The 72,089-nt window shown below is 33.4% G+C and overlaps 1 protein-coding gene across 1 annotated transcript; it reads left to right on the top strand.

Moving 5' to 3' along the window:
• Positions 1-15,699: 15,699 nt before the first annotated feature.
• Positions 15,700-69,964, top strand: LOC143244615 (uncharacterized). The gene is made up of 3 exons (XM_076489610.1): positions 15,700-16,057; positions 66,566-66,734; positions 67,283-69,964. The coding sequence occupies exons 1-3, from the start codon at positions 16,047-16,049 to the stop codon at positions 67,550-67,552; spliced, it is 450 nt and encodes a 149-aa protein (XP_076345725.1). The 5' UTR covers positions 15,700-16,046; the 3' UTR covers positions 67,553-69,964.
• Positions 69,965-72,089: the final 2,125 nt, after the last annotated feature.

The following is a 72,089-nucleotide window of genomic DNA, read 5'->3' as shown; positions in this document are numbered from 1 at the left end:
TGTCAAATGATTAAAAAAGGTAACAAACAAATGATTTTTTTTTTCAGTATACAAATCAGTAAAAAAAATAGCCAAATTTTTAGTACAATTAAAGATAAAATTTATTTTGTGAAAAAAATTTGATGTATATAAAATATCATGTGAATGTAAAATATTTTAAATTTCTTCTGTTCTGTTTTATGTAAGATATTTTACATTCACATGATATTTTATGTACACCAAACTTTTCCACAAAATAAATTTTATCTTTAATTGTATTAAGAATTTGGCACTCGACTCGTAATCTAAAAGTCGTCGGTTGGAATCCCCGTTACACCAAACATGTTCAACCTCTCAGCCGTGAGTACGTTATAATGTTATGGTCAATCACACTATTCATTGGTAAAAGAGTAGCCCAAGAGCTGGCGGTAGGTGGTGATGACTAGCTGCCTTCCCTTTAGTCTTAAACTGCTAAATTGGGGACAGCTAGCGCAGATAGCCCTCGTGTAGCTTTGCTTGCAACTTCAAATACACCAAACCACCAATCCTTTGAAAAAGTATTATTACGTATTATGATTATTTATTTCGATTGAGTCTCCGATGTATTGCATTATTTATATTAAGTATTCCTACTCCAAATAATGGGAGTTTGAATCTAGAAGTTAATCATATGTTAATATGTATTATATTTATGCTATTTGCCAACAAGATTGATACATACAATTTCCTTTCTTAACACAAATATATCTTAATATACAAACATAAAAGCAACAGAGTTTTAAATAACGGTTATTACTGATAGTTATTACAAATGATGGTTTATACACAAACTTAGAGGTAACACTGAGTCTTATAACCCCATCAAATTAATTCTGGGTTGATATTGTTGCACCTTGTTTAAGCTAACGACGTCTTTCTTGGTTCCCCTCACACAGGTTTGAATTTCCCGTCTTATCAAAAAATTTAATGTCCTCATAGAAACACTAATGTCCAAAGTAATTAACTGAAATTGAACGGTTTGTAACGTTGGAAATCTATAACGTTTTTGGTCAAATTCTGTAGTTTCGGATTAATAGACCTAAATCACAATTGTAGCTTCCTAGGCCTATTTAGAATCGACTGTAAATATCCAATAATATTCGGCCCGGCATGGTCAGGTAATTACGGCATTTGACTCGTAATCTGAAAGTCAGTGGTTCGGATCCCCGTCACACTAAACATGCTCGCCCTTTCAGCTGTAATGGTGAATGCTAATAAAAAAGCAGCCCAAGAGTTGGCAGTGGATAGTGATCTCTAGCTGCTTTCTCTCTAGTCTTACACTGATAAATTAGTGACGGCTAGCACAGGTAGCCCTCGTGCAGCTTTGCCCCGGGCCAAAAATAGAGATAGAGAGAAAGAAGATAAAATAATGTACTAACAAACATAAAAAGTCTCGAAATCCAACCATACGTATACATCCTAAAAAAGAAGTTTCGAGATTTTTTGCCATTTGACTTTGCACTGGTATGCTACGGAAAAGTACTGTTATTAACTATCCAAAAATAACACAACATACATGCATGTTTCAATTTACTATTATTGGTAGATTCAGATTCGTTTCTTGAAAAAGCCATTGAATAATAAAGGGAGAAGTGGGGGGTGTGGTGGAGAATGAGAAGACCCAAGGATTTCTAAACTAGGTTTTTGTACGGTATACTGAACCACCATACACACGAAACATTGTTAGAAACATTCATCGACGTATTTTGTGGCTCGATGATAGACTAATATTTATCGTTCATAAATAATACCATCATGTTTGTTAGGCTTATTACAGTTAAGACATTTACCGTTATTTTGACACTATCAGCAGGTTCGGTAACTGGTATTACTTGTAGTCTGTTAAACTTACTATTATACGTAATTTACGTACTTCATACATATTTATAAATTATAACAGCCAGTACAGCCTCTAAAGAAATTCTAGTTCGTTCTACAAAATATTATTTAAGCCTTTAGATGAAAATCACACAATTAGTGAAAATGGAAATAATAACCTTTTAGGTGCAAACTAAAGCAAAGAAATTAGTTTTCACGAAATCGTAATTTTTCTAAGTTTACGAACTTAAAAATCTTAAATTCGGACTTCGATTCCCAGGGTAAAATTAACAGAAGCATCTCATTGATCACATAAATACTGAAATTAGCAAAAACAAACAAATACAAATAATCCTGTGTAGTTATCGTTGTCTTTCAAGCTACAAAGTAACTATTTGAAATTTACAGATATGATCACGTGTTGTTTTCAGATGAAGACGGTTCCTCGGTTAAGATTTCAAAGTTAATGTGTTTTTATATTTTCATTTTAGGAAGCTGTAATAAGAAATATGAAATGGATTGTAAAATTTAACAAAAATACTTTACGATAGTAAACTTAAAATCACTAATTTTTCTATGTTAACAAAGCCTTTTTAGGAATAAAGAAACAGTAGCAATATCTTGAATTTATAAAATCATCTATGGAAACGTAAAAATAGATGTGATAAGTTTTATACCAAATTAAGAACTTTTATGAGTTGGTATATAATTTTTCGTACAGGGCTGATCCACTGGAAGTTCGTTAAACGAGAAAGAAATTGATATTAATTGATTTTCAGACTTTCTTAAACTTTATTACTGCAACAAAAATGGGCCCGGCATGCTCGTTTAGTTCATTTGGCACGTTATCGCGAAATTCATTTAATTTCCATTTTTAAAGTACGTGTACATAAACATATCTATCTCCATTATCATAGATGTTTGTCACATAACTCATTAAATGTTTTTTTATTCTGTGTATTCGTATGCTGGTATCTTGGTAACCAAAGGTGCACAAGGTTATTTATTATATGATTTGTTAAGATAAGTTGTTATTTCTTTATTTGCTTTAACTTTATATTTTTGTCGCCAATGACAGATCCATTGGTTTCTTGCTTTGTTAATGTTCACCGTATTTATGGGTAGATTACCTGCTGTTCACAATTACCTCTTTTAATTTTTAACTAATTTTATTCACTTTGTGGTAATTTCCAGCATGGTGATCTCTTGAGATATTATTACATGCTAATTCATTAAATTGTGTTTTATTTGTTGTATTTCTCTATATACCCCCTTTTTCAGGTGGGATGAATAAAGAGAGAGAGAAAAAAAGCTGGACTGGTAATCTGAGGGTGGCGGGTTCGAATCCCAGTCATGCCAAACATGCTCGTCCTTTCAGCCGTAGGGGTGTTATAATGTTTCAGTCAATCCCATTATTCGTTGGTAAAAAAGTAGCCCAACAGTTGGCGGTGGGTGGTAATGACTACCTGTCTTCTCTCTAGTCTTACACTGGTAAATTATGGACGGCTAGCGTAAATAGCCCTCGCGTAGCTTTGCGTGAACTTCCGATACAAACAAACAAAGCGACATAATTTCTTAAATTATTTCTTGGAAGTATAGAAGTGTTTAAGAAAAATTTTTAGATACTTTAAAGAACTTTGATAATGTCAGTACGTTAAAGTTGGCCAAAAAGGATTGTCGTGCTCAAACCACATAATTAAATATTTCATTTTGTTGAAGACGAAATATAACGGACTAATATATTTTGAAATAGTGCTAGCTTCTAAAAAATATGTAATCCTACAGTTAACCATCTGCAGGTTGCAGGATGAAAAACGTGTGGATTAAAATGTTTTTGAGGTCTGATGCCATAGTCTTAATAATCTTGAATGATTCTCAACTCTTTAGTTTACACTTTATCAAACGTAACGAATATGGGGAAATTGCTTAGAGACGCATCTTTGAAGAACGCCCGAAGAGTAATTTCTCTTGAGGATTTTTGTTTCTGAAATTATTAGATATAAAAGAAGTTAGTGAGAATGAAGTAAAGTTTCAATCCTCCCTCTTAATCTGTATGTAAAGTATTTCAAGAGTTCAATGCAACAGTTTCAATTCTTATGAGACACTCCAAGGGAAAAGTCTCTGTCAACACAAGTATTTCATTTTAGATGGAACGATTTCTTGTCATTAAATGTTTTGATCCCAGGATGAGCTCACTCATAAATAATAAAATGACTGCTTAAAGAAAGGTTTTATTTATTGTTCATGTGTTTCTTGCATAGAGGATCAACACATTTTAATGAACTTGTGTTTAAACTCTGGATTCATTGGCTTATCATTCAAATTAAAAATATTGTGTTCTATCAAATAGTGTTCCATACATAAAACTATTTACCAATATACCAAAATAAAGAACGACAATTTCAAACAACGTGAGAGAAAGACTATTTCCAATTTTTCAAATATTTTAATTTTTAGTAGTAACATCATTTTAACTAGAACTTTATATGTATAAAAAAGGATAGTATTTTATTTGTACGACTTGAAATAAATTTGACTTGTAACAAATTTAATGTTGTACACTTATTTTAATACCTACGCTTCTTTCAGAATAGTTTTCTTTTTTGCATGTGACGTAAATTTTTGACTGTGTATTGTTCTCGAAATTTCGAGAAAAATCTTAACGCATATAGTACGCTCCGGTACACGTGAGGTTAAGACGTAAACGATCTTATTGTAAGTAAAGGGCCAGGTGGTTAAGGCGTTCGACTCGTAATCCGAGGGTCGCGGGTTCGTATCTCTATTGTGCCAAACATGCTAGCCCTTTAGGCGGTGGTGGCGTAATAATGTTTCGGTTAATCCCACTATTCGTTGGTAAAAGAGTAGCCCAAGAGTTCGAGGCGGATAGTGATGACTAGCTGCCTTCCCTCTAGTCTTGCACTGCTAAATTAGGGACGGCTAGCGCAGATAGCCCTCGTGTAGCTTTGCGCGAAATTCAAAACAAACAAACAAACGGTAAGTTTATAATAAATGGGTTAAGAACTAAGGGATGAAGGAGACAGGGTTAGTGATGAAAGACTGATCATGTTTGGACTAAGGATGAAGAGACTGAGGTTGAGTAGTAACTAAGAAAACTCCTTAATAACATTATTATGAAAGACTCTGGATTGCTACTTAATTTTTGGTTTTCCGACGTGGCATGGTTGGTTTGGATATTCGAGCACAGCTACACAATGATATCTGCACTAGTAGGACTTGAATATCCGCTTTATAATGCATCTAAGCTCCTAAACTGCAGGGTTTATTTGTGCACCAACTATGCTAACTCTTAGGTAGTGCACAACATTTCTTTTACTTTGCAATTTTTAGTTTATTGTCTGATTTTGTGCTCATTCAAAACACAGTTTTTAAGCAGAGTTTCTAAACAACAAAAACGACTATTATTATTTCCTTTAAATATTTATTGTAAGAATTTTCTAATAATTTGTATTTTCCTTAACACATCCACCTGAACGATCACTTTATCAATATCTATATATATGTGTATATAAAGAACATACAAGTTTTTTTAGAAAGTGAGCGACAGTGCAAAATAACAACGTTGGATACAATAGGCCTCTATGGACTAACAAATATGTAGAGGAGCGAACTACATAAAAATTTTCTCAACCCAAACCAGCCGTTTTTACATATAGAATTATAGCTTTCAAGACCTATAGTACATTGATTGTAAGTTACCAATAATAGTCTTTTACTGTATCTCAGCTAGCTGCCTTTATACGACGCGGGCGAGTTTCTCGAAAATGAGTTAGCATTTTCGTGAAAAAGTTTGTTGATTCTTACTCTCAAGAATCTTCTACAAATTTAGAGAATAGGCGAGACTTGCATAATACACAGCCAACGATATACGTCACATGCAAAAAATAAATTTATACCTAAAAAAATCTAGGTATTAAAATAAACGTACAACGGTAAATCCATTACATATGATACGTATAACAACTGCTATAACACTGTTGATGTGTTTCCGCAACATACATTATACGATACATATACTCTTCAAAAAAAGAAACGCAAAAGGCAAAATTTAAGACATATTGTTAACACGTTTATTCCGGGTAGTTCTGTATGACATGTGTGAAACTTTGCACATTCACTGCTGAACATCCAAAGTCTGCAAAGGCGAAGTCTACGCTCACTAGTTGAAGTTTAACGTCACTCAACGTCAATAACAAGTATGCCCCCCCGTGAGCATCAATAACTGCTTGGCATCTCCTGCCCATGGAAGCGATGAGATGACGAATCACATCCTGTGGAATGGCTGTCTACTCAGCCTGCAAAGCTGCTGCGAGCTGAGGTAGAGTCTGCGGTTGAGGTTGTCGCCGTCGCAGACGTCGGTCCAACTCGTCCCAAAGATGTTCGATGGGGTTTACATCTGGTGATCTGGAGGGCCAGGGAAGAACGTTGATGTTGTGGTGTCTCGGGCTGTGTGAGGACGGGCGTTGTCATGTTGAAAAACGTCGTTGACGTTCACCATGATGGGTTGCACACGGGGCCTAAGAATCTCGTCGACGTATCGTTGAGCCGTAAGATTCCCTCGAATGTGCAAAAGGTCTGTTCTGGCATTGTAGGCGATGGCAGCCCACATCATGACGCTGCCATCACCAAATCTGTCAACATCCTGCACACAGTTTGCTGCAAAACGTTCACCTCGGCGACGGTAAACACGGGTCCTTTCATCCTGCCTACGAAGCATAAAACATGATTCATCGCTGAACCAAACATGCCTCCATCGTCGATGAGGCCAAACCCGATGTGCCCGAGTCCACTGCAGCCGTGCTTGACGATGTTGCTGGGTGAGGATGACGCCTCTGACTGGACGTCGAGGTCGGATTCCTGCATCTCGTAGACGGTGACGTAACCGAATGTTGCGATCTTGTGCGGGCGTGGTCACACGAGGTCTGCCAGATCGTGGACGGTTACGAGTTAATCCATGTTGTTGGTGACGATTCCATTGCCTTGTGATGGTGCTTTGGTGGACATTCACAGCTTTGGCAACATCTGATCGAGATTCGCCTGCTTCCAAGCGACGAATGGCGTTGTTGCGTTGTGCTTCAGTCAGTCTTGGCGTAACTGTATTGCGTGTCGGTGGCTTAACACTGAGCTATGGAAACCGAGAACCCGTCACTTTTATAGGGATTTTGCACATGTTGCACTTGCAGAACATGCAGATCTCTCAAACTAATTTATTGGACACGCATGCGTTTTGGCGAAAAATCCGATGTTTTCCTCCGTTTTCAAAGTGCACAGCTTTTATTGTCATTTTGGTCTGACAATCAGTGCCTTAACACGTGTAACATCACATACTCTGAGCTTGTAACACTATTACATATATTTCTCTTTAAAATAACAAAAATATCCCTTTTGCGTTTCTTGTTTTGAAGAGTATATAATAGCTGCTATAATACTGTTGATGTGTTCCCACAAAATAAAGTATATGATACATGTAATAACTGCTATAACACTGTTGATGTGTTCCCATAACATACGTTATATGATACATGTAATAACTGCTGTAATATTGTTTATGTGTTCCTACAACATACATTATGTGATATATATAATAACTGCTCTAATACTGTCTGTGTTTGTATTACCTCAATATAAGTTCCATGTTTGGTATGAGTATTTTAAACAGAATGTATGTGTTTGTTTTTCATAGCATAAAGTCAATATTATCTTTAACAATTATTTTTAAAATGTTACTTGGTTTGTATTCCCTCAACGTATACTTCCAAGTTACGTATATATATATATTAAATATTATGCAAAATAATTGTTCTAATACTGTGTCTTACGTGTTACGTATATTTTCTGATATCGTTTGAGATAACATTTCCACAACAAACTTCCTCTACTACTTTCCTAATACTTTGTTTCTATTCGAACGAAGTACAGCGCATATTACGTTTAATAATATTATACTTTGTCTGACTTAACTTCACACAGTGTACTATTCCTATTACGTATAATAATTGCTCTAATGCTGAATCTGTATTTGCACAACGTATAGCCCATATTATGTATAATAATGGCTCTAATATAGTATCAGCCTATGTTTCCTAAAGCATATATTCAATGATACATATAATAATTGCTTTACTTTTTGCGTGCAGTATGTGATGTAATACTAATTTATATTCTCACTACGTGACATGGATTATACGTAGTGATAATATAAAATGGTATTACATCAAATATTGTACGCAAAAAATGGTCACCTATAATAATTCTTTTAATTTTATGTTTGTGTTTCCATTACAAAACCTACATTTAATGATACAAAAAAATAATTACACTTAATACTGTTTTTGCGTTCCTATTTACATAGCATACTTTCCATGTTACATATAATAACTTCTACGGAATGTATAATAAATGCTTTAAAAATTTGTCTGGAATTTTATTCCAACAACATACAATTTATAAATTATGCATATGGTTCCTAGTCCACTGAATTCTTTTCATTGTTGTAATTGGAAGTTATTGCATTAAAATATTTAGTATAGTGTGGAACGTGCTATATTTCGGTTTAGATATAAATACGCGTAGAAAGACTATTAATTAGATCTAAACTGTGTGATTGCAAGTTTAGTGATAAAGAGGGTATAATAGCGATTCTTAAAGTGAAATATTCACAGACTGTATTTCAATAACAGAGCAAAGAAGAAGGATTCGTCCTGTCAATTGTTTTCTTTAAAGTAATTGAAGCAGACTGTGTGGAGTTTGACGAAAAATATAGAATTATTTAAGGCTCTGGATATAAGAGCGTAATAAACCTTCGTATATACTTTTGGTTTGTTTTAATATATACTATTTTAAAAGCAAGTGGACTGTGTTATCTTTCATTGCTCTTAGCCTCTCTTATAAAATTCGTACCGCATTTAGCTACAATTATCATTAAGTTTTCATGTCAAAACGCGTTGGGTTTCAGGAAGGAATGTGATATCTACCACGATGTTTTATACGTTTAGTTTAATGATATTATTGTCTACAAATACTTTATTTTATGCTTGTCTCATTAAACGGATTTTTGTACCATCTCTCATGATGTTATTTTAATTTTACAATGGATAAGTATTATGGTATTAACCCTGAAGAAGCCGCAAAGGTTTAAAAAAAAGGTATTCTTATATATATTTGTATGGAGTGTGAAGGTCGTTTTTTCTTATCTTTTATCAAAACGACATTTATTACATTAGACTGAAGGATAATTTCTTCAGTAACATTAGCACGCATGAAAATCCATCAGCTCTTTACCTGTACATTCTTATACACTACACAATACCATTATATTTCAATACAAATTCCAATAGGCACGTCTTCCGCTAGTACAGTAGTAAATCTACGGATTTACGACGTTAAAATCAGGGGTTCGATTCCCTTCGGTGGATTCGACAGATAGCCTCATGTGGCTTTGTTATAAGAAAACACACACTTACATAATTCCCCAAACTTACATAGTGTAAAAAATAACTATATTATGCCCCCCGCTAGTACAGTGGTAAGTCTACGGATTTAAAATGCTAAAATCAGGGATTCGATTCCCAGCGGTGGGCTCAGCAGATAGCTCGATGTGGCTTTGCTATAAGAAAAACACACACCAATAGGCACATAAAAAATCTCTAAGTCAAAAATTTAATTGTGTTCATACGAAACGTACGAACACACCATACCCTCTATATAATCTACGACAATCAGCCTTAATAGTCATTACCACAACTTTAATATATTAATTTTCAGTGCTCTCTAGCTAATACATTGCATTGAAGAAAATAATTACAGATTTTAGACGATAATTAATACGATTTAGACAAATGAAGTTTATAAAAAGAAAACACATGACGCAAGTTGATTTTTTTTTCGTCTCTTTATACCATAATTTTAAACATTTTACTATTTTATAACTATTATATATTTTCAATTATCTCGATTCAAGTGACTTATAATCTACCATTAAGCCTAAAGTTACTGGTGGTAGTGGACCTGATGCTTTCCTAATACTTTAAAGGAGTGTAAAGGGGGGGGGGGGAGGGGGGAGGAGTGGATACCATTTTGGAAAGAAAAATAAAAATAAGTGAAGTAGTGATAAAATAAAAAGGTTCATTTTTTTTACACTTCTTGATACCTCAAATTTCAAAGTTCACTATTTTAAGTGTTTGATCAAGACAAAAATATCAAAATCTTAGCCAAAGGTTGTGATTATCCATGTATACAAGGTGTTTATACTAAAAGGCTTTTTTACAGAGATATATTTCGTTTAGAGTCGTTACATGTTCTTACCCTTTTCTAAATCTAAAGAGTTGTTGTTTGAATTTAAGCACAAAGTTACATAATGAGTTATCCGTGCTCTTTCCACCACGGGTACCGAAATCCGGTTTCTAGCGGTATAAGTCCTTTTGTCTATTTAAAACAAACACCCTTCTCATAAAGATATTCCACTAATAACTCTGCATATATGAAAAAAAAGTTTTGGCTTACATAGCGAAGCATACGTTTCACATGCGGGAGGTCAGGGCAATCTTATCGATATCCATGTTAGTTCAAGCGTCACTTGGGTAGACTGCATGACACTCTGGTATATAGCTCTATCAGTTCAGGCGTTATTCTAAAAATCTTTATTAGCTTGCAAACTGTTTCTCTTCCTCATATTATCTTTCCATGATAGTCCGTGTTACGTATTGTAATTTATCTCGAATAATTTGTCTCTGATTTATTCAATTCCGGGGCCCGGCATGGCCAAGTGTGTTAAGGCGTTCGACTCGTAATCCGAGGGTCGCGGGTTCGAATCCCAATCGCACCGAACATGCTCGTCCTTTCAGCAGTGGAGGCGTTATAATATGACGGTCAATCTCACTATTCGTTGGTAAAAGAGTAGCGTTGGCGGTGGGTGGTGATGACTAGCTGCATTCCCTCTAGTCTTACACTGCTAAATTAGGGACGGCTAGCGCAGATAGCCCTCGATTAGCTTTGCGCGAAATTTAAAAAAGCAAAACAAACAAACATTATATTCCGTCCGTTACGTTTTCCAATTTGAAATAGCTGCAAACTTTAATTTTAATTTAGAAGTTAATTAAATTTCGTTATGTATCAAATTTATGATATTTGACAACAAAACTGATACACACAGTTTTCTTTCTTTGCAGAGATATATTTTAATGTACAAAACAAAAATATACTTCATAATAACAATTATTACAAATAGTTAATTTAAATAATTATTTATATACGAAATATTTTACAAATAATATTCAGTCCTCTACCTCGTCCGGAACTTACTATTTGATCGACGGTCCAGGTCCACGAGGTACAAATTATTCTTATGTTGATATACAGATATACTTCACTTTAGGAGAACGATAGTTAGCTCTATTCTTCTTTACATGTTTACATTTCATAAAAGAAAATAGCTACGCTATGTTCACGTAGAAATACTAACGTCCAAAGATAATTTTCCGAAGTCAAACGATTCGTAACATTCGAAATATACAAGGGTTTCTGGTTAAATTGTGTAGTTTTCTGGTTAATAAACGTTAATCATAATTATAGCTTCGGAGGCTTATTGTATACTGCCTGTAGCTGACAAATAACACTGCACAACAAAGTTTTTGCTTCTTGAACACTGTTGGGTGTTCTTTATAGATTTTTGGCTGCTGATCACGAAATTCACATCCAAATTTTCCCATCACGTACCGTTTCATCGAAATCTTCAGTTTCACCAGGACATTGCTACAATGGAAAAACGATATCAGGGCATCTGGAATCCGTCAATGCTTGCTGACTACTGTTTGACACTGCAACGTGATGCACGGAAAATTGAATACAAACGAAAATCAGGAGCAAAACACTTTTAATTATGTTGAACTTAATAGCGTATTAGAAACATAAACGCAATTAAATACGTTATTGCCGGTAAACAGTCAACTGTCTACTTTTCAGAGTTCCTACGTGATGAAGCAAAACGAAAACTATATTTGTGCTACCCACTAAGTACCTGTCGCAATCAGCAAAAACTTTTCAGGAAGCAAAACGTTTCAAAACAATTGTTGTGCAGTGCAATATGAAACTGTATTTTGGCGTTTTGAGATGGTTTGCTTTTTTACACAAATCACGCGAGGTTCTTGAACATTTAACAATGTTCGAAGACACTCTAGTATTTTCGTAAACCATATATCGTAGATTCTTGCTATAGAGAATCTTCTACAAATTCAGAGAACAGGCGGAACTTTCGCAATACAAATTTAGTAATATAAGTTACGTGAATTTCTAAATACGTCACACGCATAAAAAGCTATACTGAAACAAACGTATTAAAATAAATGTATAACACTAAATTTTTTACATTCGGTATAGTCAGGTGTTTTAGGAGCTTGACTCACAATCTGAAGGTCGCGGGTTAGAATCCCTGTCACACCAAATATGCTTGCCCCTTTCAGCTATGGGAGTGTTATAACGTGTCAGTCGATCTCACTATCAACTCTAGCGTTACTCTTTTACTAATGAATGTTTTGAATTTCGCGCCAACCTACATGAGGGTTATCTGCGAAATTCAAAACAAACAACAAAACTTTCCCTGTTACAGATTTCGTGATACAAACAATACCATTATCTTGTCAATTTAAGTTAGTCTGTAGAGTTGTTACGTATCTAATGATCGATGTTTTATTTCTTCTAATTTCCTTACAACAAGCAGAAAAAGTCTTAATTAAGTTGCGATGGTATACTATTATTTTTCTTTACTAGAATGGAGTTGTTATCTCCATGTTCGAAAAGTACAAAATAATGAAATTGCTTTATAATGTCCTCAAGGCTGAGAGCGCAAGAATATTTCGTGTGACAGGGATTCGAAACCGCAATCCTCAGATTACAGGTCAAGTGCCCTAACCACCTGGCCATGCTAGACCTGTGAAAATGGATGATATTAAAATAACAGAAACGAGAGGGTTTCAAGTTTGAATAAGGTTAATAGAATAGGAAATAAACAAGGAAAGGGATATTTTGAAAGATGAAAACACTTTTTCTTTAACTTCTAAGGATATTCAGATCAGCACCAGCTAACCATGATCAATTCCTTCTCTGTGATCAACTACAGTAATTAGTAGGGTTTTTAAGCTTTTCACTGACGTTACCAATTAAATAAGAAATTAATCAAGGAACAATTCAAGATGCAAATCAATTCTAGTTATTTGTAGTGTAGACTGTGGTTTATTATAAGACGATAGTTGGAACTAAAGTCTTGTTATTCAAGAGGGGTACAGGTAACTGAAATAAAGATTACAAGATAGCAAATTGTTTCACGAGCATTTCGAAGTAGTTTCAAACATTAATAACATTGGACTCATTTTATAAGATAACATGATCATCAGCAATTATAACGCCACCACGGCTGGAAGGGCGAGCATGTTTAGCGCGACTTGGATGTGAACCCGCGACCCTCAGATTACGAGCGCATGCCTTAACGCTCTCGGCTCGTGAACTGTCGATAAAAGATTCAGTTCCAAACCAAATAGAACACTCAGTATTGTTTGTAAGTTGTAATATTCTCGTATATAAACCATTATTTATGGTAAACCTTATTATAAATTGTATTGTTGTTTGTATATTAAAATATATATTTTTGTTAAGAAATAAAATTGCGTATATTAATCTTGTTGGTAAATGTCATAAACTACATACCTATCAAAATTCAATTAACTTGTAATTAAGATTAAAATTTCCGGCTATTTGAAATCGTAATACGTAACACACGTAACATAGTAAGTCGGAGACTCGTCCGAGATAAATTATAATACGTAGCATGAGGTGTGGCAGTTTCTGATTTATTAGATAATAACCAATAAAAATGTAAACTATCAATAGGTAACTGTATTCTGGTGAAGTACTCTGTCATTATTTTAAAAGAAGAAAATTCATTAATACAAAGGTTACGAAACTTCAAACACCATTAAAAGTTAATTAAAGCCGAACTCCTTCTGAAGTCTTAAGTAAATAAGAGACTTGCTTTGGTTTGAATTTCGCGCAAAATTACACGAGGGTTATATGTGCTAGCCTTCCCTAATTTAGCAGTGTAAGATTAGAGGGAAGGCAGCTAGTGATCACCTACCACTGCCAACTTTTGGGTTATTCTCTTACCAACAAATAGTGGAATTGACCGTCACATTATTACGCCCCCAGTGCTGAAAGGACGAGCATGTTTGGTGCAACGGGGATTAGAACCGTTAATCACCTGCCCATGCCGAGTTGAAACGTCCGTTATTAAATAAACAATATATGTGTTTCTCTCAACATCCAATCGTTGGACTGAAGAAAACATGTAAAAGTGTCGAAAGCGGTAATCATATGAACTTAGTATTTTTCCAAAATAATAGTTCAAAAGATTGTTTGTAGCTTATACACGTTATTGTGTATTTACCTACTATTAGAATATTACTATTCTTGCATCGTTAGGAAAAACACCTACAACATAAGAAAAGAAAATGCCGACAAAAATATATACAATATCATACATTCGGAATAGACAATAATTGTGTAAGCATTAATCACTCCCTACAGTTCGACAAAAGAAAATATTTTTTATAAATATGAGTCGTACATATAGTAAGAAAAATTATCTGCACAAGTATAAATCACTTTCTACGTCTCCAGGATAAAAAAAAAAGTTCGTGTATAATTAATTATAAATGATATTCTAATGATAAACTCTAGAAAAGAAAACCCCTGTTAAAATACAAATTCCATTGTATATCTAGAGGAAAGAATATCACATTACAATTATAAAGTAGTTTACATCTCAATGAAAGACAAATCCTTGCACAAATATAAATTATTTTTTTCACTACAAAGGGAGAAAATCGGTGAAAGAAAAACATTGTAAATCGCGAGGAGAAAAGCATTGTATAAGTAAAAATATATATATTTTTAAGATATAATTTTTATATCTTAATGAGAAAAAACACTGCTCGTCAGGAGGAAATAAAATAATTGCAAAAATAAATATTACATTGTACATCTCGAGAAAAGAAATTCGTTTTAGAAATGTAAATCTTAGAAAATCACCGCACATTTATAAATTATATTATTCATCACGAATAGACAAACTCACTATACAAACGTAAATCACATTTACATCTCGACGAGAAAAAATTGCGTTTATATATATAAATCACACTGTACTTTTAGAAAAGGAAACATCAGTATACTAGTATAAATCACACTGTATTTTTAGAAAAGGAAACATCAGTATACTAGTATAAATCACACTGTCTCCAAGAGAGTATTTTACTGTACAAGTTTAAATCATTTTCTGTAACTCACCTTAAAAATACTATTAAGTCCTTAATCCAGTACTTTTTTTCTGGTGATATGTTGCAAAATTTTAAGATTAAATAGAAATTAAGCTGAGGAAATATGTGTTTTATGATCAGTTTTGTGGATTTTATCGGACAAGATTTCTTAAGAGCTACAATATAGTAGAAGTATGTTTAATTTATTTTTCTTTTATTATTTGTTTACTTCAATACCTTTGTGTATTAGTTTCTTTTTCTTTATATTTAGGCTTAAGAAAGATATTACTGTAATGCTGGGCGGCTGATTTTTCTGTAAACACGTATTGTAAACGTTATCATTAGATCTCCTGACACATCTCGGGTTAGTTAGTGATCACCAATTTCTTTGGACTACACGTCAAAAGGATGCTATCATGGGAACAAACATTGAAGCAAATAAGTCTGCTATCCCACCCTTGCTATATCATTAGACTCTTCCTACATTACGCTGATTTGCGACGCTCAAAGCTCGGCTCGCTACATTCATTCGGTAGTTTGGAAAGTCACGTATTGTGGTGTGTTATAGCGAGCATTTCCAAGCAGGAATTGGTTTCCGTAGAATTGAGCTCCGATGTTTAGCCATGCGTACTAACGGGAAAGGAGGGAAATCTGTCGAATCAGGAGTACAGAATAATTCCTTTTACGTGACTCTACTTATTTTGTTATTCAATGACTTTAATTAAAAGACTTGACAGACCTTATGCTGTATCCAGCTGGACGAAATCATACTTATTTAAAAGTGTTGTAAGAAACTCGTGACATTTAATTTCGTGAGACTAGCAACCAAATCCTTTTCTTACAAGAAGTAATTTCTAGACGTAGAAGAGAACGAAGAAACGTCAGATAATGGCCATAAGGTAAGTAATTCAACTTCTACCGTCCAGTGAGTGAAGATATCGATGATTTTTATACTGACTCAGTGTGCTTTCTAGCAGGTTATGGCCAACATGTACTAATCTATGAGTAATCCACTTGTGTTAAGAACCACCTTAAAATACGCAAAAGCCTTGAAAAATTTGATCAGTAAGTCTGTTACAACTAAAGTATTTATTAAGTCAGGAGTAACTTAGGAGTAGAACATATTTTACATAAACTCTGTTAAAGAGTGTAAAATGATTTAAATTAGTTCAGAGTGAACTTTCGTTCCCACGTGTTGATTGTTTTACTTCGAGCTATAAGTTGTGTTCTTAAAATGCTCATCTTCGAATGTCATTCAATACAGAGCTTAAAAAATATTGGACCTACCAAAGCGGAGAGGTAGGCTTACGTTCTTACAATATTATAATCCAAAAGTAACATTATAAAGTAGTAATTTTTTTAAAATTATGTTATCAAGAAGCAAACATTCGTTATAATTGTTTCAAATCTTTCTCACTCTCCCCTAAAGTATTGAAAAGCGTCAGGTTCACTACCACCAACAACTTTAGGCCTACTTGTCGAATTTTAGGCGTTTATACCGAGATAGATACTGAGTTTATAAAATTATGGTATACAAAACTGTAAAAATTAACTGTCACCATGTTTTCTTTGTTTCTAAATATCTAGTGTGTGTGTGTATAACTCGTGTTTGCATATCATTTTAATGCTCAATGCGTTAATTGTATAGCTTCGAAAGTGATTGAGTTTGTGGCTAATTGCTATAGGTTATGTAGCAAGCATGCTTGTGATTCGCAGAGGAAACGTATTTAAACTTTAGGGCTCGTTGATGCTTAGGCATCTGCTAAAATTTATATTTATATAATCGTATTGCGTTATTTATAAGCTACAAAATGGTAAAGAACTAACCTAATTGTGTTTCATTACGTTTTTGCTAAAGTTACTGAAGTAATTGGCTCTAAAGTTAGCGTCAGTTTTGCATTTGGATAAAACAATGTACGTTGAACATTTTTTCACTGGTATAAACATAAAAGTACCACTGTACAATTAGCCAATAGAAATACTTGCACTACCACGCATATACCCAACGGCTGACTGTGGTTGATATATTATTATTCTTTACTTTTAATTAACTTCGGAAGTTTTTATATTTACAACGTTTCATTCTGCTTACAGTCAGTGTGATAAACCATCTATAATGTTTCTTTCTGGTCAATTCTCAGTGCTCATAGCTTTAATAGATGCCAGGGAAACTAAATAATTCTTATATTAGGTTAAAAGAAAGTCCTCCTATTAAAGCTGTATGAACTGAGAACTGACGTAGATATTTTCCAGAATAATTTTGAGATTTTAAGATGTAATCTTCGCTTTTATGGCAAGAGTTCGGAACAAATCATTTCATTCATAAACGTTCATATATATATATATATATACACTATCCGTTTTACAGACTACTGACGTTAGTAAGTGGTAAGTAATATTCGTTTCAAAAGATAAGGTTAACATTTAATGGTGTAGTTTTCTGAGTCATCGGATAGATAGGAATTAAATGACTAAATCTGAAAATTAAGAAATTGTTACAGACAGTTTTCCATTGAATGTATCATTATGAACGAAATCTTCACTTCAGATGCTTATTTTAGAAATTTTTCTTTGTTTAGTTTCCAGAGCAAAGCCACATTGAGTTATTTGCTGTGTAAGCCGCGAGGAATTGAACCTTGATTGTGGAATGCAGAGTTGTAAGCCCTTAAAAAGTCTGGGGAGCCTCTAGAAGTATATAACGGGTTATTATTCGAAAAGACTAGAAAGACTATTTCAATATGATGTTTCACAGTTAATCTAAATGCGAAAATACAGTAGATTTGTATTGTAAGAAGTATAGTTATTTTGCTTCGAGGTGTAAAATGTGTTATTAAAAATAGCCTTCGAATTTTATTCAATACAGAACTTAAAAACTATATACAGTTTAATTTCATAAGTTTTTTTCTGTTCTATATTAGCTGAACTTCTAACCGAATGTAAACATAAGGAACCGTAGTTGGTTGTTTTGTTTCACTGTAACTGTAAATAGAATGGAAGGTTGTAGATAGTATAAACATTTCTGAGCAAAAGGAAGAACAATACATAACAATATACCAACCACGGTAAATATGCTACATTCACTGCTGATGAACCATTTGCCTAGTGTTAGAGATTTTGGAGGAGACTGGGATACGATATACACAGTAGTGGATGAGACGCTCTCTATATTAGTGAATCGCTTGACAACAACTGTTATGAGGTGTATTAACTTTATAAAGTGCAAGTGTTCAGTTTTATCCCACTGTACTGTTAAAAATAAGGTGCAAATTTTGTTATGTTCCATTATATCCTCTAGAAATTAACAGTTGTAGCAATTAATGAAAGCAATAACAGTCTGAAATGTGTTCGATGTTTTCTTCAACGTTTTAATGTCAGAGCAGATTGCATGTGCCCGATAGTTGCAGAAGATAAAGTGTTAAGTTCTTGGTTCTTCGTTCATATCTATTCCCTTAACATATTTGTTTCTCGTGCTGTTGATGATGCATGCGTATGTACGTGCGCTAGATGTCTATGAACTAAAACACACATGTAAAGATAAACAGGAAGGGACATACACAGTTATCTCTAGTTGTAGAGACACGATCTAAAGTTTTACAGTATTTTATGTGAAAAATGTTTCTGAGAAAAACGCAGCTTCAGTAAGTTTGTTGTGTGCCAGCATATAGAGGAACAAGAAAGCTAGTAACGTGACATGAATCTAAAGTTTTATAGTATCTGATGTAAAAAATACTTCTGCGAAGTACTTTGTGTCACCAATAAGGAACTGACAAACCAAAAGGATGGCAGTTAGCTAACGGCACACGCTGCCAACTCTTGTCTAATAAAATAGTGCGATTTGGTCACCGCTATCATGGTCTCAGATGTTGAGTATTTTCTTTTTTTTATGTTCTATGTATATGTGTACGTGCTTGTGTGTGCGGTTACGAGACATGGACAGCGAATTTTAGCCCTGTCATGTTATATTTGTCCATTAAGAATTTCAGTCAGATTCAAATATATTGAAGTTAGTATGGCGTAATTTTAGTGTTCTAATAATACTCTTTACTGTTAGAGTAACACTCACTATAAATATTATTTCTGAACGTCTCAAACAACGTGAAACCGATGTTTTCAAGTGCAAAGTTCGGAGCTATCAATAAGCTTTCGTGGTATGGCATATATTTCTTGTAAGTTAGAATATATGTTCACAATTCCTAATGTTGGAATTGAACCCTAAATGTCACTACCAAAACCTTGAAGCAGTTGCGAGTTTTAAAAACGTACTAGCTGAACGGTCTAAGATATCAACTGCGACGTATTTTTAAAATGCCAGTAGTGTATTTTCGTAAAAAATAAAATTTACAATAGTAAACTTATATGTAATCAATGATGTTATGATAATATTTTGAAAATTGAAGAATTCGAAGTAATTTAGAATGTTTTCGTATAAATCCTAAATTTAGTCGACTTGTTCATCAAGATTCTGAAACGTGTTTTATTATTTTATAATAAAAATGTTTTAAGAGTAAAAAAAAATATCTTCATTTTTCATTAATACATTTTACCTGCGATATTATACACTTTACAATTTCTGTAGCTTTAGGATTCAACAATTTATAAATATTCAGTTTTCCAATAAAAGATTCAATTGACTTCCATGCATGAGCGTGTTACTTCCTATTGAAGATTTCATTAGCCAATTTGATATTATCTAACACAGTTGGATACAAATTAGTCTTTTTTTTTTCAATTCTTCCCTGTGTTCGAAAGCCATTTCTGATCCCAAAAGCCTGCCACCATTCTACTGGCCCTCACTTCACACAAGAATCGCAGTTTCCATCTGTTTATTCTCAAGTACTTAATGCATATAAAAATGTTATTATAAATGTAGAAATTTTCAAGATACTAAAATTCGACTTATCGTTTAACAAGCAGGGATAGCGGGTTAATTACAATTTTCTGAGATCTACACATAGAATGGACTTTCGACGTTCTTGGTTGAGGAGTTTGTTTATTTGTTTGTATGTTTGAAATTAAGCAGAAAGCTACACAATGAGCTAACTGTACTCTTCCCATTATAGGTGTCGAAATCTGGTTTCTAGTGGTGTTATTCCGCAGATATACTGCTGTGCCACTGAAGGTTCAGAAAGGGGAGATCAGTTACCATCCATGGCAGCATTTTCACCTGATCTGTCAATACTGACAGACTGCTTCAGACTTACACAACAACAGGTTGTGTAAATGACCTAAACGTATTCAGTTATATTTATAATAAATTTGTTGTAAAAAAACAAAAGTAAAATGCTACAAAATTCATTAAAGAGCATGAAGTTTGTGCTATTTGTATTGAAGAGTTGAGACAATGCACTAAAGGTAAGAAAAAGTCTTTGCTTTTGGAATTCCAATGGTCTGGCATGAGCCTAGGAACTACGGAGATAACTGCAATTTGCGCTCATGGACTTGACATTCCTGTTCCTACGCCATCCAAGAATCCTGATACAGTTTCATCTTATTCAGAATCTGATGTCAACAGAAATGATGATAGGGATTGTATTTAATTATAAGCATCTGGTAAATAACTTTTCACAAAAGAGGAACTAAATTATTTGGTGAAAGATTTGAACTTTCGAAGGGATTTGTCAAATATTTTGGGGTCCAGATTTCGTGCTAAGAACTTATTTTCTCAAAGAACATCATTTTACTGGTACAGAAATCGTAAAAAATAGTTTACACCATGCTTTTCTTGAGAAGGATCTCTGGTTTTTGAAACAATATTTCTGAATTTATGCCAATGTTAGGAGCCTTAATCTATGAATCAAGTGAGTGGCGATTGTTCTTTTATTCCTCAAAATGAAGTCTAAAAAGTGTTATTCACAATGGCAACATAGATGCATCTATTTATATTGCTCATTCGGTTCACATGAAGGAAATGTATGAAAATCTCGAACTTCTTAATAATGTCAAAAACAAAACCATAGTTGGTTACTTTATAAAAACTTAAAAGTCCTTTGTACAATGTTGGGTCATCGATCCAACTTTACAAAGTTTCCATATTTTTTGTGTGAATGGGACAGCAGAGCGTAGAATGAACACTTGATAATGTACCAATGGCTGTGCAGAGCCAGCCTTATACCAGGATCGAGAAATATTGAAAGTAAAAGTTTGACTTACTTTTAAAGGTCAATTTAAAGCAATTTGTAAAGGTCTTGGATAAAGATTGTGATTGTTTCAAGAATCATTGTGTGCTGTTACCAACTCTTTTAGAAGCAAAATATAGAAAAGGGATTTTTGTTGGTCTTCAGATTAGGAAATAGAACTTCAAATAAACAGTTCGAAAGGACTGCGAAAAAAATATGAAAAAGAAACGTGGATTGCCCTTAAATGTGTCATTGATACATTTTCAAAATACAACAAGGACCCAAATTACGAAAATATTGTCAGTAACAGGCTTGGTAAATTCCAAGAGTTGGGCTGTGATGTAAGCTGGAAAGTTCACTTCATACACTTATATATTAACTATTTCCCCGAAAACTTCGTTGCCGTCAGTGAAGAACAAGGGGAAAGGCTTTATCAAGAGAACAGGGACATTGAGTGGAAATATCATGAAAGGTAATCAACATGATAGCTGATTACTGTTGGTCATTGAAATGAGGTGCTCCAGACGCAATATATAAAAGAAAGACCACAACACATAGTTTTGAGACTAAAAGATGTAGATTTTACTAAAAATCAGGCTAAATGAGGATACATGTTCGTTTGAAATCAGTGTTCTTCCCTTTTCGTCAGTTTGTGTTGTTACATATTATAATTTATTTTCAACGAGTCTCTAATGTATTACGTTACGTACGTTACGTATTACGATTTTAAATAGCTATTAATTTAATTTCAATTTAGAAGTTAATTAAATATCGATATGTATCAAATTTATGATATTTGCCAACAAGATTGATACACCAATTTTTCTTTCTTAATATTAATAATATTTTAATATACAAACAACAGTACAATTTATAATAATGGTGATTACAAATAATGATTTATATGCAAACATTTTACAAACTCATTCAATCTTGTATCTGGTCTGGAACTAGATATTTTCTTGACGGTCTAGGTCCGCGAGGAGCGAATTAATTCTGATTTGATATTGTTGCACTTCTATTGACGGGAAGACTAATTAGCTCTATTCTTGTTTGGCTTCACGCGGTTTACAAGCTGACTTCTCACCTAGGAAAATTTCTAATATTCTTATAGAAATACTAGCATACAAAGTTAATTCTCTGAAATTGAACGGTTTGTAATGTTGAAAATCTATAAACGTTCCAGGTTAAATATGTGCAGTTTTCCGTTTAATAAGCGTGAATCACAATTATAGCTTCTGAGGTTTATAGTGTACCGACAATAACAAACCAACGAAATAAGCTGTCTCTTCATGTTGCGTTGGTTACCTTTTACGTATAAGCTCTGAGACAAGGTTCTTTAATCTTCAATTGGCAACAATACTGGCAATCGCTAAAATACATACTCATAAAATACATAGTTAATTTTTACACTCAATAATCTTCTATAAATTTAGAGAACAGGTGGGATTTTAGTAATACACATTTAATAATATAAGTTACATGCGTGTATTTTTCTTATAGCAAAGCCACACAAGGCTATCTGCTGAGCACACCCAGGCGAATCGAACCCCTGATTTTAGCGTTGTAAATTCATAAACTTACCGCTGTACTAGCGGAGGGCAAACTACATTCATTTTTAAATATATATTTGACTAACACAAACACAGGTAATTAAAATAAATACAAAATAGTAAATCCATTACAATATATATCATTTTATGTTGATATATCAATATTTTATTTCAATAGAATTCTGAAGAAAGAGGAGCCTTCTTTTTTGACACTTAGACATAAAAAGAGCAATTCAACTAAAACAATGTAGTTATAAAGACTTTCTGGATTATGCATAGCTGTCACAAAGGTTCCAAAACTTTCTAACCAAAAAAATTAATGATTACTATATCACTATAGAGCGTATAAAATGTATTACATGCTCGTATATAACGCTCCTCTATTCTCTCTTGGGCTTGTCTTCAAACTGAAAATTATCTTGAACTTCAGACTCAATCATCTTTAACTCTTGAAATGATCTGAAAGCATTTTTATTAACTTTACATTATTCCTAATTGATGCACCCACCACATTGATAAAACAACCCTTTTATGAAAGAATTGTTATCGCAAGAACAAAATCCTTCAACAATGATCTACACATGATACAGTATAAAATTTGTTAATATATGTTCAAATTTAGTTTATATGATGCATGCAAATAATATGTCATTAAATTAAAAACTGTTTGACACAGAATACATAATGACAACCTTTAAAAAGAAATACCCTATAAGAAATAAATACAAATTGTTGACTAATGCCAACCTTTATAACGGCAACATTAAACGAGGAAAGCAGTGAAATCAAATGCAGAGAAAATGTGTTCACTTTAAAGAGAGAGAAGTCTAAAATATAATACAAAAGAAATAAAGAATCTTCAACATATTAAAGTTAGCCAACCATCTCGTATTTGATAAATGCAAAAAAAAAATAAAGATATGTGCATTAAATTTAAACGTAATGATTTGAAAATCACTAAAACTATGTAACATACCCCCACAAAAAACGAAATAATTTTTTTAGGTAAAATCAATCACTTTGTCACTAAAACATGCTCATGTATGTGCTAGTAAATAGTGGAATCTTAAACTTACAACATGTACAGTATTGTTCAAAAGTATTAGTACAAAGTCAAAAATTAGACCTCGGGCTACTTTCAAGGCACAATAGAAGATAAATTATAGAAAAAATAATAAAATTGTATTCATCTTCATGTCTAATACAGCAGAAACCCAGTGAAAGTGCTTGAGTTCAGCAAACAGTTAATGTTTTGTGTTTCCCACTATTGCTTTAATAACTGCAGACAGTCTATTGGGCATTGTTGCAACATAGTTTCCTTTGGTATTTTATTCCATGTGCCTCTAATACAATTCCATGAAGTTTCTTTTGAAGTAACTTTTGGTTTGTCAAGTTTTTGATACATCAAGTCCCAAATATGTTGAATTGAATTGAAATCGTACTCTGTGGGGGTCATTGTATGATTTGAATGACTCCAGCGGCTTCTTTCTTAGCTAATTAATTTCTGCATAGGTTGGTGAGTGCTTGGGGTCATTATCTTTTTGGTAGTATAATTTTTTTAACAAAATATAAAAAATCTACTGGGCATACAATAAGTGTTTATCATAATTATTGCTTCCGGACCTCTAACTATTTGACCATGCCAGGACAACTGGTACCATATACTAACTTGTTGCTATCTTCTTTTTTTATAGATAAGACACTGTATGAGGTACCATGACAGTTATTGCAGATCCTGAGTGTGAACAGTATAGTCATTCAAACAGAACCCCCATGGCATTTCTTTCCTTGCTAACTCTTTGCTGTCTTTTTCTATATTGTTAAGACACTGCATAAGGTACCATGACAGTTATTTAAGATCCCGATAATACTTGCACTTATCCATTATTCCATCTATTTGGAAGTATTTGGGGAGCATTTAAACAATGCAGAAATTATTTTCAGAGTCGAGCCAGCATCACGTAATCTTCTTATGTGAACACTCTGCTCTACTGACAATTCTGTGTGCTTTTAAGGGCTGTGACATGGAAGCAAAATTTAATATGTTGTGTTAAACGCTATTTTTTGGCAAGTCTTAGTTGAGGAGTGCCAGGAATTAATTTATTCTAGTAAATACAAGTACTATGTTTATTTTTGAATTATGCGCAAAGCTGTACGAGGGGTATCTGTACTCATTCATCATTCATTCATTCACCACTTGATTCCATCAAGGAACATATGGCCTCAATCGCTTACGGATTCTTCAACAGGTATTTAAGTGAGTAGGTTGTTTACTCACTGCACCGAGCCGTCCCTAATTTAGTAGTGTAAGACCAGAGGGAAGGCAGCTAGTCATCACCGCCCACCGCCAACTCTTGGGCTACTCTTTTACCAACGAATAGTGATATTGACCGTCACATTATAACGCCCCCACGGCTGGGAGAGCGAGCATGTTTATCGCGACGCGGGCGCGAACCCGCGACCCTCGGATTACGAGTCGCACGCCTTACGCGCTTGGCCATGCCGGGCCGGTATTTGTACTAGTCGTCTCTAATTTAGCAGTGTAAAATAGAGGGAAGATAGCTAGTCATCACCAAGCATTGCAAACTCTTCGGCTGCTCTTTTACTAAGGAATAGTTGGATTGATGTGCACTTATAACACCCCCACGGCTGAAAGTGCGAGCATGTTTGGTGTGACGGGAATTCGAACCAGCGACCTTCAGATTACGAGTCGTGCTCCCCTAACCACCTGTCCTTGCTGGGCCAACTGGTAACACATGCTAACTCCTTCCTATCTTCATTCTGCATAGTTACGACACCGCATAAGAAATCACGACAGTTACTTCAAACACTAAAAGTGGTCAGTTTTTTCATTCAAGCGGAATCTTTATAGCAAATCTTTAGTACAAGTATATGGCAATTCTAAAGAATAAGTTTTCTCCTCCTGGCTTATAAAATTATAAACAGTGATCAGTGAAGCATTACACAGTGTTGAAATTTACATTCTGTAATGGCATGGAAGAACTAGCCCAAAGAATTGAATTAGTTACAAAATATTCTCTTGTTTTAGGAATTTGCATAGTAAAGTACACACATAATATTTGCAATTTTAATAATAAAAAGCGATATGCATTTAAAGCTTATATATAAAACTTCAAGTCCCTGCCATGAACGGTTGCGTGTAAGCACTATCAATAAAAACAACCCACAAATCTAAATGAAACCAAGAGTATTTATAAGACATAATGTTCACATAAGAATATAAAAAAACTACTAGAGTCTTGCTTTTCATACACATGTTCATGAATATGGGAAGCAGAATAAGTTAAAAATTAAATTAAAGAATGTGAAGCAAACCACTCATGTCGAGGTATCACACGTGTATATTAAAATAAATATACATTTATCATAGAAATTGTCTGATTTTTTCTCACTCATCTCAGTCCCCAGAAATAGACTCCTCATGGCCATTATCGGTTTATAGTTTGCTGCTGGTTATGTTTTTAAATCATTTATGGCGTAACGATGTGGCAAGACATTCTGTTCAAGTTTCTGTGTTGTGTTATGTTATTGCAATATTGTTTGCCATTATCTTTAAGCTTCATTAACCATTTCATTGAAATATGTTCTAACACAACTGTGAATCTCCTACCATACCAGTAATGCCAGTGGCAGTGTTAAGGAGAATCTCGTACACCTAATGAGGATGTGCTAGCAGTAGAGCATCCACTAAAGCAAGTTATAGGGATCAGATTATTTGGTCACATTCCTTGTTTCAAAGAAAATGCTTTTATCCTTTCATAAGAGCCATAATAGTGCTGTTACTATGGAGAAGTTAGCCACAACTCATTGACGTAAAGGTGAGGAAACTGAGACACCTTATTTCGTCTTAGGTCAGGATCAGTGTCATCATTGCTATATCAGCCAGGTTTATTAAGATTTCATTTTCTCAACATAGCGACAGAGAAACCCCACATATATTTATATGAACAAACATTTTTCAAACTTCAGTTTCAGAACTTTCTTTCTTGGGTTCTGGAATATCATTTTTAGTATCTCAGAAGCTGCTTCAAAAGTGCATCAAAATTAAAAAAAAACAACATAGCCCAGGCATCTCTTCTATTGTGTTCCTCTGTCTATAAAGCTCCATCAGCCTCTCAAAAGTGACTTATGTATTACACAGACCAAATACCATAAAACGAAACACACATAAACTATTTCTCATAATAAAAGCAGTTTTAGCTCTTGTTTTTATTCATGTGTATTTGTCAATAAGTGAACACCATAGGAAATGTGTTAGGTCAATGGGAATATGCTGATATTCATTTGCCTTTGGTTAACTCGTCCTTAGTGTGCCTTTCGTTCTGATAATAACTACTGGAAATAATCTAGCACCTTCCAAAATTTGTGTGATGTTCTTGTGCAGTACCCACAGTATTTCGGTGCTTTCAATTTCCATTGTACTCCATGGAAGTCAGTGAGGCAAATGATTTATTGGACTGTGTCTGTATGGTGCCAAGTGTTGAACCAAGTTGGTCATCTGGCCTGACATATACATTGTACTCAACAATTCACAAAAATTCTTTTATTTTCAAATCTATATTGCTAAAACAGTCGTTAATCAATGCTCTCAGGTGTATCAATATTTCCTTTCTTAGTTTCAAGTTACAGTGTAATGGTTATTGCACTAGAGGTATTGCCAGTTTTAATCACTTTTACTTTATTCACCATATCTGTGGTTTTCCAGTGTCCAGCTGGAATCATGCGTAATTATAAAACAATGCCAGAACTCTCCCCTTTTTGAATGAATTAATGCCAGAGCTGATGGTACTAATTCATTACATCTTGTTTGGATTAAGTCACAAAACATCACATGGAATATGAAATATTACAAGGATGTGCTTTCGTTTACTTTGCCACATACTTTCGTATAGCTTACTGTATCTAGGTTGAATGTATCTGAATTTTAATATGTTCCCGAGGAATAGCAATTCACCAAATTGCAAAGTATGTTCATGCCAAAGATGCATGTTCCTGTTTTAAGATCTCTGACAACCACGTTCATTCTATGGGCAATGCCAATAAGATGAGCTGGAGATTTATTTCATCTCTAATGTTCAATATATAACCATTCCCCAGAATGAAGTCAGTTATTGCTTGTAAGATCATGAACCATCAAGGTTCTTGCTATCCACCAAGAATTCAACTTATATTTATGCTCTCTTATTGATACGTATAAAGCCCAACGTGGACTTGAGAAAGAGCTGGGCTTGTCACTAAACCTTCATGCTGGCTGACTGTTGGGTTTTCCCACACTAGTAACTTTTTCAAAGCATTTACTGTTAACAACTGTTTAGGAAAAATATGTAATAAAAAGTCTTATTAATTAACGACTATGAACGCGGAACAAAAACAAATCATCCAATACTTTATATTTACTGAGTCCAGAATGATTATTTTGTACTAACAATTGTATTAACAGAATCTCACAAAATATCAAAATAATAGCTTAACAACTTTACACTATTAGCTAGATCGAGTACAGCTCATGTGTTTGTGTCAGACATTAGTGTCAATAATATATTACCACTACTATATATACACATATACTGATAAACCTGAAGACAGATATCATTAATTCGTGTTATTTATTAAATGGTAACTTACTACACATAATTGGTACTCTCCGTGTATGCTTGCGCTAGTAAAACATGGTTTTATAAAGAATTATAATGAAAACAAGATTAGTACGGAAAACAAAATTTTAAAATGAGTTTCACAATTATATATCATTAAATAAAAAACAATTACATGTATATTATTCTTCCGTAAAACTCGCATCTAAATTCATAACAGATGTTGTTGATGTGTTACATAATCAGTACAAAATCAAACTTGAAACATGATATCGAAAATCTTGAAAATCTTTAGCACATTACCAAAAATGTCACTTTGAAGATTGTAGTCGTCGTTTTGTATTGTAGCACGAAGCTACACAAGGGAATATTTGTACTCTGCACACCAGTAGTATTAAAACGTTGTTTCTATCAGTGTAAGTCCGCGGACATGCCTCTGAGCTTCTGGAGAACGTCACTTTAAAATACATTTGGCTTATACTAGTTTTTAAGCTTTATAAAGAAAAAATTGTTGTAATTATGTGCTTGAAGTGTGATGCCCCCCTCCCCCAGATAAAAAGTACCAAGGGCCATAATTTTGTACATGCTTCTATAACTAGGTTATTGGAAAGTACGCCTTCTTGGGTTATAAAATTAGTTTATCATCCCTAACTAGAAATGGTCATTATATATGTGTCAGTATCATTGTTAATACCCGTATATTATATTCTTACCTGCAAATATTGATCTCACACAGACTCTCATATTTTGAATAGAGTAAATCTTAAACAGATAAACATTATTTTTGTCTCATGACGTTTTTAGTGATAACAAAAAGTTTGAGTACCAAAATACGAAAGTAATATATTTTTAATATGATAAAGCAAATAACATAAATAACTGTTTTTGTTAGGCCTATCCTTCCCTGGTTAAATTTACCATTAAACACTATCTTACTTCTATTATGTTTGTAATAACTGGTTAATCCCAGTTTCTACCTGCGGTAATGTGGTATACCATAATCTTGTTCATTTTTGTACTTGACTAAATATTCCAATATTAAATCAATATAAACTGTACACTTCTGCTCACCATTTAACGATTTACCTTCAAAGTTTTTAGAACTATTCGACTTTTAATACAACTCCACAACCAACTGTGCGATATTTTCATGCAAAGGAGTTGTTACGACAATGTGATCACGCGCAAAATCTTTTAAGTTTCAATGAGAGCTATAGATTGTATGTGCTAGTTTTGTTTTCACATCAAACATAACTGTAAAATTAAAAACGAAATTGCACAGTAATGGATTTTACCATTGAACTTATGTTCTGTATTCTAAACTTATGAAATGCCGCGTTTATTGCACGTCTTTGTCGTGATGGTCTCAGTGCCTCGAGTTGATCCATATTTCTTTATTTATTAATCCCATTAACTATACAGCCTACAGACATATTTATGGTTTAAGTGTATGAATATTTTGTATCGGATAGAACTGTTAACATTCTTCGCAAAAGCGATCAGTTTTCGATCGCAACACACACCGTACGAAAAGTAAATATACCTCTGATATATTCAGTTTCATTGCGGTTTTATACCGGTTGTGGTTGTTACGTGACTTGGTAATTCTGATATACAAAGTAATTTTTAAAAATGTACTCAACCCTTAAAAAGAAAAAAGAAAAAAAGAATGATATGGCCGAAGAATATATTAATTTCAAAGTTTTTTTTAGGAAATCGTGGCTTTCAAATTAACACTTATGGGCACTTATTTGTTAATGTAATTACTGTTCAAGTTGTGAAATATTTTGTGTGCTATTCATTCTAGAAAAATCTTTCTTTTTCTTTGTTCTAGGAAACACATTATGTCAGTGTCGTGTAAGGTTCTTCCTGTATACTTATTACCTAAATATGTCTTGTTACATCGATAGGAAATTCTCCTTTACCTGCGAACATTGCCTTCGCTCATGTTTAATATGTTCAAGTCTGTTGTTTGTGGTGCCCGGCATGGCCTAGCGCGTTAAGGCCTGCGCTTCGTAATCTGAGGGTCGCGGGTTCGCACCCGAGTCGCGCCAAAACATGCTCCCCCTCCCAGCCGTGGGGGCGTTATAATGTTACGGTCAATCCCACTATTAGTTGGTAAAAGAGTAGCCCAAGAGTTGGCGGTGGGTGGTGATGACTAGCTGCCTTCTCTCTAGTCTTACACTGCTAAATTAGGGACGGCTAGCACAGATAGCCCTCGCCGAGTAGCTTTGTGCGAAATTCCAAACAATTCTGTTGTTTGTAGTTATGCACAAAGCTACACAAAGGGGTATCTGTGCTCTTCACGGTTTATAGCAGTATGAATCTGTAGACCTGCCGCTGTGCCTCTAGGAGCCTCTGATTGGTGAAAAACGTAGCATTATAGTCAATACATTACATTTTTGTCTTTCGCTTTTTTTTCCACTACCTTTTGAGTATAAAAAAGATAGATATTTAAAAACCACTTCAGACACTCACATCTGAAATTGAAGCTTAATATTTTTCACATTTACATCTGTTGTTTCTGTGCACAAAAGCACAAACATCCTTCCATTTTAGCTTATTTTTAACTTCAAAAGAGGATATATTATAAAACGTCGTGTACACGTATATTGTTATATTGAATTAAAATTAATTGATTTTAATAAATAAGTAAATAAACGTTTTAAGAGTAATTGTTACTGTAGCATCCAAAAACGATATGGTTGTTCAGATTTAATTTATTTATCCCACCAATCGTCTTTTATTTATCTGTGAAGAGACTTGTATTACAATATTAAACACTTTAGTAAACATAAAGATTCGTATGATTTATCTAAGAATACATGTTAAAAATGCTTCCAAAATTAATTAGCTCCAATCAATTGCTTTACGGACATGTTTGCTTATTGCTTTTCATAAAGTGGATTTGTATTGCCTTTGAAGTCAGAATAATTCTTTGTTTTACTGAAAGAACTGAAGGTTATCCAAAAGCTTTGTTTGAAAATTATGAAGTGAAGAGAGTTGCAGAAGCGTTTCCCCCAACAAATTCCTTTCCGTGAAAAGAAAAAGTGTATTTTCGATGTTATTAGGAAGGAGATATATTTGAAAGGATACTGCTCACCTGAATGTATTTAAAATAATAAGACGACAACATCCCATGCTGTTTGGGTATTAATATATTTAAAATTCATAAACCTATCATTTTAGGCTTCAAGCAATAATAAGAATTTTGTATTCGTTAAGTTATACTTTTGATTTTTAACTGAATTCTTATTGCGTAAATACAACGAAATATCCAGATTACCTGTTTTTACTGTTATTATTTAGCAATTTAATAAATCCAGATTGACTCTACTTGGGCAACCATACATGCTAGGAAAGCTTATACTGAAGTAAAATAACCGTTCATTACGAAATTAAAAAAGAAAAACTTCGATATAATTGATATCTATGTTCTCCTTGCTTCCAAACTCTCCTTTCAGAACCGAAACGTTTGAAATTTTTCAAGTGCGACGTATCTCAGAGTAAAGCTGTATTTTAAGGTTAACTTCAAATATACATATGAAACTATACTGCCAGGTCTACTTTAGGTACATTAACAGATGCGTCACCGTGTCTACTTTACATATTTAAAGCTAGTTTAATGGGTCTGCTTTATAATACATAAAACCGATATACAAGGTCTCCTTTTAAGTACATAAATCTACTTTACAAGTTGTACTTAAAATATATTAATTTAAAATACCTCGTCTGATATGAACAAATAAAACTGAGGTCTGCTTTAAATATGTGAAATAATATTACGAGACCAACTTTAAATATATATGAAGCTACATTACCTGTCCTGTTTCAAATATATGAAACTATAGTGTCAGGTGTAGACTGCAAATACATGAAACCACAGTATCACGTAGACTTTAAATTCACGAAGCTAATTACGAGTATACACTTAAATATATGAAACTAATATACTAATTCCGCTTTAAATACATGTAGACACGTCAGCAGGTCTACTATAAATATATGAATCTACATTACTATGTCTACGTAAATATATGAAGATCTTTTTCCAGTTTACTTTAAATACATGAATCTTATTAGGTATAATTTATTAATTACGTATGTTAACGTATTACTATTTCAGACAACCGAAAATCTGAATTTGAATTTAGAAGTTAATTAAATATTAATATGTATCAAATTTATGGTATTTGCCAACAAGATTGATACACACAGCTTCCTTTTTAACACAAATATATTTTAATACACAAAAAATACAGTTTATATAACGGTTATTACCAATAGTTATTAGAAATAACGCTTTATATACAACAGTTTTAGACACTTGCAGATAATTATGATTCTTATACCCAGTTTAGAACTGAATATTTTATCCGCGATCCAGGTCCACGATGAGCAAATTAAACCTGAGTTGTTGTTGTCACATATCGCTTAAACTAACTGGCTTGATTGGTTTCACACCGCTGATTTTTACCGATGGAAATGTTTAATGTCCTCGTAGAAATTATAACATCCGAAGTAATTCACTGAACTTGAACTGTTTGTAATGTTCGAAATGTATAAAAGTTTAAAAGTTTCTGGTCCAATTCTGTAATTTTCTGATTATTTGGGATCAATCAAAAGTATAGCTTCCTGGACCTATAGCACACTGACTGCAGCTGACAAACAATAATAATACTATTTGTCTCTCAGCGCGTCGATGTTTATATACCAATCACGCAAGTTTCTAGTTTTCAATAATGATCTAGCAAATTTTCGAAAACAAATATTATTTTTCGCACTTTCAAGGATTCCCTACAGATTTGGAAAACAGGCATGACTTGCGCAGTGCACAGTCAAAAATATACGTTATACGCAAAATAGGAAAACTGTACAGAAATAAGCATACGCACTAAAATTAATGTACAAGGATAAACCCATACAATCTTCGTTTGTATCTCTACTTTAAATATATGAAACTAGATTACCGGGTCTGTTTTAAACACATGAAACTACATTACCTGTTATATGTGGGCCTAATTTATCCATCACTTTTAAATATATGAAGCTATTTTGTGAAGTTTACATTACTCGATTTACTTCAGATAAATTGAACTACATTAACAATCTATCAGATTTTAAAGGTTATGTTGTTCGCCAATTCTCAATTAAAGTGTTTTACTTGTACATCTTTATAGTATAAGTACATACTGTGTTGCTCTTTTTGAGCTCAGGATTATTCTACAATTGGTGTCTGTGATTTGTTGGCGATAAACTCAACTGTAAAAACAACATGATCTCCACCTGTTTTCAAAATAATACATATACATTCGCAACTAGTTAACACATTTTTTACACAATAGAGATCATAGAGAAATCATAAACACTATGGCTCTTTTCTTCTTGTCAAAAGTCCACTTAGGCTTATTCAATTAATTTGAAATTAAGTTGGTGAGCAGAGCTACCTTTCTCTATTTCTATCGCGCTAGTATTCTGTGTATAATTCATTTACAATTTTGTCCCCAGTTACAGCTGTCGAACACTGCTCCTCCAGTAATCTTTCGGTCTTCTTTCTTCAAAGTATCCTCTGTTCCTTTTGTCTAATTGCAGTGATGTTGATTTGGTTATTTTAGAACACGCTTTAACAGATTAAATCCTTCTTCTTGTTTTTCTTTTCTATTGTTAGTTTTACTCTAGCATATTAGACGTTAAGCTTATCACATCCATGACAGTTAACTTCACTTTGAACTTTTCCTTCGTCATGTCTTTTTTTCTGCTGTTGTCTTTGTCTGCTGCTTCACACTCACTCATCTCATACTATTTATATGTTTAGTACTAAAATATCCCTTGTCACACCACACATGGTCGCCCTGTGTGGGCGTTACAAGTGACGGTCAATCCCAATATTCGTTGGTAAAAGAGTTGACGGTGGATGATGATAACTAGCTGCCTTCCCTCTAGTCTTACATTGCTAAGTTAGGGACTGATAGTGCAGATATCCCTCGTATAGCTTTGAACAAAATTAAAAAGCAAACAAACTAAATAGTCTACTCACTATATTCTCGACATCAACGAAATACACACACAACTTTAATAATCGTCCGTTTTAACTATTTTGTAAAGAAAAAACCCTAAACAATGATAAAATATTTCTTGACAAAATAAACTAATTAATAATATCTATATTCAAAAACTTTTATATCACGACACACTATAATTTAAATATATGAAGCTACATTACCAAATGTAGTTTATATTTATAAAACTAATTTTTAAGATGTACTTTAAATATATTGTTTTGAATTTATTGCGAAGCTAACTAGCCGTCCCTAAATTAACAGTGAAGGACTAGACTCTTTTATCAACAAACAATAGGATTGACCCTCATATTATAACGCCTTCGCGGCTGAAAGTGCGAGTATGTTTGGTGAGACCTTGAGATTGTGAGTTAAATGCCCTAATCACCTGGCCATGCCAAGCCACCACTCATACAAAAGATAAATGCCCCCAATTCATGGTTTAATCTTTTCAGAAACGTATGTTAGCTAAAATTATTACCCCTTCCTAATAGGCTGAAAATGTGCACATTAATTTTGTTTCTCACAGTTGTTGAAATATGACTAACAAACTTGCAAAATATGATAATCTCTTTCAAATTTTTTTCAGTTCATTATCGTAACAAAAAATAATTTTTGTTTTTGATTTTATCGAAGTTCCAGTTTCATTTTCTTAAGGAAGGTGTTAAAAGTAAATTTTTTTTCTAAACGAACATGTTCTGTTTAAATAATGTGTTACGAAAAGAAAGGTTGTTCTTAACTAAGGTGTTAAGAACTGCAAAGATGTCTGTAAGAAAGCTTTTACAAACAGGAAATTTTTTTATAAAAGTAAGTTACTTGCTGATGTTGTTTTCCCTTATTATTATAAATTTGTCCATTGCAGCTCGAAATTGGAGGTGCATAATACGCAGTATTTCACCTCTGAATTTCCTCTTACTCAAGTTATTCACTGACCCAGAAGAAAGTTCTTCAGTACCAAAAAATCATCAGTTTGATTTAACAATGATAAAGAAAAGATTCTTTGAAACACTGTTTATAAATATATACATTAACATTGAAAGTTAAGATTTACGGTTTATACGCTTAAAGCTGGCAAAATATTTGAAAATAAATGTTTCCTTTTTTCCATGTTTCATTGTTTTCGATGTGTAAACTGAAGATTAAAATTGTACTTAATGATGGTGATAAAAGCAGTAGGCTCTGCCTTGTGAGAGGCTTTAACAAAGGTAAAGTTGCCTTTATGGGATATATTAACTGCAGTAAGCTCTTTCATAAGGAAGGTTTTAGGTTTCACTTGTTTTGAATTCGCAAAGCTACGTGAAGGCCGTTCTTAATTTTGATACGATAGAATGGAGGGAAGGCAACCATTCAACATCACTCGTAGCCGACTCGTGGGCTACTATTTTACCAAAAAATATTGGGATTCACCATAACATATAACGGCCCTACGAATGAAATGGCAAGCATATTTGGTGTGACGGAGATTCGAACCCGCGATCTTCATCAGCCGAATTAAATGTCCTAACCACCTGGCCGTGCCGGGCCTTCATAAGTAGCTAAATTTAAAAATATAATTTTATTCAATATACCAGACAGTTGTTGTTGTTTTGAATTAAGCACAAAGCTATACAGTGGGCTATCTGTGCTCTGCCCACCACGGGTATCGAAACCCGATTTTTAGCGTTGTAAGTCTGCAGACATACCGCTGAGCCACTGGGGAGCATACCAGACAGAAAGACTAACTTTAAATTTTCAATAGAAAGGGAGGAAGTTGAGAATGTATGAAATTGGTGAAAATATTAATATTTTCCACAGTGGAAACTTAGAGATGAATGTATCGTTAAATGTATTACCTAACAGGATACTGACATATGTTGTAGTGTATTACTGAGTACTTTATTAACAAACACTGATTTCCCTCAAATCTTTTGCTTCCAGCTGCTTTAAACTTTTTACGGATTATCGCAATTCGACTGTTGTTTAGTGCCATGATTCAGGTCTAGCCAAGACAAACGTCGTAAGATGTCAGTAGTTTACGTATGACAACCTGTAAAATAATTGGTGGATCGATCTATATTTCGTAATAAACTACTCTTTTCTTTCTCTTGTAGTTATATGATTGTATTTCAAGATTGTACCTGTGTATGAACTGATATGTTCGTGAATGTATACTATATGTTTATGTTTATTATAACAATGTACGTATATTTATGCTTTGATCAAAATAATCAGTGATAACGAGAAAACCCACTTGTAGAGAAAAATATATATGTAAAAACGGCTGGTTAGGTTTGAGAAAATTTTTATGTAGAGGAGTGAACAACGTTTCGACCTTCTTCGGTCATCGTCAGGTTCTTTGTGAACATTTTTCTTAAACATTGATGTCTTGGAATAACACTGAAAACCAAAGTAATTTAGTACATATATTGATCAGTTGTATGAATATGAACCCAAAGATCCAAACAGTCTAATAACAAAGTTTGAATGATTGATCAGTTGCATGAACATGGAATTAAAGACCCAAGCAGTATGAAAGGAGGGTTTGAATGACTAATCAGTCTTATGAATATGGATTTAAAGGTTCATAAAGTCTGATAACAAAGTTTGAATGATTTTGATTACTTAAAAAATTAGGAATCTGATCAACAGTTGAAAGTTATTGCACCTTTATATGGAGTTTTCTGAAATTTTGATTTTTTTTATTTAGTCTGTGTTTTTCATTTTCTGAAATATTACAAACTGTGCAAAGTATAAAATATAAAAATATGTATGAAATATGATTTTTTATTACTCTAAATGCATGATACAACATTTGAATATTATTGGTAATTTGTTATTTTACGCTTAACAGCTCTAATACAGTTTAGCACTAAAGACAGTGTATAGCTGTAGTGTACGCTGCTGCCAATTTGGTTCTTCGTTAGATCAATTCTCACTTGGTACGTTGTACATCATACCATTAGAGGTTATATGGTAGGTGGAATCATATTCGAGAGCGCGAAAACACATTTGTATGATGGGATCAAAACTCATAACACCAGAACACATCGGGACAGTATGGTCGTAGTTCGTAACATCATAACATATCTGGCCAGCAGGACCATAGCTCATGACACTAGAACGTATTCGTACGGGGGCGAATCCTAGTTCATGACATTAGAACACATCTTTACGGTGGTGTCATAGTTCATAGCGCTAGAGCATATCTAGTTAATAGGGTCATAATTAAAAACTGAAGTTAGTTATTCATACAAATATTTTGATAAACGTGAAGTTCGTGTTTTATAGTGTCGAAGTTGGCGAACCTTTTCTTGAACAATCCCAGTCAACGTGGCTATCATAAGTCTTAAATTTAAAGTATTTCTTCAGGCGATTCAGCTTCCACGTTATTATCTTGAATTATATTTTAATATAAAAGGAGATTAATATAATGAATTATTTAATAATTTTCATTTTCATGCATTCAGAATTATTGATAGAAGTTATGGACCCAGTAAATAATCGATTCGCGAATGGAAGTCCTTAGGGGGAAGGAGAGGATCAGAAGAACGATTACTGTGATTGCCCTGGTCCTCCACCTCCTCCTCAGTTTCTCATCCACCTGCCTCCGCCACGTTCATTTCTTCGTTTGTGTCGAGGAGAACACCCAGAGTTACAGTACTGTGAACTAAGAGCTGCGGGGACGGAGTACACTCATCCATTATTTGGTTCCCTCAAATAATTGTCGTGGTATCTTCAGTGATACTGGTTGCCATCTTGGTTGCTTCTTTTCTCTTATGGAAGTGAGTATTACCTTTCTTAATTTTCATACAGAGAACCCCAAATAAATCTTAGTCTTATTAAACCAGGGGTTCCCAACCTTTTGACACTCGCGACCCCTTACCTAAAAGTTTGAAACCCATGTGATCCCCTACTTAGGGCTTACTATCAGCAGCTTAATTTTTCTTTTATTTTCTGTGAAGGAGAGGGAAAGAAACATCTAAAAACAATATTTAAAAATTCTGTAATTATTTATTAGCAAATTAAATCACATTGGCCCAACCTGAATTCACAAAAAGAACATATATTTCTTAAAATAATATTAACATAGGTTTGAACAGCTATCCAACCCAGCTAGTGAGATGCCTGATGTTGCATTTCAGCAGCAAGCTTTGAATTTCGTGGCCGAGCGTTTGTTAGAGCCAGTCTCATGTCATCTCCAACATCCAATCTGTTCCTATTCTTTGTTTTTGTATGTATCAGTCATACTCCAAAGTCAGCATGATAGATACATAGCGCACCAGAACTGAGTCACGGATTTCACCTTGAAGAGATCACGAGCTGAAGAGTCGTTCCTTAGATCCAGAAATTCATCTTGGATATCATCTGGGATGCTGGATACATCAAGTTCAGTACAAAATGGGTTTCTTACCAGGGCCTCCTGTTCCTGTGATAGCTCAAGGAAGTAACGCTCGACTTCCTTTTCTAGAGACTAAAGATGTTCGATAATCTCATCCTGGAGGAACTGATCCAGTTGGATCTGAGACTCATCCGTCACTCCACAAAGTTTTTCAAACATAGCAATGTTTCCAAGATTGATTTTCCGACGCCAGTTCTGCAGTTTGGAAACAAAGGCCCGAAGACTATCTTGAAAAAAGGAGAACATGTGTTTCCCTTCCTTGAAGCTTCAAATTGAGCTTGTTCAGCTGGTCAAAAATGTCGGCTAGGTACGCAACCCTTTTATTCCATGTTTCATCTTCGAAGTGAGCTACAAGATCTTTCCTTTCTTGAGTCTCCAGGAATAGCTTTATTTCATCTTTCATTTCAAAGACACGATTAATAACGTTTCCTTTCGACAACCAACGTACTGCTGTGTAGAAGAGAAGGACTTCGTGGTCAGCATTCATGTCTTTGCATAGTTCTTTGAATAGGCGAGTGTTGAGTGCTTGAGTCTTCACATAATTTACAATTTTGGTTACAGATTCAAGCACTTCCTGCAGAGAGGCAGGGAGAGTCTTACTGGCGAGAGCATATCGGTGAATCATGCAGTGGATGCCCTTTGCTTGACGTGCTAGCTTCTTCACTCTCGACTGGAATCCTGATTTCGATCCCAGCATAGCCGGTGCCCCATCCGTACAAACCCCACACACGTTTTCCCATTGAAGATCTTCGTCTTGAAAAAAAGTTAACTTTTTCCATGGCATCATCAGCTTTTGTTCTGGTTTCAAGTGCACTGCAGAATGAGAATTCGTCTTTCATGTCACCTGAATTAATGTATCTCACGAAGACAAGCAACTGAGAACATGAACTTGCATCTGTTGACTCGTCGAGCTGAAAGGAGAACAAAGGGGAACCCTTGATTTCAGTCAAAACCTGTTCCTTTACATCCATAGACATTTTAGAAATGCGCCTCTGTATAGTATTATTTGACAGGGATACTTGCTGCATCTTCTTTGCACTGGCTTCTCCAAGAATACGATTTACTGCTTTCATCATGCAGGGTTTAAGAAGTGTTTCTCCAATCGTGTGAGGCTTTTTTTTGTTTAGCAATTTCGAATGCAATCTCATATGAAGCTTCCACTACGGCTGCACTCTGCTGCTGAAACGACCCACTTCTATCGATTCTTTGGCTTTTAAGACACCGTTCATGCCGTTTGAAGAAATCCAAACCCTTCTTTGCGTGTTCTGGATGTTTCGTCTCGAGATGATGCTTGAGTTTTGATGGTTCATTGACTCTGCACTCAGGACAGCATGGCACAAAACACACTGCGGTTTCTCGATGCCGTCGTTGGCGAGAACAGTGGTGAAGCCAGTGTTGAGGTAGCATTCTGTGTATCTGCGCCGTTTAGCCATGGACACAACTCACCTCTACTGCTTACTTATCTCATTGTTAAAATAAAATAAAAAATGTTGAATAACGAACGCTTTGGCAACTGTAGATCTTACACTGACTACTTGTGGGGGGTGCAGGTAGAGTAATGATGGGGTAAGTATTGGGAGGGAAGGGAGCGTGGCCAGTCGCGCGATTCGTCATCCACCAATCAGCAACGGACATGTGACTCACGTGTCGACAGCGAGCACACACACACTTAATCACAGCTAAACAGACACACAAGCATACGTACATGCGCGTGCACTCACATACTCGCTACTCACTAGTACACACACACATACATACAGTTGCAGACACATACACATTCACACAGGCACATTCACTCACAGGCACGCATACATACACCCATAATATCACCTGATGACATTGAACTAACGTAGCACACGTTTTGCTTTGCACCGAAACAAAAAAAATGTAAGAGCATGAAAATGTAATTGATGAAATAAAATTAATGTTATCCCAAGCTACTTCTAACAAGGCTACGCGACTCCCCTGCCAAGGCTTCGCGACCCCCAGGGGGGTCGCGACCCACCGGTTGGGAACCCCCTGTATTAAACAATACGGCATATCTCATTACACGATCAAAAATATTATAAAAATACATGTACTAAATACATTTAAATATGACATGTACAAGTCAAAATACCTAAACTTAATGAGTAAAATTGAATTTATCACTTACAGATGAAAATGTTTAAAACCAATATGAAGAGACCAAAACAGCTAAAATCAGTTCTTAAAGATTAAAGACCAACACGTACAGATCAAATATGTGAAATTACTAATTTGCAGATGAAAGTGTCTGAAACCATCACAGATTAATCAAGTGTGTAAAAATAATATTTACAGATACAAATGTCTAACACCAACACTGAACATATTAAGACGTCAGAAATCGAAACTTAAAGATCATAGCATCTGAAGTTATCACATACCGATTGAAACGTTACATACAATTCAGTTTAGTTCTGAGGGAAATATAAAGCAGATATTAAAGGATAGCTTGGTTTGTTTTATTTAATTGTGTAGTCTTATTTGGACTTGGCATGGCCTGGTAGTTTGGGCGTTTTAGTCAATATCTGCAGTCGCGGGTTCGAGTTCCAGTTATCTAACGGGTTCGTTCCTTCATATCGGGATGGTGAATCTCACTTTTAGTTGGTAAAAGAGTAACATAAGGATTGGAGGCGGATGGTGTTGACTAATTGCATTTCTTCTAGTGTTCCAATGCTAAATTTCGGATGCTTATCTGGAGAAGAGATGGGCACTATCAGGTAAAGCCTGCCCAAGAATTACTGATGATGTATAAGTATCTAAGGTATTTAACGGTTGAAAGTGACCAATGGATTTAAAAAAAAGTACTGTTGGAAACGCCATGTCTGTGACACCATGAGATGTGGTGAATATTGTTGTAATGCTTCAGGTAATAAACCAAAGTAAATAAACCAGACACCCATGATATTTGGAAAATTAAGTCCGAAAAATCAGTTTCATAAATAAAAATATAAAATCATATAACACGAGCGTTTTAGAAAAGAGGTTGAAGACGGAAAGTCTATCGTTTAAAAGTGCCTGAATTTAGGGTTTTGTATTTTCGTGTTTTTTTTTTGTATAAACCATACACGTTAGGATATAGAAAAATAAACAAAGGTTCATAGCCTTTTTTTCATAACCTTTTTATAATTATATAATGCCTGTTTTAGTTGTCCACTGCAGGGATTGAACACAGAGATTAACTTTATATGTCAAACTTGCCGATAAGCCATCAAGAAGCTTCAATATTGAAATAACGTCTTGTTACAAATAGTAATAAGTTAATGTAAACGTATACTGACAATATTCAACAACGAAGATAATGACAAACTGAACTTTCTATAGCTCATGTGATTAAAACAGAAACTAACTTGACTCACTCGTATTTAGAAGACTTGAAGTTTTTAAATTTCTTTTAAAATACTCGCGAAATAACAAATTCTTATTTTTTATTGTTTTAGTTATACTTACTGTTTATTTATTATTTCATTCTATTACTTAGTTTATCTATGAATTTCTAGTTGCATTAAAACGCTAACTGAACTTCTGGCTAATCATTTATATTTTAAATAAATATGCATGTATTTATGATGCAATTGACACCAGCTTTCCTAGCAGTAACGTACAGATACCATTAATGTAGTGGAAGATTATGTAAATTTATTATCGCATGATGTGTACTCTCGTGAACTACTCGTTAAATAAATAAACTGTCGGAAGATATACTCAAGAAAGAGAGTCACTAGATAGTTAATGAACGATGCAGTTAGTGAGTCATTGCAGTTTACTGTTTGATATTGTTATTAATATTATTTTGAATATTGTGTTTGCTGTATGTTTTAGAATTAGATTTTTCTTTCTGGTTCATTTTTTTTATTCTGTTTCCATCAGTTGAAATAAAATTGATATTTGTTATATATTGTTCACTAACATTAGTGTCGAGTTCTGGCAGGCATGTGTTTATTAACTGTGTTTTGGGACGTGTTGATGTATTTTTATATCTAAGTATTGTTATATTTCAATAATTTACTATTTATTGTACTAGTGTTTTATTTGAGACTGTTACACGAGCGGCCGAACAGAGACTTTTTTTAGTAAAGATTAAATTGTAACTTTGTGTCATTAAGTTTCTTAACTTGGTATCAACTTAAATATACGTTGACTGGTGTTTGAAAATAACTGTGTAACTATGGAAGTTAGAGAGTCTGTCTGTGTTGACAGAACAGGTAAAATTCTAATATACATGGTGACGGATGTAATGATGAGAGAATCTAAGACTCCCTTTCTTCAACTACAAATGTTGAGAGTCGATTCTACCGATAGAACTATAAAAAAAAAATTAATGGAGTTGCATCACTGTAGTCAACCAACCACCCTTGCCTGTTGAGAAGTTCCACGGTAAATTGGATTTTAAGCCTTGGAATGTCTTAAAAGTTCATAAAGACATTCGTTACATGTATCAAGTATCTGAGAATAAATCGATGGAAACTTCAGTTTCTTGTTCGAGGGGAGGGCCACTAGAGTGGTGGAAGGCTTCCAAATCACATATGGCTTACGAACACTTGTTAGAAGTTAAAGAAACGTTGAATAATATGTACCTAGCTTTGTTTAGGTAACACTGAATTCCCTGAGGAACTCTTCAGAGAAGGTAGCACGCTAAGGAAGGGGAATAAATTGAGATGTTTTTTTTTTAAATTGTGAAAACTTAAATTATGGAATCCTGAAGCTACAAAAAGAAAAACTGTAAAGTATATAATAGCCTAATTATAAGTTTCTTCACAAGAAAACTTGGATGGCAGAATTATTTAACAATAAACCCGGCCTCTCAGATTTGTCTGAATGTAATTTTGTAACCAGGAAAGGAAAAACAAGTGTTTAGTAAATACTATCGTTATTCTTCAACTAAAATAAAAGTGCTACATGATCAAGTAGATATAATTAAACCTTTCACTTCTTCTTGAGTTTCACCAGGAGTTACTCTTAAGAAGAAGACGAGTGACTTTAGGTTTTGTGTGTACCACGGGAAACTGAATCAAGTGTCAGAATCTGCCCATTATCCATTGCCTCATATGAGTGATATTTTGAATGCTTTTTCAAGGGTAACCTGTATTAGTACGTTAAACTTATCAAATGGATATTGGCAAATAACGTAAGTTGGAGGATCGACATAAAACTGCCTTCATAACTGACAAAGAAATATGTCAATTTAAAGAATTTATTCTAAAAAATGCATCTGCCACCTTCCAAATATTTATGGATAAAGTCTAAACAAGAACAACTGAAGCTTATATTGGAGTTACTGTAGTGTTTTCACCCTTATGTGAACAAAACTTGAAGGACCTTGCGTTGTTTTTAAAAGCTATATATGGCAAATTTTACTGTAAACATTTCTAAGGACAAGTATCATATTTAAAACTTAAACTGTTTTCTGAGGAAATACACAAATTATGACAAAGTGAAAGCTGATACAAATTTCCCAACTCCAAGAAATTGCAAATAGTTAAAACACTTAGTTGGCTGTGTGTGCCTAGTGCGATCAGTTCATGACAAACTTTGCTACAATTCCTGAACCTTTATATATGTTACAAACGAAGCATATCGGGTAAAAGGGATTCCCCCCAGTATGAGGATACATTTTTCAAAATTAAAACAGGCTTTATATGAATTCCCTGTCTTGCAACTTCCAAAAAAGCTGAACGCTATTGTTTGAATGAGGGGCAGTTCTGTTTCAGAAGGATGTCACAGCAAATGCCAGTAGAACAATGGATTTTGCAGAAAGAAACTATACTACTACAAAGCTATAATGTGAATTCATACTGTGGACTATAGACAAAATTAAGACATAACTAAATGGTGAAGAATTTACAGTTATCACTGACCATACTGTCTTGAAATTTTTACAGCCAACTACGAAGTTAACTCGCATACTGATGAATTGATTATTAAAATTACAATAATTAACATTTGAAATACTGCAGAAAAGTAAAGAATAATCAGTAAGCTATCTCCTAAACTTTCTGTCATTATCAGTATGAACACTAGAGAACAATTGGCTAATAAACAAACAATAGAGGATGAATATAAACATATATACTCTTATATAAAAACTATTGCCAAACAATTCTACTATAATTTCAGAGACTGTAATTAATTCCAAACTCTATGTTGTGAATAACAAATATTCTTTCTTACACAGAAAGGTTACTAGCAATAGTGAATTCAGACCAATTATTGCAGTATCATTGAGATTGACAATGTTTAACGAACTGCATGATCATGGCTGCTGATCTAGGTGTTCGAGAAACAGTAGTCTAAGTGTTCAGACGCGGTGTTGGGCTGATATGAGAAAGGACATTACAAAATTGTGTTGTCATTATATGTTTCTGAGACTACTAAATGTGATCTGAAGTGGTCAGTTGATTTTATACAATGAACTAAACTAATACAACGTATGCGATAATAAAAGTAGATATCATGGGACTTTATCCTAAGTCTAGTACAAAAAATAGTTATTTTGTCGTTGTGACAGATTGCTTAAGTAAATGGGTTGAATTATACCCTCTAAAACAAATAACCACGCAGGTGATTTAGAGAAAATAATAAATTAGTGAATATTTGTGTAGATATAGTATTCCAAAGACTCATGCATCTGATAATGACGTGCAATGTTTGTCTCATTTCATAGATGAAATGTTTAAATTCATGGGACATTTGCTGAGATTGAAACAAGCTTAGGATGATCTTCATCTGACTCTTCTCTAGCCATAAAACGTCTATTCAATAGTTTACAGATTGCATTGCAGCCAAACTTCACGTGGGACTTGAGATCTTCATTCATTGGGATCGAATGATGAAATACAAAACAACTTAAACTGTAAATGAACAAAATGAACGAACAACAAAAATCACAAGAAGTTGTACAGAAGGCAAGATCCAACATTGAAAAGGCAGAGAAACGAAAGTGAAAAACCTGCAATCGTAAATACTTAGTATTGTTAAGGACACATCCTTTACCCTCTGCAATAAATCATAACTGCAAAATTTGCTCTGAAATAGAATCGTCATTTCGAAGTGCGTTACTCTATTAGCGTATGAATTAAAATATCCTATATCACATACAGTTATAGAATTGTTTAATATGGTAATTGTTCTAGGCAGTTACAATAAAATGAAAATGTAAACTACAGAAGACTCCTTAGTCTTTCTCCCTCAAAAGAGTTTCTGCCATTGTGTCCATTTCTCATTCTTCAATGAATCCTGCTGATATTTTACCTCACGCACCCTTATTACCAGACATTATAACCACGTTGCAAAGATAATTATAGTAGTTAGCTAATCTTCAAGGTGTTAAACTTTTCATAAGCTGAACCAGAGCAGAAGTCTATAGAAGCTCAAGCGTAAGATTCACAAACATGAATTGTATTTTTCTTGTAAGGTAACTGTCCTCAAATTTTAAAGAATTCATGATGTCAGTATAAAGAGGTTGTTAAAAGTAGAAATACAAAGATTAATGTAATCACTTCATTTTTCAATGGGAAAGAGAATGTGAGATAGCAATTTCTGTATTTAATTATCATGGTTGTGTTTAACGTTCATTTATTATTTACTTCTGTTGTTTAGTTTGGTTAGTGAGTTTATAGTTGCATTAAAACGCTAACTCACCTTTTAGCATTTATGTTTTAATTACACATGTATGTATGATGAAACTGACACCAGTCTTCCTATCAGTGACGTACAGATACTATCAATGTAGGTGAAGATGACGTAAATTTATGATTACATGAAGTGTACTCTCGCGACACATTCAGTGGATAAATACTCCGCCAGAAGCTTCACCAACCAAGAACGAGAGTCGATGTAGCTAGTGAACGTTACAGTTAGTGAGGTACTGCTGTCTATCACTCGATATTTTTCATGTTTTCGAATATTGTATTTGCTTTATTTTTTAATTAATATTTTTCTCTCTGTTTCCTTTTCCTCATTTCATAATTTGAAATAATATTGTTCTTTATGATATTTTGTTCATTAACATTAGTGTCAGGTCCTGTACAGGCATGTGTTTGGTAACTGTGTTTTGGTAAGAGTTGATTTTTTTTAAAGTGTTGTTATAGTTGGATAAATTATTTTATTTGTTACTGAACCTTTGTTGTAGCAACGTTTTTATTAAGACCGTTACACGCTTATTTTTACAAATTACTTCAAATAACTTGATTTAAAATTACGAAAGGCATGTAACTGCTGCTGATGATTACAAGATGAAGACAAATATAAGTATATCACGCAATACTCTGAAAAAATAAACAATTTAGTAAATAATTTGGTTCGTATGAATGGTTGTTCAAATGCATCACCATGAAAGAATCTCTTTGTCCAGATGACCATCCTTCAAAAAGCAACACAAAAATGAGGTATAACAATACAACTTTCCATTCCATGTAATTAATTTTAATATTTGTCTTTTTCCCCATCCCAAAATTAGAGTATGAAGATAGCTTTGCGTGACAATATTGATTCGAACAAAGAAACACAAAACAACAGAAATTATTTTTTCGAGCTCTGAACTCTTTCATATCTTCACGATTAAGAGGATTTCAAATCTTATGGAGCAACCAACAAAAACCGGTTGTTATATATAATTGGAAAATCATGCATCCATATTATCGTACACAACAAAACGCAAAATTATATGTCGTTAAACTTTGCTGATAAAATCTCGAGAATATAAGTTGGGAATAACATATCAATTAGTAGGAAATGTGAAATGAAATACTTATGGGTTAGAAACTAACTGCATGGTGGATTTATTGAACGTTATTGTAGTGATAGTATAACTTGTAACAATAGTGGATTGATTGATTCATTGGTAAGAGTATTAATTTGGTTAGAAATTACGAATTAGTTGGTATGCATGATGACATGGTCAGTTACTTGGTAAGATTATTGGATTGACCAGACATTTGCTAAGATAATGAAATGACCAGTGATTTTTTAATGTTTTTGGGATGATCAAACATTTGATAAGGTTATTGGAATGATCAGTTATTTCATTAGTTTACTTGATAATTAGTTATTTCATGAGTTTATTGAGTGATCGGTTATTTGATAATATTATTGAATTATTAGTTATTTGATAAGATTATAGGAATGGTACGTTAATTCGTAAACAAATTGGCGATACTATACAAAAAGTCACGATTATTGGAAAATACATGTTTGTCTTTACAAGGCTTGTTCTTATGATTCGAAATATAATTTTTTTATTTTCTGAAGTTGCCCTAGAATTATCCATTTTTACTGCGAAGATAGGACTACTCAGTTTCACCTAGTGTTAAAGATATGTTGTCGTTGTGTGTTATAAAGCATAAAGCTACCCAAAGGGCTATCTGCGCTCTGCCTACCAAGGTTATCGAAACCTGGTTTTTAGAGGTATAAGTCCGCAGATATGCCACTGTGCCACTGGAGAGCATTTGCATTAGAATTATGGTTCTAGCTGCGGCATAACAGCTCATAGAATGGCTTTGAAGTTGTTTGTTTTGTTTTTAAATACAAACGTTTAGCTCATAGCTCTGTCATCTCATGCGGGGCATTAAAGATATGTCGTGAAGGCAAGGAAAATTGCTACAACTTGGCACCTTTAATGAGTATCATTTGTGCAGATAAAACTCCGTATTCTAAGAGTCCATTATTCCATCTCTCTCCACGACAATGCATCCATGAAGAGCTGTTATCAGAGGATGGAGCACCACTGTGTTCAAAAGGGAGATAACTGATTGTATGGATATTGATAATACAGTCGAAATGTTTCCTGGCAATAGAGATGCTGTTTATTTAGCTCAAAACCTGTAGAAAGGGAAGACAGTTTGATACTTTTCTTTGCTTGCAAGACATGACAATACACACTGTAACTCCGTCAAAGTTTTTAGTTTCTTGTTTAGTTATCTATGCTTAGATCGTGCATACACACACCCACATTAGTATTATATGCACTAGTTTTTCAATGTATACTTCTATTTAACGAATTTTCTTCTTAATTGACTAAAGTATGTTTTTATTTTTTTCGAAACGTAATCTTTACACTCAATTCTACCATCAGAACCACTTTTTAATGACATGTATAGTTACATTTAATGTACTGAAACTTGCTTCTCTTAATTTAATACATTAATGTTGTGTGTATGTAATATATTTAGTTAAAAGGTTCTCAAGATCCAATCTCATAGCATTAAATTTTCAAACGTTTTCAACAGAATATGACAAAGTGGCAATGGCTTGACCACCACAAAATTCCTTCCTATGGCAGTGATTCTGTTTTCTGTTATTCGTAACTAAAATATAATTAGCTTAATGATTAACGAAGAAATAAAGAAAGAGGAATAAATTAATTTCATAGATGAGAATCAAATCTCAGAAAATGTTATTAAGTAGATTAAAATTAAACCGGCAAGGTTCAAGAAACCATGGACAGTTTAAACAAACCTTTTTTTTTTAGCTGTTTATACATCAGGTTGCTTGGGGGTCCATTACTTAGGTTTCAGGTCCGCAGTAATATATGAATCACACAAAAACGAAAACAAAATTATCTTCATTATCCAGTTAACTCAACGTATTAAACTGCTGGAATCTTCTATGTATTTTAGATATAAAATGAGTGATTTCATCCAGTTTCGTGGTTAGTTCTTTTCAGTGGGCATGGTATTGCACGGCCTGATGTTTAGGGTGCTCGACTCACAATCTGGGAGTCATGGCTTTGAATCCAGTCATGGAACATACTCGCCCTTTCAGCTATGAAGGCATTATAATGTGAGGGTAAATCCTATTATTTATTAGTAAAAGAGTAATTCAAGAGTTGTAAGTGAGTGGTATTGACTATCTAATCTATCACTTCAAGAATAGAGAAAACTAGTACAGATATCCTTCAAGTAGTTTCGCGTGAAATTCCACAAGCAAACAAATATTTTTAGTGACAGTTATAACACGTAAAAACAAAAACAAAATAAATATATTCAATATTCACCCCCACCTCAGTGGCACAGTAGTATGTTTGCGAACTTATACTGCCAGAAACCGGGTTTCAAACTGTAGCTTTGTGCTTAATAAAAAATAAACAAAAGCCTAATACGACACAATACGTGGACACAACTGGTAATTAATGGGCGGTATGAAATCAATTCGTTAATTTTAGAATTAATTAACAATTCAATGGTTATTATCTTTAGAGCAACAACATTAACGTATGCATGTTGATACTAATTAACCTGTCATAAGTATTATAAGTACCCTACTTTTCTGTTAGCACAATTCAAAGAGAGTTATCTGGCCATCATTATTTATATCTTCGATTATTGTGTTAAATACTACGTATATGATTTTAGGAAAACTAATTAATTTTTAATCAGTTATTATAAGGCATGGACCAAAGTGTGCCCGTGTTAGGAAGGTATGAGGGCACCTAATGTACGCTTGTTTCTAACCAAAGTAACTTGTATTGCCCGTTTCGTGATAGTTTTGACTCTAATATTAACTTTGTGACCTTCTGTAATGTGATCAAACTACCTTCTTTTCATTACTCTTATGTTAGTTTTTCTCTGATATCGCCTCGTGTCTATCCAAAGTAAAGTATTAACAATCGAAGTAACTTATTTTATTTGCCATGGTATTACATTTTATTATGATATCAAATCGTGATTAACTTGTTTTTATATTGTTGCCTAGCGATGAAACATCGTATTTGATACTACACCACATAATGGTTTATTTTAATGATTCATTTTTAGGGTAATTCTAGTGAAACGTAGTGTTTTTTTGTGAACTAAAATATTTAAAACGTAGTAAATGTTTCATCCGTAAATACGATTCTCCGCAACAGTTTTCTCCTCACAACAACAACAGGGTTTCAACTAGGATTGCACTTGAGTGTTTAATTATATCTTTGTTAATGTAACTTTTAATTGTAGTACTGAGCAAGTAAAGTTATTAAAACAACTGTTACTTTTCAATAAACCACTCTGAACATACAAAAGCATTACAGTTTATATCAGTAAAACTGATGAAATGTAGAGCTCATTACATTGAATTATTGAATTACAGTGACATCACTGATTGAATTATTTTGATGCAACGAGTTGCGTGTAACTAAAGAACACAATAAGAACATTTTCTAATGCGGTATTTCCTGGAAAAATATACTTTTTCTAATTTTTTTTAAATGAGGGATGACTGTTAAGATTAGTTTCTTCTATTACTAATAATTTAAGGTAACACTACCTGTTAATTACACACTATTTTTAAATATGTTTGAAATATTTTCAAACTTTTAAATATTTTATGTGTTTAGGTTCCGTTACTTTACTTTTACTGTATTAAGGAAACTGACGATGATTGCTATATGTGAACTTTCATATACTTAAGTAAACCTGGTTAGTTTGATGTATTACAAAATAGACTGGGAAAATAATTTGATAAATTCAGAAGTAGGCCTGTTATTGTAGCTTAATATATTTAAAGTAGGTCCAGTAAACTAGTTTTACATACTTAAAGTAGATCTTGTGGCTATCTTTACATACTTAATGTAGATTTAGTAAATTAGCTTCATATTTTTAAAATAGACTTGTTAATGTAGTTGTTATATTCGAAGTGAACCTGGTAATGTGCTTCAAATATTTAAAGCAGACAGGTAAAGTAGCCTCAAACATTTAAAGCAGACAAGTTAAAGTAGCTTCATATATTTAAAGTATAATTTGTATATTAAGTATAATTCGTATATTTAAAGTAATCCCGACAATGAAATACATATCTTTACAGCTGAACTGATAAAAATTATTGTATTTAAAGCAGATCTGGTAATGTAGCGTTATATGATTAAAGGAGATTTGGCAATGTATCTCCATATTTCACGTAGACCTGGTGAAGTGGTTCTTAAATTTAAAAGTAGACATGTATTATTTTCATGTGTTACAAAGTAGACTGGTAAATTAACTTGATAAATTAAAAAGTAAACTCGCTATTGTGGTGTAAGATGTTTAAAGTAGGCACAGTAAACTAGCTTTATATGTCTAAAATAGATCTTGTGACGTATCTTTACATATTTAATATAGACTTGGTAAATTAGCTTTATATATTTAAAGTATACCTGATAAGGCAGCTGGATGTATTTAAAGTAGCTTTGTTAAACTATCTTCATATATTCAAAGTAGATCTGTTAAACAAGCTTGGTATATATGAGGTGGACCTGGTAATGTAGCCTCAAATATTTCAAGAAAAACTGGCAATATAATTTAAAGTATTTAAAGCAGACCAGTAAAGTAGCTTTACATGAAAGTAGACTTGTTTAAACTAGACATAGTAAAGTAGCTTTACTGTTAAAGTAAAAATTGTAATGTAGTTTCTTATATTTAAAGTACGCCTGGTAATGAAACTTCATACGTTCACAGTTGATCTGATAAAACTTCATATATTTGAAGTGTACTTGGTAATGTAGCTTCATGTATTTAAGTCAGATCCTGAAAAGTGGTTGATATATTTAAGGTAGAAGTGGTAAATTAGCTTCATATATATGAAGTAAACGTAATATATTAGCTTCATATATATATATATATATATATATTTGAAAGTAGATATTGTGTATTAGCTTCATATCTTTCGAGTAGACATAGTAGGACTTGTAAAGTAGCTTCGTATATTTGAAACAGATCTTGTAAATTAGAAATATATATTCAAAAGTAAACCTCACAACGTAGCTTTACGTATTTAAAATAGAATGCTAATATAGCTTCTTATATTTAAAGTAGACACGCTAACGTAGCACAATGTATATAAAGTAGACCTGGCAATGTAATTTCATATATTTAAAGTAGATTTCATATAGTTGAAGTATATCTGGTATTGCGGCTTTATGTATTTAAAGAAAATATTGGAATGTAACTTCTCATTTCTGAGACAGAATTGTAAATATAACTTGATATATGTTTTAAGGAGACTTGTATATTAGTTTCATATATTTAAAATAGACCCATATGTTTGTTTCACACACACAAAGTGTACGTAGTAAATTACCTTGATATAGTCAAAGTACAACTGGAAACGTATTTATATATATTTAAAGTACACCTACTAATGTAGCTTCGTATATCAAAAGTAGACTTTGTAATATAGCTTCGTATTTTTGAGGTAGACTTGGTATACTAACTTTATATATTTAAAATACACCTGATATACACTTAGTATACTGGTGAATTGACTTCATATATGCATGGTAAACTTGGTATTATAGCTTCATATATTTAAAATATACCGCGTTATGTAGCTTGTACAATTAAAATACACCTGACAATGTAGCTAGTAATATAACTTTATATACGTAAAATAGACTGATAAAGTAACTATATATTTGAAAGTGGACTAGGTGTACTAACTCTATACATACTCAAAAGAGATCTTGTAAGGAATTCAAATATCTAAGGTAGACATTGTAACGTAACTTCATATATTTAAAATGGCTTGGTAGTGTAGCTCTATATGTTTAAACTAGAACTGGTAAAGTAGCTTCATGCATTAAGTACATATATTTAAAGCAGACTTGGTAAAGTGGCTTCTATAATTAAAGTAGACTTAAAGCTGTACAGTCTCAGCCAAACTGGTTACATACTGTTCTATATTGGCGTTATTGTTTATATGCATGGAGCAATTTAAGTAAATTCCCAAGTCTGTAACAGTTGTTCTGAGCATTTGCTTCTCAAACACATACACACCCGTTTGTATAAAAGGGTGTGCTTTTGGTCTAATATTTTTCGATTATGGTCAGTTCTTTGTTCATACAATTTAACTGTGCTTCGTGTAAAGTAATGCCTCATCACCTGCCAGAAGTTATACAGCGTCAGTAGTAAGAGCCCTCTTTTGCTGCGTAAAGGATGCCGCCTCACGCTGATTGGCTGCCTCAGGAGAGAGAGAGAGAGGGGTGATGTCATCAAAGGTGAGGAGGTCATAGGCCCAAAAGTTGTCATCAAAGAGTGTCATTAGGGACGCGTTGCTAAACTGCCATGACAGGCGGCCATGATATCATCAACAAAATGTCACCAAAGGGCGAAACTAGCTTATGGATGGCTTAAATTGTAGTTTGATACATGACAGGCATGCATGACGGATGATTAAACTCCGAAAAAGAGAACATGTTTTAGGCCACCATGATAGGTGGCATGAGTCATACAATAATGTCTCAACAAGACTATAATTAATCACAAATTCTAAAGAGAAATCTAGCGCAAATTAAATATTTCATAATTATACAATTAATTCATTTATAATTTAATCGTCATAAAAAGGACAGTGAATGCTAATTTATTAGATATTTAATTCTTCCTTAAAAGAATGCATAACACTAATTCATTTATAATTAATTCGTCTTAAAAACAACACTTTACACTAATTCAATTATAATTAATTTATCCTGAAAGGATGCTTAACACCAATTCATCTGTTAATTGTATTTCATGCTCTAAAAGAACTATATCTTAATCAAGTGATAAAGATTTATAGCAATATAATAAAATGTCGAAAACAGTATATAACATAACACAACTATATACATTTACAACACACAGAATACATGTCTATACATTTAAATTGCCATAAAAAAGGACGATATGATAAAAAATTAAAACCTATATTTATACAACAATTTACAGCGTCAATAAAACGTTTATTATTGTAACAAAATAAATTACACATGCTACTGTATCTTATTTTACAAAGGTGGAGTCCTATAAAAGGACATCAAATTTCCTCACCATTTATATATCCTAAAAGGACGATATCGTAATTAAAACGTATTCTTTTAATTATCAACCAAGTGTTTAAAGATTTTCAGTGATATAATAAAATGTCAAAAACAATATTTATCGTAACATATTTACCAAGCACACAATTCATGTCTGTATGATTAAATCGCCCTAAAATAAGAAATATCATGAGAAATATAAACCTATTTTTATACAACAATTTAAATCATCAATAAAACGTTTATTATGCATTAACATTTTTACTGATTTGTGACAAAATAATTTATATATGTTTTATAAAGGTGGACTTCCACATATAGTTAATCAGTATTATTACCACAGGATTTAAACAACTATACTGTGACAGTACATATCATCAACATCAAAATTTCAATACGTTATAATTCATTATCTGTAATAAAAATAATAAATCAGTGATGTCGAGAAACCCACTTGTTGAGAAATTTATATGCAAAAACGGCTCGTTTGGGTTGAGAAAATATTTTACATAGAAGAGCGAAGAACGTTTCGACCTTCTATGTAAAATATTTTCTCAACCCAAACGAGCCGTTTTTGCATATAAAAGTAATAAATGATTAACTTACTGTATTCGTTTTTTTTTTCTGTTTAGCCACTGATCACTAGTAAACTAGTTTATTTTACAGCAGCTGGTAAACTAGTGCAAGGATCATGTGATTACATTTTTGGTAACATAAATTAAACAATTTAGTGTTTGTTGTGTACATACATAACATCAGTTACTATAATGTTTTCTCGCCTGGTATGGCCAAGTGGGTTAAGGCCTTCGACTTGTAATCTGCGGGTCGCGTGTTCGAATCTCCCCGCATCAAACATGCTCACTCTTTCAGCCATAGGGGCCGTTATAAGAATGGCTCAAGAGTGGGCAGTGGGTGGTGATGACGAGCTGCCTTTCCTCTAGTCTTATACTACAAAATTAGGGAAGACTAGGGTAGATAGTCCTCGTGTAGCTTTGCACAAAATTCGCAAACAATACTTTGTAACATTAATATTCATTTTTACAGATTGCTAAGTGAATGAAATTAGACATTACACAAAATATTTAATAATCAACTCTACATATGTACATTATACTTTAATTACTGAAATGTGTTTCAATAATTAATTCATTCCTCTGGATAGACTATTATGGAAACATTTAGAGGTTCAGTCTGCTTAGAATAAAATGATGGTTCTACTTACTTGTAATTATCAACGTATTTACAATAATTTAATGTTAATGGGACAACTTTTATTAAAATAAAAGACAACTGTAATACACTGTCACTATTTATGCATTTACAGTATTTTTAAAATAGATGGTTCATTTCACACAACTGTAAATATGTAGCAATGCATTTCAGTTAAATATACTTCTTGTATTCAATTAAACTGTACATTTATAAAATGTAGTTATCGATGACGAAACGTTATTGCTTCCTACTTACGTTGCTTACATAGTCATACAAAACACTAATTGTGTATTCTCTATATTTCATGGGTTACTGTCACACTATATTATTACTACTGTTAGTTAGACAGAACAAAAGATTGATTCTACGTAAGTATGTGAGGTCTTGTTATTGTTTTAATCATCTCGTGTTTAGAAACATTGTTGCTGCACGTCAGATGGTTTCAAATAATCGACAGTAGCCAGTTTGATCTACGCAAACGGCCTCTAGTGATCAATTTTGGAACAATTACTTCCTCATCTTGACGGCACCCCTCTCCCTGAGGCAGCCAATCAGCATAAGGTGGCATTCTTTTGAGAGGAAGTGGGGTTCTTATTACTGGCATCAAATTGTTCAGAAATATATGAAGAAACATACATTGCCAGAATAATAGGGTATTCCCCAGTGTATTGTATCCAGAATCCTGAAACGCCATTGGACTACAGGATACATTGTTCTAGGTAGACAGGAAAAACCACTGCTTAAGATGACTGTGTTTTTATCAGATTAACACATCGAGATCGAAAGAAGTCTTCAAAAATCATACAACAGGAACGATATGAACACATTTATTATTTAAAATCTAGAAAACAGAGAATAGGCGAGGATCAAAGTTATTTGCAAAATGACTATCTGCAAACCAGCATTAACCATTGTTCAGTGCTGTACTGTGTTACTTGGGCAAGATAGCATGCCAACTTACAGTTATGACCCTGTTTCCAGCTTTTTAAAGAAACAAACAGAAGGTTGTTCAGGGGATTGTTTAGACAGTTATTCATAATGGTGGAAAACTACTCTTCATATCTTCCAAGAAAACGTCAATGGCGCCTCCTTCAGGCATAACAGGGAAACGATATTCCTGTCATATGCTAGGACAAGGTTTGACAATAACATTGTTCAGTATGAGGATGCCATTTACAGCTTTGCGTGTATTATACAGGAGTATTTCGACCAGAAAAATGTTACAAGATTGTCATGAAGAGCAAACTTTCCAGATTGTAATTCTATTGAAAACCGTTGGGCAGAACAAAGCCGGAAAATTGCTAACCACGACCCTAAATCAGCTAGAATAGTTAAGTTGTAGCACATCCTTGTGACAAGTTGGAATGAAATCTCTGTAGATTTCATTAATAACCTCATTGGCAGTATGGCATGTTGCTCTGCTAAGTTTGTTAGAGTACAAGGATGATTAACCAAGAACTGAATATTCAATATGAACTGATATAAGGTTACGAACACAATAAAAACTTCATGTTATATTTTGTCCTTATATATGTTTTGCTAGATATTCTAGAATTAGCTGAAATGCTGAACACATCTTTCTAAGAGGTGTCTGACAAAGTTATTTGCTATTCTACAAAATTGTTCGTAAGGTCCGTAGGACCTGACTCGTTATATAAATTACATGTTTAAATGTATAGTATGACATGCATTTCTCACTTTTAAAGTGATAAATTTATTTGTATTCCATCTTAGAAATAATGACATTTGTTGCAAAGTATGCAAATATTTTGGCCAAGATTCTAGGTTTATATATTTAAAGTAAATCTGATATATTACCTTTATATATTTAAAGCAGACATAGTAATGGTTTGAGTTGAATTTCGCAAAAGCTAAACGAGGGCTATCTGTGCTAGCCATCCCTAATTTAGCAGTGTAAGACTAGTCATCACTAACCACCACCAACTCTTGGGCCACTCCTTTACCAACGAATAGTTGGATTGTCCGTCACATAATAACACTCTCACGGCTGAAAGGGAGATCACGTGTGTTGAGACGGGAATTCGAACCTGCTACTCTCAAATTAAAAGTCGAATGTCTTAACCACCTGGCCATGCTGGGCCTGCCTATTAATGAATTTACGTATTTAAAGCCGGTCCAGCATAGCTGTAGGTGGTTATGGCACTGAACTCGTCAGCTGAGAGTCGCGGGTTCGAATACCTATCATGCCAAACATGTTCACCCTTTCAGCCATAGAGGAAACGTTATAATGTAACGTTCAATCTCACTATTCGTTGGTAAAAAGAGTGGCTGCCTTCCCTTTAGTCTTACACCGCTAAATTAGGAATTGCTAGCACATGTAGCCCTTGTGTATCTTTTCACAAAATTCAAAACAATCATATTTAAAATATATTTTATAAGTTACTATCATAAGTACAGTAAACCTGTCTAAGTCGGAAAATGCATAGGGTGGAAACCTCTAAAAGCCGTAAATATCAAAATTTTGCAGCATTTTCTTTAGATTTCTCTTATAAAAGGCCCTCTATATGATGTAACCTGCGTAACGCGGACGGAAAGCTATCTTTCACCTACCTCATCTATCAACAAGTAGGATTAGAACCTGAGTAAGACGGAAAAAATGATTTTAATTGAACATTAATTTCTTATTTAATTAATAATTTCTTTAAATATTAATAAATTCTGGGACATTTTGTTACAGTAAGTATTGATCAAATATATTCTGTTCTTTTTTCTGCCGTCATTATTTTTGCTGTTAAATAAGATTCATGATTTGTATAAATATATTTGTCTTTTAAGTGCAAAATAGAATTTGCCATAGGACGATGGTATTATCTTACGATAAAAATAAATTCCTATCTTCCCTAATTTTAAAATTTAGGAAATTTACTTAATACGCTCATTTAAAAAAAAAGCTACAAAACACTCTCTTTTTGTTGAAAGTTGTTTGTTATGACGATTCTAGTGAAATACAAACTCTGATTGAGAAGATCGATGTAGATAATTCTGTGAACGTGGAAAGTTTTGTGAAATTTGACAAGAATGTTTTAACAGAAACTGATGAAATTTATCTAAAATCTATAATAGAATCGCAAGATGGTAACAGTGTGAGAGATTCAGAAGATGAACAAAATGGAAAAGGTAGTGAGGAAACAGAAATTCCTACTTCGTCGTAAGTGTTAAATTATATTAACACTACCAAATTGTATGCAAAAATGAAGGGGGAACATGAACTTCATGAAAGGGCTGTAGAGTTGGCGTCTCTTTTTAACCGCATGAGAAAGCCCATCAAAAAAACGAAACAGTTGAAATTGGACACTTTCTTCAAATAAATTTGATTAAGATTTTGTGTACTTATGTATATTTTGAATGTCTATTTTTGTTCTTATTCTAATAAATATATCATAAGCAGTATAATAACTTTATTTACAAACATCTTACTTCCCTTAAGTGAAGCAAGTATAACTTTCCGCTCAAAAGTATTATATATAATTAAGGATATGGATGTTCACTGTCTAAGCCGGAAAACTTGCTTAAGCACGGAAATTTTACTCGATCCCGTGCGATTCCGCCTTAGACAGGTTTTACTACAGTAAATCTACAGTAAAGTAGATCTGGTAATGTAGCTTCAAATATTTAATTCAGACAGTGTGTCATGATATAAGAGTTTGTTGAATGTAGATATTATTAATTAGTTTATTTTGTTAATGAATATTTTATTATTGTTTAATTGTTTTTATTACAAAAGATATCAAAGCAGATGATTATTGGAAGTTGTGTTTGTATCTCGTTGATGTCGAGAACGTAGGGAACAGACGGTTTAGTAATGGACATATAAATATTAGGTTGTTTGAAAAATAATGGCGGATTTAAAATTTTAACTACAGTAAGAAAACGTAAAAAATTCAAAAACAACTTTATTAATCAAAACTAGAGCTCAGAAGTTCTTTAAAGTCATTCTCTGCTGCTGTTCAGTTGTTGAATCTTTTGACCTTTAAAAAGTTGTCCAAATGCTTCAAAAGTGGTATTTGGTGGGCAACAGGTCTGAGAAGTATGGAAAATGAGGGTATGTTCCGTAGCCCATTTCGTTGAGCTTTTTGCAGCATCATTTGAGCAACGTGAGGCTGAGCATTATTATGAAGCAAGATTGGTCCTCTTCGACTGACTAATGCTGGAACTTTTTCACGCAACTTTCTATGACTTTCTTCAGTTCTTGACAATAAACTTCCACAGTGATATACTGGTCCTGGTTGAGCAAACTGTAATGGATAATACCAGTCACAGATCACCATACAGTGACCATAACCTTCTGTTAGTGCAACTTTGGTTTTGGGAAGTGCTTTGGAGCCTTATCGCTGTTGAGCCATTTCTGTTGTTGTAAATAATCCACTTTTCACCACAGGTGACAATTTCATCAAGAAATAGGTCATTTCTGTTGCGCAAAATTAGCATAGAGCACAGTTCAAAACAGCATTTTTTTTTTATTTTCACTAAGTTTGTGTGGAGCCCACTTGTCAAGCTTTTTCACATTTCCAATTTCCACGAGATGGTCCAAAATTGTGGAAATGCCAACACTCAATTACTGTGCCACTCCTCAAACAGTTTGGCGCTGGATTTTTTCCACTAATGCTATTAGTAGGTCGTTTTTAATAGCAGAAGGACGTTCTCTGCCCTCTTTATCTTCAGACTCATATCTCCACTACTAAACATCTGGAGCCAACACTGTACTGTTCGTTTGTAGGTTGTTCCTTCGTCCCATGCTTGGTTGATATTGCGAGCTGTTTGTGATGTATTATGACCAAGTTTGAATTCATGCCAAAAAATGATGCGCAACTTTTTTTCCATCATTAATTGTAAGGGTCTGAAATATTGGAAATAGAGACTTAGAAAAGAATAAAATCACTAATGAATAAAATAACGCTTTAGTTTTTTAATGGTATATATGAAGTAAAACAGACAGGTTTCTTCTTCCAATAAATGACTAAAATTTTAGTATAAAAATCCGCCATTATTTTTCGAATAACCCCATAGTATGGGATGAGTATGAAACAGCAGACAGACAAAGACAATAGCAGAAGAGAGAAAAGTCATGGCCAAGAAAAAGTTCAACGTGAAGTTAACTGCTATAGATGTTATAAGCCTAACGTTTAATATGTTAGAGTAAGACTAACAGTAGAAAAGAAGAATAATCCGTTAAAGCGGGTTCTAAAGTAATGAATCAACCCCAGTGCAGTTAGACAAAAGTAACAGAAGATATTTTGAAGAAAAAAGACCGAAAGCTTACTGGAAGAGCAGTATACGAGTGCTGTAACTCGCGCCAAACTTGTGAGTTATGCACAGAATACTAGTGTGATAGAAATAGAGAAAGGTAGCTCGGCTTGTCAACTTAATTTCAAATTAATTGAATAAGCCTAAGTGGACTTCTGACAAGAAGAAAAGAACCATAGTGTTTATTATATATAATTGATCCCTATAGTGTAAAGAATGTGTTAACTAGTTTTGAATATATATATTATTTTGAAAACAAATGGAGCCCATGTTGCTCATTTATCGTTGATTTTGTCGCCAACAAATCAAATACACCTATTGTAGAATAATCCTAAGCCCAACAACAACACAGTATATGTTTATAGTGTAAAGAAGTATGAGTAAAAGATTTTAGTTGACATCTGGCGAACAACATAACTTTTAAAACCTGACAGATTGTTAATGTAGCTCAATTTATCTGAAGTAAACCTAGTAATGTAAACTTCACAAAATAGCACCACATATTTAAAAGAGACGGATACATTTGACTAGCATGTAATATAGTTTAATGTGTTTAAAATAAACCTGGTAATGTTGCTTGATATACTTAAAGTACAGATACTAACGAAGATTCATATAGTTAAAGTAAAGTGGTAAAGGATCATATATTAAGAGTAGACATGGTAATGTAGCTTCACATAGTTATAGTAAACCTTGTGATGAGTCTACATATATTTAAAGTGGACTTTGCATATTAGTTTGATATATTTAAATGTATACTAGTAATTAGCTTGATGAAATTAAAGTATATGTGATATTGTAGCTTGATATATGTGCAGTACACCTGACACTACAGTTTCATGTATTTAAAGTAAACAGGTATCGTAGCTTCATATGTTGAAAGTAGGCATGGTAATGTAACATAATATATTTAAAGAAGACCTGGTAATGTAGCTTCATATATTTAATGTTGGTCTCGTAATACCATTTCATATATTTAAGACACACCTACGATATTAGTTTTATTTATTTAAATCAAACTAGGCATATTAAATATATATATCTTAAGCAGACCTTGTATATCGGTACTACATTTTAAAAGGTAGACCCAGTTAACTAGCTTTAATATGTTAAGGAGATATGCTAACGTATCTGTTAATTTATCTTAATATACTTAAGCAGACTTGATAATGTAGTTTCATATGTGTATCTGAAGTTAACCTCGAAGTATAGATTCGTATAATTAAAATAGACCTGGTTATAAAATTTCATGTACTTAAATTATACTGGTAAAGTATAGTCATTTTAAAACACACTTGGCAATGTAGTTTCATATGTTTAAGCTACTTAATAGAATAGATTGATATACTTAAACTAGACCTGTTAACGAAACTTCATATATTTAATATGGATTGGTAAAGTAATTTTTTATATACTGAAAGTAGTAATGATAATAAACCTTCATATATTTAAAGCAAATGAAATAAGCTTTATTAGAGTAGAGTTAGCATATTTGATTCATATAGTTAAACATAGACTGGCAATTATCTTGATAATTTAAAGTTTATCCGGTGTTGTACCTTCACATATGCTAAGTAGACCTGGTAATTTAGCTTGATATTTTTAAAGTAAATTTGGTGTATTAGCTTCATATATTTAGTAACTGGCGATATAACCTTATGTACTTAAAGTTACTTATCAGAAGTAGACCTGGTAAAGTTGCTTCTTATCTTTACAGTAAATTTGGTATCTTAGCTTTATATATTTAAAGCAGACTTGGTATAATAGCTTCATATATTTGAAGTAAATCTAATGATATAGCTTCATATACTTAAAGTAGATTTGGTAATATAGTGTCATGGATGTAAAAGTAAACATGATATATTAACCTCGCGTATTTGAAATAAACTTGGTATATTCGCCTCATTAGCTGAAGAACCTTAAAGTGTACTTAAGTAACATATATGTCTGTAATGTGTTTTCACTATCAAACGGTAAAGTACACTTAAACACGTCTGTAGTATCTTACCACTGAAGAACGATTGACTACACCTAATCTCATCTATAGCATGTGTTCACTGAAAAACAGTACACTTAATTGCATTCTGGCCTAATATGACACATTGATTTAGGCGTTCCACTCGCAATCTGAGATTCGCGAGTTTGGATCCCCCGTCATCGAATATACTCGTCCTTTCAGCTGTGTGAGTATTATAATTTGACGGTGAATCCCACTATTTGTTGATAAAAGAGTATTTCAAAAGCTGGCGGTAGGTGATGTTGACAAACTGCCATTTTACTAGTTATAACTGTTATGTTTAAGGTGGGTAACTCAAAGAGCTGTCGTGTAGCTTTACGCGAAATTCAAACCATGCTAATTAATTTCTTATATGTGTTCACTGAAAAATGTTAAAATCCACTTAAACACAAATATACATCCTGTTCATTGAAGAATGGCAGAATATCTATTAGGTGTCCACTGAGAATGATAAAGTGCACAAAATACATCTATAGAATATGTTCCCCGAATAATAATAAATTACAATTAATACATTGATTGATTGTTTGTTTGTTTTTGAATTTCGCGCAAAGCTACACTAGGGCTATCTGCGCTAACCGTTCCTAATTTAGCAGTGTAAGACTAGAGGGAAGGCAACTAGTCATTACCACCTACCGCCAACTCTTGGGCTACTCTTTTACCAACGAATAGTGGGATTGAACATCACCTTATAATGTCTCTACAGCTGAAAGAACGAGCATGTTTGATGTGACGGGAATTCGAATCCGCGACTCTCGGATTACTAGTCGGGTGCCTTAACCACCTGGCCATGCCGGGCCTAACACACTGATAGTAGTCATTCACCGCAAAATAGTCAAGTACATTTAAATACATACATAGTATGAATTCACTAAAGAATGGTAAAATATACTTAAACACATACATAGTATGTTTGCGCTGCAGAATGGTAAACTACACTTCAGAACATTTATAATATCTCTTCACTGCAGAATCGTAAAGTGCACTTAAATATATATATGTGTGTATGTGTGTGTTCACGAAAAATGACCAAATATAGTTAAATACATTTATATAATATGTCCAGTAAAGAGCTGTAAAGTATACTTAAACTCAGGTATAGTACGTGTTCAATGAAGAACGGTGAAGTATACATGAATAGTGTATGTACGCTGAATAACTTAAGTGCGCCTATAATATTTGTACACTGAAGAATTATAAAAGTACACTTCAGCACTTTTATGCTATCTGTTAACGGAATAATGGTAAAACACACTTAAATATATCCATAGCAACGAAGTATTATCCCCTGAAATCATATTTTAGGTTTAGAACTATTTTTTTCTTTTCTTCAAGTTGTTTAGTGAAATGGGAACTGCTAATTCACTCTATCTGTCATTGGTCGTTGGATTTGTCTGTTACGTTAGAATAAGGACTTCTGATATAACGAAGGTAACTACTGTTTGATAAACTGCACAGTTATGTTGTGCCTTTAAATATTTGGTGAAACAAAAATACCCTCTTTCCCGATATCTATAAAGAAAGATATAAAGATGGGGAAAGTGAAGGGAATAGACAGTTGTAGCAAAAATAATTCTTACATTTAAGTGACCTATTTGCGAAGTGAGTCTTCCAAGTACGTAAAACGAGCTAAGCTTCCTTTCGTCTGGAGGCCAGGTCTCGTATGGCCAGCATCTTGTCGTCAGACAGTAGTAAGTAGCAAGGTGGAGAAACCATTACTCGTTTAAATGCAGTAGTTCCACCAAGCAGCTATCACGTTTATATTAACGTTTCACCTGTATCTCTGTGAGTTTTTGTACATATCGAGTATTTATGAATAATCTAGCGATATGAACATATAAAGCTTGAAAATTTCGGTTTTAATCAAAGCATTACATTCTTCAACCCAGTAATTAAAAATAAATGTTTGTAAAGTAGTCAGCGTTCTTTTTGTTGTATTTCAATGCATAGACTTGCTACGTCGGAAGTAGTTACATATAGCTTATAATATATTTAAGTTGATAGCAGTTAACGTCTGTCACGTCCTAACGAAAAATATAAACAGTATTTGCCCTTTAGAGATAAAAATATATTAGGAAGAAAAAAGAAATGTGCTTTGTCTGTACTGTATTAATATATTAACCTTTAAACTGTTGGCTTGTTTAGAAAAAAACGAAAACAGTTAATGAAATCACTCATTTTCAAAGTAAAATGTATAGCATATCAAAATATAGAACAGCAGCAATTTATTATTTTAAAAAATTACGTTTCGACCAGCAGTATCGAGTCATCGTCAGCTAAAAGTTGCATGTAATTGTTACTTAATAATGGCTCGACGCATATTCTGTGGCTCAGTGAAAAGTCTGAATGCTTATAACGCTAAAAATCGAATTTCGATACCCGTGGTACGCACAGCGCACATAGCCCATTGTGTAGCTTTGCGTTTAACAAACGATTGACGGTTAAATACTGTGAATTTCAACGTTATTATAAAAATCAGAACTTGCTTACTATAAAAGTTATTATTCAATTAATGACTTTTTCAGTTCAATAAGTTCCTCACTGAACGCAATGTTGTTGTTTGTTTGTTTGTCTTTCCTAGCAAGATATTGGTGGGAGTAATTACAAAATTGTTGGTATGTTTGTTTACTTTTTACTGTATGATTCATTAGAATCTCAAAAGAATCTTGGTGCATACATAGTTTAGGCAAATATGTTGAAAAAGCACTGATGTCTATTCCCATTAGAAATTCTAGGGTTAAGAAAAATATTACGAGTTCCAAACGAAGTTCATAATGGTTGTATTCAGTTTACAAAGCATTTACAGACCAATGAACAAAGTTTTGGGTATTCGCAAACCATACAGTAAAAAAGTAGCATTAAGTCAAGACTGAAATAGCAGAACATTTAAGGATTATTGTTTAAATTATTGTGAAATATTCCTCTTTTTTTTCCATTAGGCACTATTTACTCAATGTTAATCAAAGTTTAAGAAAACAATTCAATTTTATGAATAAGTCATGCAATAAAAACATTTCATATTTTGTACGTTTTTTATTCGTTTTTTTACTAAGACTGAAAGAAAAAAAAACGTTTGTAAGTAAGTTTTCATCTCTTGTGCATAATAGCTGGAGCTGAACATGGCTTCTACATTTGTAATCTCCAAACGATGTGTGGTAACAAATGTTTACAAGAACTTTAAAACCGCTGAAAAATGTATTGACTGAATTTAATTTAATTAAATAATAAAAGTAATATTTATTAGTTTTCTAATCTCAAGGAAGAATATCAGAAAGGCATTATATTTTTCTGTACTGCGTATATATACATATGTACCTTTTTTATTTTATATTTCTTTTACAAACACAGCTAAATATTAATGTGTTTAAAAGTTTAAACTATTAGGTTTTAAGTTCTGTTATGCTTTTCTATTTTTAGACACAGAAATAAGGTTAGGAACTTTCTACCATGTAAGAATGGCCATCATGCCAGGTGCGACATAGGTAGGTCAAAGGATATTAGTTACGGCAACGTGCTGATCAACCATCGCCCGACAAGACTAATTGATCATCAAGGATCAGATACCCAGACACTTACCCCTATTGAGGTTGGTTGCTTATTCCATACTGAGTTTCTATATTCAAACTGAAATTGGATAAAACAAATTGCTTGAAGAGAATTTTTTAAGTTTCTAATTAGCAATATAATTTTTTATGTAAAAATAGTTCTTTTAAACTTGCACATGAAATAAGATCGTTTAAGAGGATAACAAAAAAACATATCATTCAACAAAATAATTATTTCTAAGATGTGCTAGAACGAAATCAAATTTGGAATTACAGTTCGTTTATTCCAAAGTTATAATTTGCCTCCTCCCCGTAGTACAGCGGTAAGTCAACGGATTTACAACGCTAAAATCAGGGGATTGATTCCTTTCGGTAGGCTCAGCAGATAAGAAATAAACACACACACAGTTTTTTTTAATTTCGTTATAACTCTAATTTCTTGCAATAAAAACAAAAGAAGAATTGAAGATATCCTATTTTTACATATATTTTGAAAATTTGTCATGATTTTTAAGACATTAGTCTCTTTGACTGTTCTACTGTTTTCTTGTAATAATCAATAAGTATAATAGTTTTTGCTCTATCTTAGCTGTTTGACATCAAATTCAGGAGATGTATACCTCAGAATACAAGATCTGCGAGCCCTACAAACATTTCATTCATTAGTAAAGATGTTGTTAGTATACGGTCTAAGAAGAGTAAAGAACAGTTTAACCCTTTCTTCGAATACGTGTCGAATGTTTCTGACGACGACGATGGTGGTCGAAGCTGTGACCTGGACATTGATGAGAACGAGTTGAAAGATCGGTCTGTGGCTAGCGAAGATGAATTTGCTGAAGATGAGTTGAGCTTAGGATAGCATCCTCGCCAGTGTAGCCGCCTCTGTTCCGAAACTAGTAGTCATCTAGGTTTAATGAACGGAAGCCTTTGTCACGACATGGGGTCTGCAACAAATGATGGGGTTAAAAATAAAGAACTCCAACGACTATTTCTTTTTAGCAGTCACGATTATTCTCATTATTTAGAACGAAATAAAGGTGGATATTATAGTAAAGAAAACGAGACAAAACAGAGTTATTACAAAGGAAAAGATATGCTGGGATCGGACTTAACTTATCCAGAAACACAACGTGACGCTGGGACAGGAATAGATATAACGCCTTCCCAATTTAATTACCACCACAGCTCATGGAAGAATCTTGTTTCTCCACATAATTCTAGAAACTGGAAAGAAGGGAGGGTTTCTGGTCTGTGCTTTACTGCTCTTGCATCACGTAACCAGATACGACCTCATTCCCCACAACTCACTCCATACCTTGCTGAGTATGAAATTAAACCTTTACCATCAGTGTTCAACCCTCAAGCACCAAGGTGAGGTTTTTACCAGGAAGCTTGCTCTAACAATTAAATGAAGACAATTGAGACAATCCGAAATTCACCTTTACAGTTACTGTTATCCTCTCTTTATCGTTGGTTCCAAAAATCTATACCCTCTAAAACTCGAGTTTCGAAACCAAGAGGATATTAAACTATTAGAGTTGCGTACTTTCCATCCACTTAGAAGAATGAGACCCTACATAGCTCCAGTACGCGTAAATAACTTCATCCATTCAGGGTGAGGATATGTTTACCATATAGGGGAGTTGACCCATGGCAAAGTAACTAATTAATCATGTGTCCAATGAACCTTTCCAAAGTTCTAATAAGGCTGGTAAAAAAGCAATGGCAGAAATCTTGAGTAAATGTCATAACGTTTCAGTAGCTGAACGTGTAGGTGAAAATGGACTTATGGCGATATCAGACCTGTTTTTGATTCCAATACTTTATGTACCTGACACATGAAATATAAATGACCAGAAGGAAGACAAATATAATGTACCAACGTGTAAAACTGTGACACTTCTAGATGTCATTTCTGTGATTCTAAAATAGTGTCTATAGTAGTGCTTTGCATACAGAGTTACCAGTCCTTATATCCGCAATGACTCTAATCTTGCCATTTGTGTGAGAATTTCCAGAGTAAATTGATAAACAAATAACAAGAGAAATTGGACAGATATTTCCAACCACTTCCAACTCGTACTCGAAGAGGCAGAAACTGGAGGCACCAGAGACATTAACATTGTTAAATTTATCTTACCCTAAATCATAAAGCGTCCACATAATCAGTACTGTGGTAATTAAATTCGTTGTTTTTTATGGTTTTAGGAGCAAGTGACACTGATAATGTGGGTTCTGCAAAAGTGGCTTTGCTCCCTATTCAGATGGAATTAGTTAACGCGTAGAATATTGATTATAGTTCATATTTGTTTTATTGTTTTTGTTTGTTTTTTGGAATTTCGCACAAAGCTACTCGAGGGCTATCTGTGCTAGCCGTCCCTAATTTAGCAGTGTAAGACTAGAGGGAAGGCAGCTAGTCATCACCACCCACCGCCAACTCTTGGGCTACTCTTTTACCAACGAATAGTGGGATTGACCGTAACATTATACACCCCCCACGGCTGGGAGGGCGAGCATGTTTAGCGCGACGCGGGCGCGAACCCGCGACCCTCGGATTACGAGTCGCACGCCTTATGCGCTTGGCCATGCCAGGCCTACATATTTGTTTTAAAAGAAGCAAAGCAATTGTAGGTTAAGCATACTAGATATATTTATAGATATACAAATGCTCAATTTTGAAGTAGAAATTTAATCATAACGCAAGTTTAAAGCTTCAATATCAATGTATTTTGCACTATGCTACGTCATGGAGTATGCATAATAATTGCAATAAGCGCATTTATTTATATTGTATAAACGAAAGATATTTTGTAAAGTAGTGGTTGTGCTCAGAACTTCGGTTGACTACTGGGGTGATCTTTTCTGAATTCATGATTAAATTTAACAGAACATTTGTTGCAATTATTCTTCATTCTGATTAATTATTACTTATTTGATAGTTGCTTTGGAATACTAAAGTTTTATGTCTTTATAATTTTTACAATCAAGTTATAAGAACAATGAATACGATCTAGCTAAATTTCGTTTCGTTTTCTTTTAAACTGTGTTTATAGTGTAATATTACAAAGAAGCTTCTTGTTACCTGATATAGAATGTTCGTGAATGTTAGAGGGAATGTGTTTCTGTGGAGTGGAGCATTCTAAGTAAATACGACTGGTTTATTAGAAATGCAGGATTTTTCATTGCATATCACTATGTATTGTGCCACAAACAATATAACAATATTTGATTTTATTTGGATTGTGTTTTGTAAACAGAATTTTGTAATAAAACCTCCATGCATGCAAATTTCACTCTTAGAAAGCAGTAGTGTTATTTCTATTGAAACAAAATATTCAATACAAAGTTTCAATGGAAACTTTGCCATGTAACCCTACTCCTTAGCACATCAGATTTAGAATCGATACTTTGTCTGGAATTAATTATCACAGAATTTCGATCAACGGTGATAAGTAAACAGTGTTAAACGAAATTTTAATTTAATCTTTACAGGATACCTTCTGTTAATAACGTGTCTTTTCTTATTTAAATGTAGAACTTGACGATACAATTAATTTTTTATGCTGATAACTTTATATAAAAACAAATCACATTCGCTCTCTGTTTTTAAAGTTCTATAGCACTTGTTTATCTTCTTTTTGACATCGTCGTGAACGATATTTCTTTTGAAACTGATTCTAAGATACAAAATACAGACACGTTGGGACAGCTTATAGACCTTTTACTCGTTTCTGAGATAAATTTAAAACAAGTTATTCTTCATTGAATGATCCAAAAGTAAAATTTAGTTTGATGAAAAGAATCTTGTAAATACAAGTGCTTCAATCGTACTGTCGTTTTTGAGTGAGTAGGAAATAGATTGTGATATTAAAAAAAATCGAAAAGGTGCTACGAAAGTATAACACGCTTTTCATACCCAACATGAATGTAGTAAAGCTGATGTTCTTAAAAAGTAGTATTGTATGGAACTCGTGTAACAGAACTGCTGAATGCTGTACGACAATACCGTTTTTCTCCAATAATAAGACCTACCCATAAAATAAGACCTAGTGTGATTTTTGGGGATAGTTTTAATATAAGCCCTACCCTTAAAATAAGCCCTAGTTAAGAGTGGCAGGAAGAGGAAAGAAATAAAAAAATAATGATTTATTAATTAGTTTAATAGTTAGTTAATTAGTTTGTTTAAGTATTAATCAGTTAGTTTAATAGTTTAATGATAGTTTATTTTAAATGGTTAGTTTAATAGTTTTACTTTGTAACTTCATTTTTTTTAATATATCAAAATAAGACATCCCCCGAAAATAAGCCCTAGTGTCATATTTTGGAGTGAAAATTAATATAAGCCCTGTCTTATTTTCGGAGAAACACGGTACATAGGGCAATGATGAGCGCTACTTGACAGGACACCTACTGACAGAAAATGTAGTTAAAAGATATTTCATAAAGCATTTAAAGATGAAACAGCATTAAATCAGGAGTGTATATATTGTATATTATATAAATTAGGTTATACAATACTTCAAACTCAAAATATCGAAAAATATGTTATTTAATGGAATATGTTTCCAGTTTCCAACAAAAAATGAAAATGGTTTTAAACGTCATCACTTGATGAGTCTTGTTGTTCTGAGAAGTTATTTTCTTTTTCATGTTTTCCGAAAAAAATAACTTCCTGGTCTGCGGACGAAAAAAATTGCTTCAGAGCATTTGTTTGTTAACCACAAAGCTATACAATGAACTATCTTTGCTATAACCGGGATCGTCGAAACTCAATTTTTAGCGTTATAAACCCTCGAACTTCCCGCCGAGTAACTGAGAGCCAATGTTGCAAGACAGTACAGTAATATTTCGAAGAAACGCGGTTGTACGAAGAATCTCTGTTTGGACGAATTAAAATATGATACCAGTAGCTCGAGAACAATGACTTTTGTACGGATTGAACTAAATAATTTTACTCCTTTTAATGGGAACTAATCCTCAATCCAATCACTTTCTTCTGGATTAATCTCTGTAGCTTATTTTGTGCTTTTAACCTAGTTAGAAGCGTTGTTTTGAATAATAAACATTATAAAAATCTAATTCACGAAACGTTTCGATTTTACATTATTTAGTTTTCGTTTGATGGTTAACTTGAGAGATATTTTAATTTTTTAAATATTTTCATCGTTATCATACCTACTTCTATCATCTGATATGTTCCTTTGTTTCATTTTTTTAGCCGCGAGTTGTCTTAAGGTTGGATCGCAAGTGAGACAGTGACCAAAGTAATGCACTTTTAGCAAACAATTTTATATTTTTAGATAACATGTAACATAATATCACAATTAATCATACGTCGTTATTCACAGAACTAAGTGGTTAACCGTCTAATTATTAATTTGTCTTCTTCACCAACG

Source organism: Tachypleus tridentatus, chromosome 2 (genome assembly GCF_004210375.1).
Source record: "Tachypleus tridentatus isolate NWPU-2018 chromosome 2, ASM421037v1, whole genome shotgun sequence".
In the NCBI taxonomy this organism is placed as follows: Eukaryota; Metazoa; Arthropoda; class Merostomata; order Xiphosura; family Limulidae; genus Tachypleus; species Tachypleus tridentatus.
The sequence above is the reverse complement of the archived record's forward strand: the minus strand, read 5'-3'. Positions and strand labels throughout refer to the sequence as shown.

Bases quoted from the DNA above. Each gene is read 5' to 3' on its own strand.
- LOC143244615 (XM_076489610.1), top strand. The intron at 66,735-67,282 runs GTTGGTTGCTTA...GCTCTATCTTAG, and splicing joins AGACACTTACCCCTATTGAG to CTGTTTGACATCAAATTCAG.